This window comes from Mya arenaria, chromosome 9 (assembly GCF_026914265.1).
Source record: "Mya arenaria isolate MELC-2E11 chromosome 9, ASM2691426v1".
NCBI classification, from domain to species: Eukaryota; Metazoa; Mollusca; class Bivalvia; order Myida; family Myidae; genus Mya; species Mya arenaria.
This window is the reverse complement of record NC_069130.1, coordinates 2,730,796-2,790,975: the sequence shown is the minus strand read 5'-3', so window position 1 is coordinate 2,790,975 and position 60,180 is coordinate 2,730,796. Positions and strand designations below refer to the sequence as shown.

Genomic DNA, 60,180 nt, shown 5'->3' with positions numbered 1-60,180 from the left:
AAATTAATACTTGATTGCAAATTATCGTCGTAATTCTAATTCTGTATTATAAGGCAAAAATCTAACGATTGTGTTTATATATTTTCAGATGGGTGTCTTTAAAGGGAAAAGGAGGCGGGGCTATTCATAACGAGAAAAAAATCACTCCGTAGCTCAAAATTTGCAAGAAAAAGTATTTTACAGTCAATCACCTAAATTAACAAGCACTTGCCATCTCAGAAAAAATGATTCCTCCCTTAAAGCAGTTGAAACAAGATAGTTACTTAAAGGGTATGAACGCAATTGGGCTGGTCAAAGAGTGTGAAGTCCGAACTCCTCGCGTACTAATTATGACCAGCCCAATTGCGTTCATATCCCTATAATGACATCTTCCCGATAAAGACATCCATCCCGCAATTCATTTCTTATATTTACACCAATAGTTCATTATTTAATTCAAAAATTGTAAAATAATACCTCATTTCATTTAAGAAAACCTTTAAGTAATCCTTTCTTACCCATTCTGTAAATAGAAAGACCCGACTGTTGCCGGAAACATTTAACAAATGACATCACAATAACGCTGGAAAAGATCAACCGCTTAAAATAAGTTTTAAACGTTAAATAGAAAGTTTATGGCAACAATACATTTAAGATATCATAATTCAACACTTTCTGAAATGTTGATTTATATTAATTTTTATTATTTATTTTAACTCGACTTGTTTGTGACATCCAAATAATAATATTTGTATGTAAATATTAATACATCTCGCTTTTCAGTAATTCTCGTTCTCAAATTAACACCCAAGATATTTGTACCAAGCATAAAAAATGTAATGGGGAAGGGGATATTAACAAACAGTATACATATGCTTCCTGAAACACACAGTTATTGACCTATATAGGTATAATTATTATTTCCATCTTTTTCCAGTATCAACGATTTAGGGTGATTTTGCTTATCCATGAAGCATGCAAGCGTGTATATGGAACTTTGCATTAAAGCTCAAACAAAATAAATTGATCGAAATAGGCCAAACTTAGTTTGGGTTTTTCGAATTGAACAAACGTTATAATTCAAGAGCGTTTTAAATAACGTATATAAATACTGTATACTCTTAATCAAGAGGTCTGTGTGTGACGTTACTGTAATGGTGCACCTCTATTTTATACATTACAACTCGCAGAAGAGACTTTTGACCAGAATTCTAAGGCACAAAATTGAAAACACCTGCCACCATACCTTGTTTGTTGTCAATTTCTCAATCAGACATGCAGTTTGTTGACGGGTGATGACGTACCTTCCCGTCCGTCATTTTTGTCACAGTTCCTTAAACATCCATGGTGTCGGCCTGCACCTGCAGTATTAATATTTTCAGTCACACTTCTCACTCAGCCAAAGTATTGCTTTGAAGGAGAGGAATCTCCCACACCGGCCCCGTCCAACATTTCAGTTACAATCTGTCACACAAACACGGTGTTGCATAGAAAGAGGAAACTCCATATACCCCCATCTTTTAGTTACAATCTCTAACACAGACACGGTGTTGCTTTGCGGGAGATGACAGCCCTGTTACACCAATTCTATCTGTCTTCTAATTTAAATCGATCAATCAGCCGGGTGGTTGATAGGTGACAAACCTTCCCGTCCATCCTTTTAGCCATAATCTCGGCCCGCACTCGCAGCATACATTTTTTCGGTCAAAAACTCGCACTGAGCCATGGTGTTGCTTGTCATAAGCACCCTCTCCGTCAAACCTTTTAGTTACAATCCGTCACACAAACACGATTTTGCAAGGCAAGAGGGAACAACCTCGCAACTCAAAAAGTCTTTATGCTTTCCTGGGAGGAAGTGTGCCCAGGGTGGGGTTCGAATCTTTGACCACCGGAAGACCAGCAAGGAACCCAAACTAACCAAGCTAACCGGGCCGGTACGTCCTCATCCACACATACTACACCCCTCCACTTATTAAACTTTCACTCATACCGTCTACCGCTGTCGCCGTCAAAGTAGACCTAGCAGGGAAAATGAGCCCGGTGTTGCATTCGGAACCCCTCGGCCATTTTTATCGAAAACAACCTCAGATGTATTTGAACTGTTTACATACTCAGAAATATGTATGTATGTTTAAGTCCGCTGCAAGTAGATCTCGTAGTAATTTCCATTTAGCAGTTAAACTTAATGACTTAACTCTTGGAAATCTTAATTATGTTTGCAATAATACAATTCATTGGCAATCAATTTAAACGTTAATCAATAAATACAAGCTAAAACACTTAAAACATTTAATTAATGATATCATTAAAAAAAATACGAACTACTTCAACTGATGCACTGGCATACATTCGAGGTTGTTTTCGATAACAATGGCCGAGGAGTTCCGAATGCCGGTGTTGGTCTCGAACCAACGACCGAATGAGTGTCACAACTGAAAAGGGACGTAATCGCTGCGTAAATGATGCGTGTTCATTTTTCAGGTGTAACCTAGCCATTATATTTAACCACTATTCGTTACTTCCCCTACTGTTGATTTGATCATTTAAGTTTGGATTTTTTTGTGTTAATTTTTATATTTGATGAGTTTCATTCACAACATATTTCTTATAATGACAGTAATACTGGCAAATGGCGATATGCACGAGCCTTAACTAAATATAATGGAGTATATGAAAGGTAAATATTTAGGTCGGTCTGTTGTCTTATTAAATAGGTAGTCTAAAATAATAGACGTGTTATACGGGATTCTTCCAATCCCTAACGTCTAAACGGGAATGTGAAAAAAAACGGGGGTGTTTTAAAAATATTGAAATTGTTTTAAGTGAAGTATTTTATGGTTGAAATTGATCATAAAGAGTTATATTCATATTTTACAATTGTAAGTGAAATGTTATTATGCACTAAACAAGCATTTAATGCATTAAAGCAAGTTGTTTACCTTTCCAATAAAACGAAAGTTGACTGACACAGAAAACAATTATGCGAAGGGGAACAACTCAATACAATCGTAATAACTCGGCCTCCTCCGACAAAGCTTTGAGATAGACCTCGTTACACAATCGTAACAACTCGGCCTTGGCCGAAATGTTCCGAGCGATTTAAAACTGTGCCCTGACGCCTTGTAGGTGCCCGTCATGTATATATGGTTATGTTTTGACAGAATGAAATGAAGAAAAGCCGTCAAACTCATAATTATAAGTTGGATATATATGTTTCTGTGTACGGAAATAATATAAAATAACATTATCTGGTAATATTTCTTGTTTTTATGATATTTTATAGACGCTACATGCTTTAACCCGGAATCCTGATCGGAACAACTACCCACTTTTGATACTAAACAATTTGTACGTGAAGGATTTGCCATATCAAAAATCTAAAAAAATCCGTCAACGAACAATTATTTGGACTAATTAAATAGGGGTCATTTTGGAAATACATGTAATGGTTGAGTTTGTAAATCCGAACAGTTTTGACAGTTTTTTAACAATATCTTTGCGAGTTTTGGTTCTAGTGACTTTAAACGTGGCATTTATAATGTTTGGTTCAAACCGCAGCCTCTGCTGAAGTACACATTCACAAAGTATTTTGATTCATTAAAGCAAAACGTTCATTTCAAGCACAGTAAATCATCATTGACACGGTGAAATGGAGTATGTAAATCCTGATCACTTTTAGAATTATATTTTATCTAAAAAAGATTGCTATTCTGTCATAGTTTGTTTTCATTTCTAATCAAAAACACACAATGGGAATGGGAATCAACTCGAACAGAATCTAATCTTAGAAAATTTGAGTTGTGTCCCTTGCTTCGAAAATCTAAGAACATTTCTTACTCATGATATTGATTACAGTGCGATTTAGGTATGTGACATCATTCCCTCGCGGGCTGCATATTTACATTTCACCTGCTTAGGAGTTTGACAGCACTGGTTTTTATGAAAAATAATCACATAAACTTGACGAAAATTCGCATTCGTTGCTAAAGCAAGCATCTGTATCGATCTAGATCATCGAATTATCGATCAAGGTAAACAAACGCGTGATTTAACAGGTGTTCGGTAGAAATAAACTGTTCGGATTTACAAACTCAACCAGTATACATACTTTTCCAAGTATTTGTCACTGCTTCACGTACCAGTACGTGTGAGATTTTCTATTTAAAAAAAATAGTATACTTTATAAGCATATTACACAATTATAATATCCTAAAACAACATTTTTTCCACCTTGACCTGTTTTCGACCGGCCCTGTAAAATATGTAAACGGTTGGTTTGCGTGTTATGCACCAGTCAATTGTAAACACGGTCCCCCCAGGTCCGGGTGGAGACTTTGACTTTCGGTCCAGCAAAGCCCGGGTAAAACCCCCGTCCTTCCTTTTGTTTAATTTATTTAACAGTAGGACACATCCAACCAAGAAAATCCACAAATACTTGAGTTGGAAATCACAAAACTTATTTAGATAAGATGCTTAAGATAAAGGTTTGTTGTGACAGGTAAAATTTAGCATTTACCTGTTACAATGTCCTGTGAAGAAAACAGTTTTTGCGTTGTCTGGTTCGGTCAACATTGCCCATAAGCGCATCCATAAATACTTATTTTTCAGACTCTATCAATGACTGGATGTTAAAGCATTGAGCACATTTCAAATGGGTCATTTTAATATTTCAGTTTTGTTGACAATATCCCTGATGTTTATAAAAGTAAAGCATTATGGGTATTGAATTTCCATTGGAAATATCGCCAAATAAAATTTGAAGTTGTTTACTTCATTAAATCAGCCAATCACAAGTGTAATTTTTCACTGTTTAATACGTTAATAGCATGAAGCGAAATGGAAATTACCCAAATTCATTGATGCATAATTCATCAAATATATATTACGTTAGTTCACTTAAGCATTAAAATTGATAAGGCTTATAATTACTTAAGATTAAATTTTGATTAAAAACAATAAAAATAATATAATATATATAAGAAATATTTTTGTACTTTTCTGTCAATAATGTTCAGAAATTACTTGTTTTTTACATCGGTTGTTACCCATGTGAGAACCCCTTTCAAGTCATGCAGCTACTAATTAAAGAAATACGTAAACATTTATAAATCCTTATTATTATTTTTTATATGTATCTAAATCATATGGTGTTTTTTTTGTTTTTATTATTGAAGTCAAATGAGTGAATTATGATAACGCATAAAAAAATAAAAATGCATTAACCTTTATTAATTGTGCGCTTTTAGGAAAGGAAGAAAAAAAATGAAATTCAACTGTTTTTATTGTCGTGATGTTTAGCTTTCTTTTGTTTATTTAATAACATAAGGACACATCCAACCAGATAATCTTAATATGTAATAGTTGAAAACCACAAAATTTGGATTCTCTGAAAATGAAATATCTATTAAAGCTGCACTCTCACAGATATACCGTTTTAACAACTTTTTCATTTTTTGTCTCGGATAGAGCAAATTTTTGTGTAAATATCTGTGAAAAAAGATTGCTGACAAAAGAACAGAGCCCAGATCTTCATTTTACCGTTCAAAAATTAATGTTTTATGGCTTAAACTGTTACTAACGGTTTAAGAAATGCATGAAACATAAATTTTTAAATTATATATAAAAATCTGCGATGTAATTTTTTGTCAGCAGTCTTATACATATAAATATAAATTGTTGCTATGCATTTTCGTAAAGATTGGCACATTAAAATGTTGTCAAAACATTTTATCTGTGAGAGTGCAGCTTTAAGAAACTCCACAGTGTTTAAACTAAGATGTTTATTAATGCTTATCTCATTGTTGGCAACCATGGTACCTTCTTCCGTTACACTTCATATTTAATGTCGGACAATTGACTGACAAAATCTCGTTTTAATGAATATGCATGTGGCAGGAGAGACAACTTTTCTTTCAATGATTTTGCATGTTACACTCAAATATTGTTCTTTAACTGTACAGTTTCAGTAGCCTCTGTGGCTGTGTGGTCTTGACTGCTGCCAAATATTATTGTACTGAGAAGGCATACTTGATTCAACTCCGGCAATTGTCAGAATATTTTTCAACCATAAAGCATCTGGTACCTTGAAAAAAACGATGAAACTGCCTCATTAATTATTCATGATTATGAAATTTTCCTAGCCAAATTTGCCCTTGGTACACATCAAAGCATAGCGTAGTGTCTAATGGGGGGTATACGACGATGTACTTATCTAGAATAAAGATTTAGATTGATGTTAATTTAAACTGTTTAAAACATTGCAACAGGTTAAAATTTGTTGCGAAAGGTAAAATATTTGTGTTTGTCTGTCGCATTGTCCTATGAAGAAAAAAAGAGTTCACATTTTCTTCCATATTGGATGTTGTGTTTCCGTTCATGTGACCAGTGCTGGAAAAACCTGTCTTACACCCCCCATGTAAGATGAGTCACGCAAAACAACGCGCCACTTCTTATTTCTTTTATTGTATGGTTGATGAAAAGTATATAATGCCATTTCACTAAAGCACAATCAAATATATAAGTATGTAAGAATTTAACTAAAATTGAAAATAAGTAATCGTAAAAACGTGATTTTCAGAGAAAGTATTTGACGTCAATAGTGATTTAAAATTGCTGCACTTTATGACGTCAGTAAACAATGTCGCATGATTATACTCATGTGTAATGTCAAATAAATACCTTGATAATTTATACAGTATACATTGTTTGTTTTCAGCCGCTAAAACGTTACTATGGCTGGGGATCCTTACCTGCATGATTTCTCTGTTATCGCTTGGAATTGGCATCGGTTTAGTGACTCAAGGTGCATGGTTCCCGTATGATGTTGGAGGGGGGATCATTGCAGGAGTGTTTGTAAGTATATTTTCTCACTTTTTCCACTTTTTGTGCAGCATATATATAGTAATTGAACCAAGTCTCCATCTGTCCGTCTGCCCCCACCGATTCCGATCAATTACTGAAGAATGCTTAGGCCCAGGGACCTCAAACTTTGTAGGCAGGTTGGTCATGAGCAGTAGGTGAACACTATTGATTTTAAGGTCAGTGACAGTGCGTCAAAGAGGTGGTGACATTGTGCTAAAAATCTGTTTCTGATCATTGACTGAAGAGCTCAAGCTCAGGGACCTCGAACTTACTAGATAGGTTGATCATGACCAGCAGATGAACCCTATTGATTTTTCAGTCAGTGGGTCAAAGGTCAAGGTCTTGGTGACATTGAGCAGAAAATCTGTTTCCCATTAATAACTGAAGATTACTAAGACCCAAGGACCATAGACAGGTTCAGTCATGACAGGTAGAGTAACTCTATTGATTTGAAAATCACTTGGACAAAGGTCAAGGTTGTGCTGACCTTGAGCTGAAAATCCATTTCTGATCAATAACTGAAGAATGCTTGGGCCCAGTGACCTTACATTTGGTAGGCAGCTTAGTCATAAGCAGACGATGAATTGTATTGGATTTAAGGGCAGTGGGTCAAAGGTAAAGGTCAATATTTAAAGGACACCTGGGTCTAGGAACCTCATACTTGGTATATAAAAACTTAGACCTTGGAAACTTCTACCTGTAAGGCAGTTTGAACACTACCAGTGGATGATCCAAATTGATAATGGGTTCTAGGATTTAAATACTGTAAAAAAGCAGTCATTTACCGACCATTAATCATTCATTTCGAAATTATTGAGTGCTTGTTATTTTGTTTCTTCATTCCATTTAATTAAAGTTTAAGTTTTACATACCATTTTTTTCTATTCCATGTTATTATTCTCTTCTTGAATCTTGAATCCTGGCAAACACTTCTCAATGATGAACATTTCTTAACCGCATGGTTAAATGGGTTATATGCTGAAGGTTATCCAGGCCTGTTGCTTCTTTACCATGACTTAGTAATCTCTAAGTTGTGGCCATGACCAACTTAGTCATGGTAAAGAGTTCTTAAGTCATGGCCAGAACATAACAAAGTCATGGCCACAAGATAACTAAGTTGTGGGAATGGGACTGAAGGTCGTAGCCCCGAGAAAGTAAGTTGTTACTGCGACATATGTAGTCATGGGAACAAGTTAGTTACTTGTAACCACTAGTTAAAAACATTTGTTTTCAACTTTATGCTAATAAGACATCAGACATACTTTTTATGAAAACCATTGTGTAACTAAGCGTTTTATATCAATCCCAATAAAATTCATTAATTCATAATTTTAGCTCAACTAAGAATATGAAAGCTAAACTACTCATTCTGTCATCGGCGTGTAAGTACATTTCAGTCAACATCTCAGCTAACACTTCATATACTGCATTAAAACTCAAAGAAAAGTGTTTCCAACCATCCAATTTTATAACTCTTATCTTGTATATGATGCAAAATTTTCAAATTGCGATTAAGTGTGAGTGTCAAAAATTGGCTTTGTTAGAACTTTATTTTGAAGCAAAACCTGGCAAAAATATCTGGTTGATATTGTAAAACATTTTTTATTCCCTGTTAATGTAAAGTAAGCAACTAAGGCTGTAAAAAAGCAAATTGTTGTACTGGCAAATTCTCTTTTTGACTGCAAAATATCGGAGGCTGTCAGTCCGAATGTCCGATACTTTTTTTTGTTGAACTTTCACGATGTCTGGCTCACATAAGCCAACATCTCAGCAACACTTTTATTTATTGCATTGGAAATTTTGACATAAGCTCCCAACCATCTAACCTACTGAACTAATCGAGTCTGATTATTATCTTGCGTGTAGTGGGAATATATCCGAGTGGAAGTTCTGGTTAAAAGTGGTGAAATGGTCATGCAAACAGTCTCTGTGATAGCTCTTGTTTTATCTTATTACTAATTTTCATTTTCCTTAGAATATCCAAATAAATGGAACATTATAACTGGCCCTGTTTCCTTAAAACTTTCTTTTCTTATTTAATCAATACAATGATGTTTTTTTTTGTCTTATTGAATTATATAGTATTATTTAAAGGATAAATATAATAAAAACCATCAAAACCTGTGCATATAATATTATTATGTGTGAATAGCCTGTGTTCTTGCATGACAATGACTTATTTTTCAAACAGTTGTTTATCTACACAATTTGTTCACTTGATATATTAACATGTTCTTGCAAGTGTGTTCCATATATCTTAAAAGCACAAACTTCAGTGGGGGTTTTACAGACCAATTTGATTTTTTTTTATATAAAATGAACTCACAAACTTGATCTTGGTCTTTCTGTCTATGTTTTGAAGCATACTTGTTCATTTCTAGGCAAAATTGAACTATAATTTTTAGAACAAATGATGCTCTTTTCCCAATCAGATAGGCTATGGCGCCATTCCCAAGGCTATGGTGCCATTCCCAAAATGCTGGAAATAAATACTGTATATGCACAGAAAATAAATTGTTGGCTTGCTTATGTCCTCCAAATTGTTTTACAGGGTCTTTTCCTGTCCATATGTCCTATATGCATGTACAGGGACTTTGTCAACGGTGAGGACAGCAGTTGCTGTGTAAGTTTACATTATTAATATTTTGTTATTCTTAGCACTCTCACAGATATATACCATTTTTACATTAACTTCTTTATTTTTTGTCTTGGAAAGAGCAAAATATTGCGTAAATATCTGCAAACCAATGGTATAAGATTGCTGACAAAATATCAGATCCTAGATTTTCATATTTCCGTTCGAGAATTAATGTTTTATGGCTTAGTAATTTTTGAACTTAAATATAAAAATCTGTGATCTCATTTTTTGTCAGCAGTCTTAAATAACTGGTTTCCATGGATTTTCACAAAAATAATCTTGTTCCAAGACAAAAAAGTTGTCAAAACAATCAATCTTTGAGAGTGCAGCTTTAATATAGACTATCTAAGTGCAATTGGCCTTTTGTTGAGAAACAAAGTCCTAGTATTGTCATAGCCTTAATACTGTCGTCATTGGCTGAATGGACACATTTAAAGCTGCACTCTCACAGTATTGACCTTTATTTTATTTTTTGTCTCAGAATCAGCTGATTTTGGATTCAATACATTGAATTCAGTCATATAAGGTAACTCTTGAAAGAACATATCTCAATAGTTTAGAAAACTGCTGAAAAACTCATTTTTTAAAGTGTTTATAACGCATTTAGCCAGTTTTCAATGGAAATATAAAAAACTGCGATCTGATCTCTTATTAGTAGTCTTGTTACACTAGTTCCTGGATATTTATTCATAAATGTGCATTACTTTTGTAAATAGATACATGGTATTCAATATGTGTGCAATACTTTGAGTTGTTTATACCGGGTATATCGATTTAAGATGTTGTATTAGGAGTGGCAATGCATGTTTTAAGGTTAATTTATTATGTGATGTATATGTAGTAAGGCACATTTGTGGCGAAATTATTTGTGAATATTTTTAATGCATTATTCTTCAATTTGCTAATTTTTTTATTGTTTCAGTTGTTGTTATTTTTAGCTCGACTTTTCGAGGATTAAGGAGAGCTATACTACTCACACAAGAGTCGGCGTCGGTGTCACCCCTTGGTCAAGGTTTTGCGTGCAATCACACATAGGTTATTATTTCAGCAACTACTTGAGGTATTGCATTGAGACTTGATACAATGGTACTCAACCATCCAACCTACTTAATTAACCAAGTTCGATAACTCTAGTTTGCATTTAATGCAAATAATAGGCCTTTATTATTTGACTTAGAAATTCTGGTTAAGGTTTTGTGTGCAAGCACACATTGGTTAATATCTCAGCAACTGCTTGAGGTATTGCATTGAGACTTAGTACAATGGTACTCAACCATCTGACCTACTTAATTAACCAAGTAAGAAAACTCTAATTTGCATTTTATGCAATAAATTGCCCTTTATTATTTGACTTAGAAATTCTGGTTAAGGTTTTTTGTGCAAGCACACATTGGTTAGTATCTCAGCAACTACTTGAGGTATTGCATTGAGACTTAATACAATGGTACTCAACCATCTGACCTACTTAATTAACCAAGTAAGAAAACTCTAATTTGCATTTTATGCAATAAATTGCCCTTTATTATTTGACTTAGAAATTCTGGTTAAGGTTTTGCGTGCAAGCACACATTGGGTAATATCTCAGCAACTACTTGAGGTATTGCATTGAGACTTTATACAATGGTACTCAACCATCCAACCTACTAAAATAATCAAGTTAGATAACTCTAGTTTGCATTTAATGCAAAATAATTGCCCTTTATTATTCAACTTAGAAATTCTGGTTAAGGATTTGTGTGCAAGCACACATTGGGTAATATCTCAGCAACTGCTTGAGGTATTGCATTAAGACTCTATACAATGGTACTCAACCATCCAGCCTACTTAATTAACCAAGTTTAGGTTTTGCATGTAACCACATTTAAGTTAATATCTCAGCAACTACTGGATGTATTGCATTGAGACTTTATAAAATGGTACTCAGCCATCCAATCTACTTAAATAACAAAGTAAGATAACTCTAGTTTGCATTAAATTGAAATAATGGCCCCTTTTTTATTCGACATAGAAATTCTTGTTAAGGTTTTGCATGGAACCACTTTTAAGTCAATACCTCTGAGAGTACATCATGTATTGCATTGAAACTTCACACACAGGCTCCCAACCATTTAACCTTCTTATTTAATCAAGTTAGATAACTCTATCTTTCATATTATATAATTTTTGCCCCTTTATTATGCGACTAAGAAATTCTGGTTAAGGTCTTGCATGTTAGCACACATAGGATATTAGCAATTACTTGATGTATTGCATTGAGACTTTATACAATGGTATTCAACCACCCAACCTAACTGAATAACCAAGTTAGATAACTGTATTAAAGTTTTGCATGTAACCACATTTATGTTAATATCTCAGCACATCATGTATTGCATTGAAATCTTATCTAACAGTGATCCATGCATGTTTCGCCAAAACTTTTCAATCCTTACACTGAAAAGCGGAGGAATAGTCGAGCGCGCTGTCTCTGTGACAGCTCTTGTTATGTTTCAAAAGACATCTTGACATTATTTCTGGAATTGCAGTTTTAATCTTGTTTGTTTGATTAAGAAATTAGGGAGTGTGAAAAGCCAGATGATAATATGGATTGAGCCTGGACTATTGTTGTTTTTCGCAATTGTTTAATCTTGTTTTGGCTTACTAAATAAACAGTAAGTTTTTACGAAGTTAAAACAGTATGTTGGAATTGTGATACCATATGGCTATTTCATTGCAGGTTAATTATATTTGCTGATGATGTGTTCAATAATGTAGTATTTCTGAAAGCATATATGCTGCTTGTTACTATAATACCAAATAATTACCATAATGTTTAAAAATAAATGAAATCAAGGATTTTTCTTGACTCTCGGGTGATGTCGTTTTTATAAAAAAAAATGGAAGAAGAGTAATTCAAGTTTAAATAAACTTGTAAATTGAAAATGATTTTTATTTAGCTCGACTATTTGGAGAATATGTGGGCTATACTACTCGCCCCGGCGTCGGCGTCCGGTTAAAGTTTTAGGGCAAGTTGGGATTTTCACCTATAAGTCTAATACCCTTCATTCAATTGACTTAATACTTCACACCGTTGTTCAGGGCCATCCCATGATGAGGTTAGATAACTCTATTTTATTCTTTACACAGATTATGGCCCATGATTGAGTATGGAACTTAGGTTAAAGTTTTAGGGCAGGTTGGGATATTAATTAATAACTTCTATACCCTTTGTTCAATTGACTTAATACTTCACACAATTGTTCAGGACTATTACCCAATGAGGTTACATAACTCCATATCCTTAATACAAGTTATGGCACATGATTGACTTAGGTTAAAGTTTTAGGGCGGGTTAACGTTTTAGGGCAAGTTGGGATTTTAATAAAAAAAACTTCTATACCGTTCATTCTATGCACTTTATAAAATTTAAAATTATTTAAGACCATCTTACAGCAAGAAACATAACTCCATTTTAACCCTAAATACAAATTATGGCCCTTGATTTTTTTGATTTTTTATTTCTTTTGAAAGGCATATTTGTATATTCTTAACCACATTTTCATAATGGGAAAAATCAAGTTATATAAATGACTTGCGTCATTGTTCGGGTGGGCTGGTGGGAGGGCAGCATCAAAGTCACCTTATGTATCAAATAATTTTAGTTAGGTTTGACATAAAGAGACCAAACTTGGTAATATTACATCGTTATTGTATTCACTTCTAAGTCAAAGCGGCGTTGTCGAGCGCGCTGTTTTGTTTTTGAATCCATGAAATCATACACATTTAGAAATTAAAAATAATCATGCTTATCATAGTTTGAAATGATGCCAAGTAGGGTTTTACTACCTAAATTAAGTTATCTCCCCTAAATCATTTTTTCTTGATTGGTGCTTGTAGGGGCCATATCTTGGAAAATACTCTGGGACCTGGTGACATGGACGGTCAAGGTAACCATGTTATAGGGGATGAAAAAGGGATTTAAATGACATTTCAAATAGAGATAGATGGCAACAAAAGAAAGTGCAGTGCACACTTACCATAATACTGCCCTTCATATTTAAGTTATCTCCCTTTTACCAGATATTTGTTTCATATGTTTTTTTTTTGTCCAGCCATATTTTGCAAAAAACTAAATGGATTGAAATGAGACTTGAAATGTAGATAAATGGCAATTATAAAGAGGATGTACATGACCAAGCAGCCGTGCATTTTTAATCTCCTGTAACTCCCCTTATCTGAAAGTTTTTAAAAAATCAGAGTTTGTCTGGGACATTCTTGGATATTTGTGAAAACAATGGCTGCTTTTTTATATCATTTCTTAAAATTTACTTAAAAATTTATTCTAAAATTTGCCCATAATTTTCCATGTTATGTTATTTTCCAACTTGTATATAAAAATGCTACATCAATTTACCTTCTACCACATTTGTACCACAATTTCTGTGATATTTTTTATTTATTTTTGTCTGCTTCACATCTAGCATTAAAGTCAGACAGAAATTTGATTGAATTTCAAGATCTCCGATAGCGCAGTGGTTAGCACTTCAGAATTCAGATCACATGGAATAATTGGTCCGACCCTCTCCATAGACTTGTTCTTTTAGGTGATATGAATGTGTCACCTTTGTAGGTGACATGTATGTGTCACTTTTGGTATTTGTTGCGTTAGCATCAGCAGACAAATACTTAAGTATTTATTTTCCAATTATGATGAAACTATGTGACAGTGTTTATGGGCATAATGTCTTGGTGAAGTTTGATTGTGGTTTAAATCGCTTTAGAAACTAGTAGGAAAATGGTGGGTTTATGTCTTGAGTATTTATTATATGAAACTAAGCAACTGTGTTTGTTATGTCATGATGTCTCGGTCATGTTCTATCATGACAATTAATCGCCTTAGAAACTCCTTAGTTAATAATTGTCCCTTTTACACTTAAAAAACCACTGGCTTCCTCATTGTTAAATTGTATAATACTCGTAAGAAAGTTTTGATTTCACTAGAAACCTTTTTGGTCCTTTTGCCCTAAAATTGGTATTTGACTACAATGGTTGCTTCAAACAGGTGACAGATTTCTAGTTTCAATTACATTCACTTAAATTGTCATAATATCGAAATTTGAACATAATATCAAACCAGAGTATTATTGATCGACCAAGCATTCTATGGAAATATGAACTGGCGAAGATTTGAATTATACTCAATTCTGATTGGTCCACATATAAGTACAAGTTCATTTTTTTTCAGGCCATCGGAATGACAATATATTTCGCCATTGCTATCCTGGCAATGGTATTCAGCTTTGGTGTATCGGGCGTGTATGCTGTTATTGAGTGTGTTGCTCCATCCAGTTCAACTATCATCACACACGGTGAGATTTTACAAGCAAGTGTTGTAAGTGCTTGTGTACATATGTGTATGTATGCATATAAAAACTAGATTGTGTCAATTATTTTTCTTGTTAAAAATATGAACTCTACAATTCACTCACTCTTTTTATGGTTTGCTAACTTCAGCATCATTTATATTTGTAAGTATTTAAGTAGATGAAGGCTTTATCAATTCTATGAAGTTGAACATAAAACCTCGGATACTATTTAATATATGAATTGGCCTATTTTTTAGAGTTCGTTTTTTAAGCCATTAAGAGCTTATACACTCATTTTCTGTTGAAGTAAACTTTTTCTAGACTGGCAAAACCATGAGTCAAAGTATAGTTTTTCTATGACCACGAGTGAAATAAATACCATCTTACACTGAAATAATCACTTATTTTCGGAATTGTATTGGTATTTTCATTTTTTTTTTTTTTGAATTACCCCTTTTTTGAAAAGAGTGTTTGCTACGTTGCTAACCGTGGGGCACCCCTCACGCAAAGTTTTGATCGCTGATGACGTAGATGTCATTTCAATGCCGGCTTGTGGAGAAATAGTTTACAAAGAGCGTTTTTAGCTGAACTATTCTAAGAATAAGTGGAGCTTTATTACTCACCTCACCTCGGCATCTTATCTGGGCTAAGGTTTTGCAAATTAGCACCTTTAAGTAATTTTATCTGCAAATACATCGTGGTTTGCATTGAAGCATGTTTCCAACTTTATCTAACCTACTTAGTTTATGAAGTTTGATTTAAGTATTTGGAATATAATGCAAATAATGGACCTTAAAGTTTATTATTGACTTGAAAATTCTTGCTAAGGTTTTGTATGTAAGCACACACATATAGCAACAGGACTTGATGTATTGCATTGAGACTTAACACAATGGTACTCCACCATCCAACCTACTTAAATTAATAACCAAGTTGTATAATATTTTATTTTGCATGAAATGCTTATTATGATTTTTTTCCATGCTTTTCGATGAAATATTGAGTTTTATCACTGAAATAACAACAGTGAAAATTCAATTTCACTGCAAAATAAGGAGTGAAAATATCAAATTTTAGAATCCATTGAAGTTACTTCCCCTTGATCAAAACTTAACACGTCAGTTTTAAATCAGAAAATGTTGCCAAAAAATAATTTGAAATTTAAAAAATGGTTGCATATGTTTAAATAAAAATATATTTGGAAATAAACATTTATTAGAAAAAATGGTAATCCTGTTTTTCAAAAGTTTTCTTGAATTTTGAAGCTGAATGTTTGAACATTTACTTTCATATAAAACACATTACAGACGAAAACAACTGCTCAAACATTAATAGGATGTTTAATTCTCGTTCAAATATTTTTTTTAACTGTCTGTGGTTTTAAAAACAATTAACAGATTAAATGATGATTTTTTTACCCCACCCACAGAATAAAATTACAATGCATGGTCTACACTTTTTACCTGGTAAGCGACCTGTCCTGACCTGCAAATTAGCTGATCTTTGACAGTGAGGGATGACTGTATAGTGAATACCCATGTATCATGAAACAAACTCTTAAACTTAAGACAAAAGTTTCATATCCAACAATTATCCGCAATTGCTTTGCTGCCACGTTCGTCCTTTCAAACTTTAATTCATGAATGGCGGTGTAGTAATCAATCAGGTTTTCACATAGTGAAACCTGGTTATTAGCATGAAAACATCGTTGTTTGAGCGGGCAGGCAGGCAGGTGGCCGGGCAGCGTCAAACTCACCTATGAAACTGAAACCCTTTTAGTAAGGGTAGACATATCTTGACCGAACTTGGTCTATAGGAAGAGTTTACGGATACCTTTCATGAGATTGCGTTTGGGGTACCTAGCGTCAAGGTCAAGGTCTCTGTTACTTAAAATAGAAACACAGTTGAAACTGAATAATTTCAGTTAGGGTGGACATATTCTGACCCAACTTGGTATTAAGGAAGAGTTTCTGGATACCTTTCATTGGATTGTGTTTGGGGTCCCTAGAGTCACGGTCATTGTTACTAAAAATCGAAAAACAGTTGAAACTGAACAACGTTAGACGTCTTTAGTCAGGGTTCACATATCTTGACCAAACTTGGTATAAAGGAAGAGTTTATGGAAACCTTTCATGGGATTGCGTTTGGAGTCCCTAGAATTAAGGTCAAGGTCACTGTTACTAAAAATAGAAAAATGGTAGAAACTGAATAACTTAAGTTAGGGTTCACATATCTTGACCCAACTTGGTATAGAGGAAGAGTTTATGGATACCTTTCATGGGATTGCGTTTGGAGTCCCTAGGTCAGGGTCACTGTTAATATAAAAAACTGTTAAAACTGAATAACTTAAGTTAGGGTTCACATATCTTGACCCAACTTGGTAGAAAGGAAGAGTTTATGGATTCCTTTCATGGGATTGCGTTTGGAGTCCCTAGGTCAGGGTCACTGTTAATATAAAAAACTGTTAAAACTGAATAACTTAAGTCAGGGTTCACATATCTTGACCCAACTTGGTATAAAGGAAGAGTTTATGGATACGTTTCATGGGATTGCGTTTGGGGTCCCTAGGTCAGGGTCACTGTTAATTTAAAAAAAACTGTTAAAACTGAATAACTTAAGTCAGGGTTCACATATCTTGACAAAACTTGGTATAAAGGAAGAGTTTATTGAGACCTTTCATGGGATTGCGTTTGGGGTCCCTAGGGTCAATGTCAAGGTCACTGTTACTAAAAAATAGAAAAATGTTGGAAACCAAATAACTTAAGTTAGGATTGACATATCTTGACCCAACTTGGTGTAAAGAAAGAGTATATGGATACAATTTCATGGGATTGCGTTTGGGGTCCCAAGAATCAAGGTCAAAGTCACTGTTACTTAAAATAAAAACACAGTTGAAACTCAATAACTTTAGTCAGGATAAACATATCTTGACCAAACTTGTTATAAAGGAAGAGTTTCTTGATACCTTTCTTGGGATTGCGTTTTGGGTCCATAGGATCAAGGTCACTGTTGTTACTGAAAATAGAAGAATGGTTGAAACTGAATAACTTTAGTCAGGGTTCACATATCTTGACCAAGCTCGGTACGGGCGGCGTCAAACTCACCTATGAAACTGAATAATTTCAGTAAGGGTTGACATATCTTGACCAAACTTGGTCTATAAGAAGAGTTTGTGAACAAGTTCCTTTAAAATCATTTTCATTTTCCAGCAACAGAGTTTGATGATTTACTAAAATCACCGATGATAACAATATCTATATGTGCCATGACAAAGTAACATAATCATCTTTATTAATTGAGTAACCTTTCCCTTTAATACTCATTTCCACTCTTATGCATGCTTCCTTTCTTCTGTGTATATCCTCTAACTAATTTGGCATGTTCTTATACATACACACAACAAATGTAGTCATGCCTTGTTTAATTTAAAAGTGCATTCGTTTTTTTTTTGGGGGGGGGACATAGATTCATTAATAAAAGTGCATTGATTAATGTTCATAACTTGCTTGTACTAAAGAAACGAGCGAATAATAAACTATGAAAATAAATATCGGAGAACTTTTTAATCCACGAACCGGAAATAGAAAATTGGCAGCTACGTCATCAGCTATACTTTTGAGTGAGGGGCGTCCCACGGGTAGCGGAGTAGAAAACACTATATTCCAAAAATGTTGTTTTTTTAGAAGAAAAAAAACAATTGAAGATACTTATAATTCCGAAAATGAGCGTAAAAGAAACAGACAATTTGTTGATTTCAGTGTAATAACGTATTTCAGTCATGAAACAACTATATTTTCTATAACATTCGTGAAATAAAATATGATCTTACATTGAAATCACCAAATAACCCCTATGTATTTTTACAGCAAACCAAATTGTTAACCTTAACATGGTTTGGTCCTTCATCGGACTTGTCATTTAATTGAAATACCAAATAAAAGCAAGTATATGTCTAAGGCTAATAATTGCGCGATACTGATAAAAAAAGTTCAAAGTTTACAGGGTAAAATAAACACTTTAATGTGAGCTGAAAACTTCTCCGCTCAGTTTATAATATTATCTAGGATGGATCAATGGAATATCAATCCAGTTTATGCCCAATCTAATATTGGGAACATGCTGTAGAACCAAACGTTAGAATATAGCCCTATTACAACTTAATTGGTTGTGTTTGACCTACTCGGGTTAAACTGTGACTTTATGGTATTTAGTTGTGTATACTAATAAATATGTCCTTATTTACAGCATGCAACAGTCCCCAACACGACACCTTGCTGGCCTTATCCATTTTAACACTCATAGTAACAGGGGTGTTGACTGTTTTATCTCTGGCAGTTTTCTTCACATGCTGCTGTAACGCAAGTAAATTCGGTGTTCCATTGACTTCCGATTACGTTTCTGGTCCTGACCCCAGCTATGAGAGAACAGTAAGGCAAATAGAACACGAGTGGTTAGAGGAACGACGGAGAGAAAGACTTGAAAGAGAAAGACAGGAAGAAAATCGTGTTGGAAATTTGGACGAATGGGGAACTAATACTGATTCACATGCGCCTAGTTTTGTCGATATTTCTAGTGCTCAGCCTAGCGCCCCTCCAGTAGAACCAAACCCGCTTGCAAACCTTCCGCCTTCCTATGAGGAAGTTATGGCGAATGAGGACAAATATAAAAAGACAGATACTCCGAGAAGTTCAAACGTATAGGCAGATGGGCCCAGTTTCTCGAAAGTTGTCAAGTACTTACTGAACCGAGTACTTAATTCAATGTCGAAAATTCTGATATTGATTTCCCCTTTTCCGTCCGTACGTCCGTCTGATGGACAATATTGCGTCTCACATACCTCCAGTATTGTTTAGGCAAACTAATGAAATTTACAGGATATAGGGTCACTCAGAAGGAACCGAGTTAAGCCCCTTGATTTTGTTAATAATCATCTAAGTGAAACCTGGTTATTTGAATGATATGCGTCGTTTTTTGGATGGCGCCTTCAAACTCACCTATGGTTTCAAATTATTTTTGTTATGTTTGACATAAAGTGAACAGACTTTGTATATAGGAAGAGTTTATGGAGACCTTTCATTGGTTAGTCTAGGGCCCCTAGGGTCAAAGTCAAGGTCACTGTTACTAAAATTTGAAAAAAAATGGATGGTACTGAATAACTTAAGTAAGGGTTGACATATTGCGACCACACTAGGTTCTAGGAAGAGTTTAGGGAGACTTTTCAGGGAATTGCATTTGGAGCCCGTAGGGTCAATGTCAGGGTCACTGTAACAAGGTTTGATGCTGAATAACTTAAGTTAAGATTGACATATTGTTTACTTTTTAATTGAATTCTTTTTATTGCATTTTACAGGCACATATTGCATCAGTATTGTATTCATTTTTTAAGTAAATTCGAGCTTGCTGTCTTACGAAATCACTTTTTTTTTAAAAGAATTACTTGGGGTAACAACTCAAACTAAGTTGTGAGCTAAGTAGAACGTCTTTTATTAGTGAACGTGTTCTAACCCTTCTAAAATACGCTTTTTACCTTAATGCGCTTCAAACGCAGAAACAAATGCGCATTTAATCTGCATTAATGCGCTTTTAGTCCAAAATAAAGACACTTTTAGTTCAGAATGAATGCACTTCAGTCACAAAAAGTGCACGTTTTTCCAGTTTTAAGTTCACTCGGATGAGAAATACGCTTAAATACGGTACCAATACCGCTGCGTTTAATGCAGATTTATTGCGCAACTAATAAGAAGCTTATTTATTATAAGGAATTGGTTTGAGTGATATATTTTTAAACCAAGGTGTTGGAAATATTGAAATATTTTACATGCTTTTAAGCAGGGTTACGGGTATTTTTTATTCAAACTGGACCTCAGATTTTACAGTCAAGTAGAGCTAGAACAGATGTTTAATTATAAAAAAAACAAGAAGCTTTTCCATATACAGAAAGGAAATGTTATTTCTTATTTGTGTTACGTGTTCGATGTGTATCATTTTGTTATTGTATTTAAACTTTATACTGATATTAGAAAACATACATAGATAAGGTTTTATTATCTAAGACCAATTGTGATAAAAAATGTAAAAATATTTACCTCTCAAAATACTAGTGTAAATAGAAAACTAGCAAGTTTAGTATTTACTGCTATAGATTTAAAGACATTTTTATACTATACATATAGTTATACCCTCCACAAGCTTTGTTCGTTGTATTGTATTGTGTTTCATTTACTGATAGTTGTTACAATTATACTTATTTATTGATATTTGGTTGATCATAGACTAAGAACTATCAGATACATATTTTACTGCTTGTTAGCGCATGTACCAAGTGTCATATGTATTTAGAATAAACTTTTAAATGTATAATATTTATGGCGTTGCTTTACTTTTCGATACATGTCATTCGGAACTCCTCGGTCTTTTTCCATCGAAAACAACCTCGGATGTATGTGGACGGCTTACAATGTCAGCACTCTTAATATTAAAGTACGATGCAAGAAGATCGCGCAGTTTATTTCAATTTAGAGTTAAACTTCATGACAACGTTTGGGAATCATAATTATTTATGCACTTCAAAGGCAATCACTTTAGTAATTCAAAATAAACATTAAAACACTACAGTTACTTGATACTATTATTCAGTTGTTTACGAACTACTCCTGATGAACTGGCATTCAGCCGAGGTTGTTTTTTTATGGAAAATGGCCGAAGTGTTCCGAATGATTACATGTTCGTGTCTCAATCTTTATAATTGTCCTTGTCATCTTGCGTGATTGAAATAGACAAACTATAAGGAGTATTTCATACGAGTTTTCGTTTAACGCAAAGGACATCCGATCCCTCATATTGACAGCCATTGACACCAGTTTTCTTTCTGGTAACAAAAACTATAAAAAACACCAAAGAATACATCAACATTTAAGGAATGAAGTGCCGTCATTAACGGGGTATGAACGCAGTAGGGCTGGATGAAGTGTGTGTGAAGTCCAGAAACAATGGAATCTTCAAGGAGATTCCGTATATAGCATTAAACTGCACCAGGATCCCGTTTAACGACATACAACGTCGAAAGACAGCAACCACAGTCGTTAAGTATTGTTATGGGGTTTTATTAATGTTGGTTTTTTTCTGCCATGGTGCGGAGAGTAAAAACAAACTAAAAATTAAAAGGTTATCCAATGTTTATTTATAATTATATAAAGGATATTTGTTGACTTCAGTGAAAGATCATTTATTATATCATGAGTGTCATAAAAAACATATGTTCACGAATGGCGAAGCCACGCGTGAAGATTTAGCTTTTCTTTTATCACGAGATACAAATACATACTTTCTGTTTCTGATATGCTTATTTTCGAAAATATATTAGTGATTATACCCCCGACAAACAACGTTTGAAGGGATATATTGGAGTCAGCCTGTGTTCTGTGTGTCGAGTCATCGGTCGGTCGTTTGGTCCTCTGCAATTTGTCTTGTCCGGAGGATAATAACTACTGGATGGAATTTTATTAATCTTCATGATGAAAAAATGAGAGTGCTTTGTACAAGAACCATAGCTCTTTTTCAGCTAATTTCAGAGTTATTTAACTGGATGGAATTCAACAAAACTGCATGGAATTATAGAACATAATGGGAGAAAGTGCAGTTTGAGAGAACCATTACTCTATTGTATCTTACTTTATTGTTTGAAATTACAGAGTAATTGCCCTTTGTTACTCTTTCTTGTCCGGGGCATAACTTGAAAACCACTACATTGAATTTAATTAATCTTTATACGACGGGAAACACAATGAGAGGTGCAGTGTACAGGAATCATAACTTTTTTTCAGGCAATTACAGAGTTATTGCATTTTGCTACTTTTTCCTGTCCGGAAAATAACTTCAAAACTACTGGATGGATATCAATAAAACTTTATACAATGATAAAATATAATGAGGGGAAGTTAAGGATGCAACAACCTTAACTCCCCTTTAGCTAATAGCATTGCCCTTTGTTAATGGTAAAGCACAATCTGAGGAAGTGCAGTGTAAAGGAGCCATTACTTTTTTCAGCCAATTACAGAGTAATTTCCCTTTGTTACGTTTTTTTGTCCGTAGCGTAACTAGAAAACTACTGAATAGAATTCAACAAAAATTCGCAAATGATAGAAAATAATAAGAGGAAGTGCAGTATGCAAGAGCCACAATAATAACAACAACAACAATAATAATAATAATAATAATAATAATAATGATAAAAATAAAGTGTAAGAAGAAACAATAGTGTCAGACATAGAAATAAACTAATGTGTTATGGGAACAATGATTTTTCAACGATACGACATTATCAAACATTCATAAATCAACTCAACTCAACTCTTTTTAATTTTTATCAAAGGAAAAAATGTCACCGGCCCAAAATCAACACTATCTAAAGAAATCATGGTAATTCTAGTTGAAATGTGATTAACACAAATGTAGAAGGTACTTACAGGTTTATCATATTAAACAGATGATAAGTATACAATACTAATTTTTATATCGTATGATATGAGGGTTCGCAACAACCGGAAGTTGCATTGCGTTAAGTTATCTTCAGTAGTATTTGATAATGAATCGTTTTGCGGACAAGCCTGAATAACGTAAATATATTCTGAAGGATTTGATCAAATATAAACAGTGAAATATCGTCAACATGAACGCTTTGAGCGAGGAATCAAAACAGAATAGAACCAGAAGGGCAAATAGAGTGAGAAAATTTTGAAAATAAACCTTTGACCGTAAAGGATATTTTAAACAGATGTTTATGTCTGTTTTTAGTATTGCTACAAGTATATCGACGGTTATTATTGTGGTGCAATTTTATTTCAGGTTGCCATCATAATTAAAATTTAAAAATGATTCCGATCTTTATCGAGCTGCAAACTTAATGGGTTTTTAAATGTTTCTTTGCTGACAAATTGCTGTAGGCCCTTGTAATTTCAAACCGCTGATTTAATTTGTGAAATGTAGTGTTCTAATGATTATTTATAGGCATCACTGTATGTATGTGTTTTAAACTTGAACGTTCCGATTAAAGTAAGATTATTTTTGATAGCCATAATTATAGCTGTGTACGGTATGTCCACACTGTGTTTTATTTTCTGTTTGTATTGATGTACAATATGTGCGCTTCTATTAAATGTACTTAGTAAACATGTATTCACAGGCGAAATAGCCAACCTGGGTATGCTTAAGGTCGGTGGAAGAATAATGTAAACAACCAATCATACACTGGTTGCCAGTTACTATGACCCATAAGAATTGTTACGCAATTTGTCGACATGTTTTACGCGCCTTCAATTTAATAATGCTAATTGTACTGATCGGTATCGTGTTTTTTCACTTTTGTTCAAGTTAAATGTTTAGGGCATACTTTGTCTGGTTTAAGTTTTAGGGAGATTTTGGAGTTTGATTAATAATTTCTATACCTTTTAAAGTTTTAGGACACATTGGGATTCTAACTCTTATCTCAATTACCGTTCATTTGAATTGACATACTACATCAGCTATTGTTGACGGTTATCAAAACAATTATCATAGAACTCCATTTTGACCTAAAAACATAAAATGGCCCTTGATTGGCTATTTTCCCATTTTACTTTTTTATTGTTGACAGGCACATATTTTTTTATATTATTAATACATTAATTTATAAGACAACGGGACATTAATTCGAGTACGCTGTCCTACGACAGCACTTGTTTACATAATGAATGACTATTATCTTTAAGCAAGACAAAATACGAGGAAAATTGAGGAGAATGGTATATAATTTCCATTATACTAGATTCTTTTTCAAATACATTCTACGTATATTGGCATAAACATGACAGATTAGAACAAGGTGAAAATCATCTTTGATAAGTAACGTGCGGGAAAAAAATCAACAATATTCAATAACATTAATATTCACTGCTACGCAGCGTCATGATACCTGTACGCTGTCCTATCCTCGTGTTTTACATTTACAATACACGGTCTTTGCGCTTAAATATAATTTAACTTGGGAAGTGGTTGCAGTATTTATTTTGTATATCAGAGGTGAGAGACATTTTCTCAATGGCATATACTTATACCAGCTTATTTAGGGAGTTTGTTTTTCATTTTCCCGTAACATCATAGCCTTTCATCCCTCAAGGGGGGGGGGGGTGTCCCTTAAACAGCAGGGCCCTGTTTCAATAAAGACCATAAGGCTTAAAATCATAAAATACCAGGCGTAAATACGTTTTTACGTAAACTTCATTCCAATAAAACAAATCGTTAGAACATCTATCGTATATATTCTGGCCGAAACTTTACGTGTGTCCCGGGGCAAGATATCAAATTGGCACAGGGTGAAGACCGAGATGAATATTGAAATGAAATATTAATTACTTTCAATTTGTTCTATGTATTTTTGTTACGTAACATCAATTAGGTTGTATGTAATGGCCTAATGCGTACTTCCCATCCGATAAAATAGCTCGATGGCCGTATCAGTAGTGATAATTATCTTGACACTCACTTAAAGTGACACTCTTATTCAAAATCGATACATACACATGTATAACAAACAACATTTTTGAGTGATAAACCTTTTACTACTTTTTTTTTTATATATATGTATATGTTTATTGCATGAAAACATTATACAACGTTTTTAGCAAAAACAAACAGTGAATGGAGAAAAGTACATGTACATGCACTTACTAAATAATGAATATATGGAAAATATTAATTAATGATAACACGATTGTAACCGTGTATTTACTCGCAGAAAGCGCAAAAATATTAAATGATTGGTAAATGCTAAAAGATATACCGTGATCGATTATAGTCTCGTAATGTAGAAATTCTGTTTTTATGCAAACTTCTTTCAAATTAGACTCGGTATCCTTCATAAGAACTATTATTTTTGACATTTATTCATCATTTTTGGAATATTAAAACAATATTATTGATTGTGGTAAATCTTATTTGGGAGTAAGAGTGCATCTTTAATTGCAATCGAAACACCGGCGATTTCAGTGCAATAGTAAAAGTAGTGATAATAATGTTAATTAATTGTATTTTTAGCGTGTAATTTTAATTTCTAAGTCTAAATTATTTCTAATAATAACCAGAAAACGATTGATAGAATATGGGTCTTTAAGACAGAACGGACTTTAATAAATTAATACAGTATATTGTAGGGTACTTTTGACATCTGTGAACTTTCATTTTATGTTTAAGGCAATGCACTACATATACATATATTATATACATGTACAAGTTCAAGTATGTGTAAAAAAATAATTTTGGCTAGTTGAACTGATTTATTATGACCAAAATGAGCTACTGTCACCAAGCCACTGTGAGTGGTCATATAGATACACGTATCTGTGCAGTTTGTAGATATTTCCATAATGCGATGTGCAAACAGAAGTAGACTTACACTCAACAAGGCCCTCACTCTTCTTGTTTCATTTTATTTGCATTTGAAATTACTAGTATGTTCTTGCTTGTTCACGTTTTTTTTTCTTTTATACTTACACGACAGCTTTATGTAAACGTAATGCTTTATCTTGCTTATATTATTGTTTTGCATGCCGTATCTGTATTTAAAGGCATTTGTAAAAAAACGCACGAAAATATTTTTATCAATTACTAAACACGGATGCAGGAAATTTGAATGAATTTGTATTATCGACAATGAATACCATGTCCAACATATCATAATCTACAAAAACAATTCTTTAAACCATACTTAGGCCATTTGCCAACATAAGACAAATTTATTACCCTATTGTCCTCAGACAGCGGAAAAACTATGCACAATGTTTGTAAATATTTATATTATGCATCTTTGTTACGATCGAGAACCTAATTATGTTAAGAATTTGATACTATGATTTATAGTATACTTTTCCATTGACTATGTCATTCTTCTTCGCGATGATTTATTTTATATTATTTATTACGTATGTTTTGCATTTTGGCTATGAATGTTATATCATTTAATGCTGAATAAAAGTTATCTTATGTTAATAGCATATTTTATTGAGCACCTTTAATTACTTGCATTTCTATTTCGGCAAGTCTTTAAACCAGGTGCAACGAAAATTACGTCTCCATTGCATTGTACATCAGGTTAAGCATAATAGCCAAAATGCAGAAAGTGTACACTTTGTTAAAAGTATATGCTATAGCTCACTTTATTATTTTATGATCTTGGTGTCGCAACTACGTGTCTCATAATATGTAATATGTATTGCTGTTTGAACTGTATGTATGGCCGTTTGTTTGTTTGATATGTTTAATTCTCTTTGGATGGAAATAAAGAGAATATATAACTGCTAATTTGAATTAAGACGCGATCTTCTTGCAGCGTAGTTAAATGTTAAGAATTCGGATATGTCAAGCGTCTATATATACATGCATTTATATCCGATATTTTTTTAATCTTAATGTAAAATGGCCGATGTGATCCGGTTGACATAATTGACTACTACGCATACCTCGCGACAAAAATAGCTGAAGGCATTTTTAATTAAAACACTTTACTTGAAACCGAAGATGAATTTCCAATGGTTATTTTCATCAGTTAACAGTATATACATGTAACAAAACGTTTCCTATTGATATGGTGGTTGGAACGAAAACTCGGATTTTAATCCTTATTACAATAACAGTGCTTGGTATGTTAACTTAAATTTTATTTTTATTTAGATAATGATATTCTTTTTTCGATATTAACGATCTAAACTATAAAAACATGAGTTGCCGGTTGAACCAAGATTTTAGGATCACCTTTACCCATTATTATGTTTGATTTAGTTAATTATACCTTTAAATTGACAGTCTCTCATTGGTCCACACAGCCATTAAAGAAGCTGAATATATATCATATTTACTGGAATTTTCTAATAATCCTGATCGAACTATAAAACATCATTGCATTAATATATTCAATGTTTTTTTCCGGTTTGGTTCTTAGTTTTCTATTCATATTTTAATGGTTTGCGAATAAAACGGGAACTAAAGAATTTAAAGTTTTATTCTGGCTTGGTTCCTGCTTTTTTCATCACCACCTTGTTTGTTCACGATTTTAAGCAGGAACTAATCTATAAACTTTCCCGATGAATTCAAAAGGGTTTTGCGTTTATCGGTTAAAGATACGTTAGAAACTGTCTCAAACATTTCGTAAGTCCGTTTTGACATAAGCAAGCTCAGCACGCTTTTTTGATTTTGGTATCATCTGTGTTATTTTCTCATATTGAATGGTTTTGAGACATTTAACGGAAGCTATGTTTAAGATTATCAATATATACTATTGTTTAATGTTGATTGAATTACTTGAAGTTATGAATTTTGGTGAATGAAATAACACACTTTTGCCTTTATGCTGAATATCTTTCTAGAAATTCCAGTAATTGCTTATTTATTATTATTATTATTAACTTTTATTGTCAAAAATGGTACTTAAATTAATTATCCGGATTGTTCAAGGTAAAATAAAGATTCATGGTATGATAAATGATGAATATGAAGCTAGCATGATACATGAAGAAAGGTGAAGTTATTTATTTCATAAATTAACTTAATTTCACTATTTATAATCAACAGTATATATATTGTAAAAATAAATATTCAGAGAAGGCTGCACATAGCTTAACGTTCGCACTTGACGTAGTTGTCTTTTATTGCCTGATAAAGACGAGAAATAAGTTAGAAATAATCGGCTCAACACTTAAAGATGAACATTTCCATACGTTCATATGCACGAGGCATTTTATATCAACATTGTCTGTATGATAACATTGCTCCTTATTTCTTTCACAGTTATTATACTTTACCTTTCGGTTTACCAACCTGAAAGGAAATATGAGACGAGGAGTATGAGGAAAGTAAAAAGAAGCAATATTAACACTAACCCCCAAATAGCAACGCGACATTCCGCAATAAATGCAAATGATATGCATGCTCATATAGACGAAATTATTCCAATGGAAGATGGATTTGAGCCAGATGTGACGGGGGACTTTCCAACCATTGCTGGGGCAACAGTTGGAAAAATTCCACATATTATGCACCAGATGTGGATGGTTGATAACGGGCGTGTTAAAACAAAAACAAGCAATTTTATAGCTATACCACAACAATATGAAAAGACAGTCAAGTCTTTTTTTGAACAACATAGACAATGGACATACTCCTTCTGGGACGCTTGGAGTGCTCGAGAGTTTGTGAGGAAAGAATATCCGGATGTGTTACCTGTATATGACAATTATGATCAAGTTATCTTCAGAAGTGATGCATTCAGGTATATGCTCTTGTACAAGTATGGGGGCGTATACGCCGACCTTGACACGACCTTTCTACGACCTTTAGACAGGGTTACTGTCAAATACCCTTGTGTTCTCAACTCAGTGCCGTTTGAACACCCGATATTTCAACCTAACCAACAGCCATATAGGATTAATAACAATTTAATTCTTTGTGCACCTGGTCATCCATTTTTAAAGGTTCTTATCGATAACTTAGCCAGCGCTAGTATGCTCGACAATGTGTTGGATCGAACCGGGCCGGCTTTTGTGACTTCTTCTTTTGTGAGGTATAATAACATTTATGGGAAAGAACTGTTCCATGCTTATAAAGCTGAATACAGGGATGGAGTGTCGCCATACTACTACAGAGGAACGCTCCCGCCCAATGATGACGGCTATCTGTATTTGACAAACACACAATACTTCAGTTTACCTATGATGAAGAGTGATGTTTTGCGTTCCGAATGTAGCCAGATCACGACCAGGACCTTAACGCAGCGCATGTGTTCCTATTTAAATAAACGTAACTTTATCTTAAAAACGAATAAGTACACATTCACAATCCACGCTTGGTCAGTAAGCTACGGTCATACGGACAAATATAGAAGAATTATCAATTTCAAAGGAGTAAAAAATGGAAATATTGTGAAATTGGGAATGCAGTGATACGGATATGATATAAATACAAATACTAATAAACATCAGTATATGGTGACTTTGATTTAACAATTCTAAGCGTCTTCCCTTGTATTACATCAAAACATTTTATTAAGTCAAGAAAAATAAGATAAAGTCTTGTGGAGTTAATAGTCTGGGGAAGTAACCCGATTTTGATATCCAACAAGCCACATCATTCGGAACATCTCGGCAGTTTTTCATCGAGGAAAACCTCGGATGTGTGAACATCAGTAAAAGTAGTTCGTAAAATCATATTAACTAATTCAAGTGTATTAACATGTATTTTGTATTGCTTAATCTAAATTGATTGTCATTGAAGTTTGTTGTAATTATGATTCTCAAGAGTGAAATCTTTAAGTTTAGCTGCTTAATTGAAATTCCTCACGATCTACTTGCAGCGTAGTTAAATGTTAAATTTCTAACATTGTAAACCGTACATATGCATCCGAGGTTGTTTTCAATGAAAAATCCGAATGAAGTCAAATATATGCGAAGAAATCGTGTATTGTGATTTGACAGCACATAAAATACAACCTTCATTTTCAGCCAATGAATTTGAAGATAGACAATCATTATCTACTAGCTTAATTATTAAGAATACCAATTTTCGCGGGTTTAAAATGTCCGCCCCTGCCACTCATCCGATACACAAGCCCTGCGTCATATTTTGCTTTGACAATATGTTACGTTGTATACTGAATCAATGATAACTCATAACGCCTATTCTTAATCATTAAGATTTTAATTCGCGCCATCTAACTATAAATTATTAATTCTTGAAAAGAATATGCTTTACTTAAGTCACTGGTATCATTCAATTCTGCTGCATCATAATTTGTACCACGAAAGTATTGGTAAAAGTGTTTTTAAAATATTCATAATTCTTCAGGTGGTACTTTATTTAAATGGGAAGACTTGAACACAACATATTTCATTTTCAAATTTTAATAATGTTCAAACCAATTTGTACCACTAATTGCACATTTTTGTAATATACTTCGTATTAATAGCAACTTCGTTAGTAAACACTGGATCAGATACACCACGAATTATGTTAGTTATTTTAATAGCATAAATAGAATATTGTTTACTAGATCTTTGCACGAACAATCTGCAGTATTAAGTGCTGTAAGTGACACTCTTATTCAAAACCAATACATACACATGTATAACAAATACAATTTTGACTGATAAAACTTTAACTACTTACTAAATAATTCATTTATAGAAAATATTATTTACTGATAGCAAAATGGCAATCGTGTTTTTAATAGCTGAAAACGCAAAAATATTAAATGATTGATGAATGCTAAAAGATTTACTGTGATCTACAATCGTCTCATAGGGTAGAATTACTGTGTTTTATGCACATTTCTTTCCAAATTAAACTCGGTATCACTCATAAGAATAATTGTTTTCGACATTCATCTATCCTTTTTGGAATATTTAAACAACAGCATCAATTGTGGTAAATCTTTTTTGGAAGTAAGAGTGCATCTTTAAGTAATGGTTAAAAGTATGTCGATGTAACCTGCTGACAGCTGATTTACTGAAATAAATGTATTGAAGAACTTCAGAAATACTACTTTCTCATTGCACTAAACTTTTGACCACATTAGCCTTATCTAATGAAGGCATATTTGCAATTATCCCGGAGCAAAACCGCTCCAGAAAAGGGAAATTCCATTTATATATACATGTAATATGATGATGTAGTTTTCGGGATGATATTATTAAATCACAAATATATTTGTTACGGAGTGTGATCACTCTGTTTATGAACAGATTCAAAATTAACGTCTTAAATCTTAAAATATATCACATGTAAACAAGTAAGATGTAAGCTGTTTTTGTTTATCTACTGTGTTAATAAAGGAAAGGCTGAAACTATGGGTACAGGAAACGGACCTACTCATGGTTGCTCAGTGTGGGTTTAAAGTAATTACAGTACACTGTACAGTATGCAATATATGTGTATCAGTCTTTTATTGATAAAGCATTACAAAATAAAAAAAATTTATATATTGTTGCTATGTTGACTTACTTAAGTGTTTTGATTCTGTTTATTGTATGGCTTATTTATTATCAAAAGTGTAAGAACGAATTATTATATTACATGGTTTTCTTTTCCAAAGTATTCTGATTATTTTACAATTCTTTCAAGAGTGAACGTAAAGGCCGCATTAGCTGTAGTATTGATTACAGTCGAAACACTTTCATCTATTGATTTGTATTTCAGTTATCAGTTTAGCGTCTACACATATGAAATCCTTTTGAAGGAGTAAAAACAACAGAGGGCAACAGTTCAGAATGTCATCCCCGACACCGAGGGGCAACAGTTTTGACTGTTACACAAATATGCAAAAACTGGTTTATTACATGAATACATTCGCACATTTAATAGCATTCTTCGTGCTAAACGAGTCTCTATTTTCCAGCAAATGGTTAGGACCAATCTTGGAAACTTCTTTAAATCGCGACTTTGTTTGTTTACGTCTGATTTGAATTTGTTTACGTCTGGTAATAATCTTGATCACACAGACGATCGAGCGCTTGATATTTCTTCGGTATTCTCCGTAAACAAACTAAAATTACAAAACCAATACCGGAAAATCACGAGTTAAACGATATGCAGTTTATTTTAAGAATCTCGGTAAAACCCATGACGTCCTTATGACGTAGCCTCACGCGCGGGTAACAGTTCATACTGTTTACCGGTCAACAGTTCAAAACATTGTAATGTTGATTACTATTTGTATTTTGACATAAGAAACACTTCCATATATTGATTTTATTTTCAGTTATCAGTTAAGCGTCTACACATATGAACTCCTTTAGAAGGAGTAAAAACATAATAATTTAATACCGGATGCCCTATATGAATGTAATTTACTATTTTCGACAGTTTTACAAATAGTAATCAACTTTACAATGTCGAAAACAGTTCAGAAGTCATCCTCTCCACCTCGGGACAACAGTTTTGACTGTTACACAAATGCCCATGCATCAACTGTATACTGATATTTTGCTGCTTTAAATAACAGCAAGCAATTAAGTGAACGGCACAAAACGTTTTATATCAAAGTAAAAAATGCGTTCGACTACAGTTATTGGAGCCACAGCTAAATAATTAACATTACGCTTATGCATCATGTTGTTGTGGCAACATATACACTTTTATTTTTGCATAAATTGGTTCATATTGTAATTTAGAAGCGCCCTACCTTTCTTAAACTCTATTGTATTACACCACACGCTATGTATTGAACCATGTCATTGACTCCAGGCTACATATCAGTTTCCTTGCCCGAAATCCTCGTGGCTTCAATTATATACTCACGCTAAAGCGTTCATGTATAATCTCATGTGGTACAAATTAGACTAAGAAACCCACATAATTAATAATCCTGCTGTGCTTTCGCTGCCTTGTTTATGTCGTAGTGCGTGAACTTTTACCTTAATACTTACAGTATTCACTGCATTTGATATTTCGTTCAATAATACCTTACGTTACCTGTATTGTTCATTTTAAAACTTGATCCCGGAATTTTCTATTAGTTCAAGAGGAACAACCTCAATATCCGTTTTACTTCTAAGAAATGCATTTTGACTATTTTAATTTAACACATAAATAAAGATCTCCATCTAAAGATATAAACTCCTGCAGCGATCTTCACCATTAAAACTCAAGGGAATAGCATCAACAATGATCTGTATTTCACTGCTTCAAAAAATAACAACAACAAAAATCAACCGTTGAATAAACACAAGAAACGCAAAAAGCTTGTCCGTGTTTTTGTTCAATCACTAAATGGGTATAAGATTATTTTAGCCAGATTGTTGGATCTTGTTCCATTGTAATATCTTGAAAATTTTAAAAGTTATGGCCATCGTTAAAAATGCACAATAACACTGACGACACCAGCAAAACGTATATTGTATTTCCTTCTTTTGGTTTATGTCCCTATTTCGATTTATTTTGTTTGACGGTGCTGTCACAGTTAACTAATACTGATATGTTCCGGGCCAACATTATAATTCCAGCGGACAGTGCGCCCTTGATTATGCCACATAATCTATCAATGTAGGTAGTTGAAAAAAGTAACAGGTTACTAAGGGAGTCATTGGTTGCTCTGAATGAAGGTAGTTGCAGTCATGGTTGCAAAGGAAGTCCTTTAATGCTAACAAAGTAAGCGTTGCTAAGGAAGTCATTACTTGCTAAGGAATTCATTTGTTACTAAGGAAGTAATTGAATGCTCGGGGATTAATGGTTTCTAAGGAAGTAAATGGTTGCTAAGGAAGTCATTCCTTGAATAACAGTTTATTGGAACAGTCACCCTTTGCTTCCTTGTTACATCACGTTTTTTTCCCGCGCGATTTTGGCTTCATCAAATTTAAAGTTGAAATTGTGATATTGTGAATTCGTGAAAATGAATATCAATATATAAAAAAAATAGGTATGTTAATCAAGAATTATTAGGTACCGCCTTGGAACGGTCAGTAAAATGTAAATTTACTGGGGGTTTAAACCAGTTTATGTTGCAAATTAGTTTTTGAAGATGAATACCTGAAACAAAATATTGGGTTTAATATAGCATCCTTTCATAACTAAGCTTTCAGTCCTTTGATTTTTTTATGAAGATTTTGCTAATTCATGTTATCTTTAAAACCGTATTTGGACAACACGTTTTTGGCTGACTCGGAGTGTTTTGGCATGTGACTTCATTTTCTTCAAATATTTTACATTTCATTTTCGTTTGGAAGGAAAGATTAGCATTAAATACATGTCGCTTTTATTTTTAATAATGTTTTCCTTATTTGTTCCCAGTTTTAGTACAATGTTTATTATGAAACTCTATGATCACACAGTTTTAAACCTTTTATTTTATAAGGCAGACTGTGTGGGATGTTTATAGTTTCAAACAATGACTGCATCGGGTTTTTTTTGAAAAGTTTTTGCAAAAGGTGCTCTGAATTGTATCCCTCCGTCTGCAGATAGAGTTGGGATCTCTAATCATAGAAGTACTTGGGGTTTACCTATAAGTTTATTATTTTTTGTTTTATTGGTAAGTTTCCTCAAGTTAATGCATACTTTGATAAGATTTACCTTTTGCGTTTTATCTTTATTAAGGATTGTTGGGATAAGAGTGAGGTTTGTGCACATAAACTGGGTTGAATCCCCAGTAAATTTACATTTTACTGACCCTTCCAAGGCGGTACCTAACAATTCTTGATAAACACACCTATCTTTTATATATTAAGTATGTATGCATTGTGCTGTTTCTGGAGTTTTGTGCTGTTCTTCTATGTTTCTTGTTTGTGATTTTGTGTTCTATGTCTTTGGCGTTTGCCCAGTGCCACTAAACCGGGTTTATGTTTAAACTTTTTGCTACTGAGCTTGTTAATGTAGCTTTTTGCATAAATATTGAAGTCGTAAATTCATGAAAGTCGTGAATTCATGAAATCGTAAAGTTGAAGTGGTGAATTCATGACATCGTGAAGTTGAACTCGTGAATTTCTGAAATCATGAATTAAAGAAAAAGTGAATTCGTGAAGTTGAAATCGTAAAATAGTGATATTATGAAGCTGAAGTTGGAATCGTTAATTTAAGAAAAAGAAATCGTGAACTAAATTTGAATTGTCCCCACGGGTCTTACGTACATTTGTGACGTCTGCAATGTTCTTTACCAAAATTGAAACTTCAGTGCTAGCAAACCAATTTAAATTTCAACATATTACCCCCAAAAAGGGTGATGCAGTATTAGAGGATTGATGTTTGTTTCCATGTAAGATTGCAATATATTTTACCGAGTGATCACCAAAAACCTTTTTCTCGAGCTTATAGAATATAATATGATAGTTAATTGTATTCTTTTATAAAAAGGCACCAAATTATTTGCAACCGTAAAAGAATTTGAGACGTGTCATTTTCGACGTAAAAGAGAACTAAAATTGTTCCAAGAGCGAAATACCACTTTAATTGCACTGATAAAGTTTTATAAACTACCAGGAAAACATATGATGGTAATAATACTTTACAATAAAAAAATAGTGAATAAGCCAATATGCTTTAACCATACCAACTCGGGGAGTTGTTTAATACCACAAGCTCGAAATGTTTATAAAGACATACAATAAATACGCCTTATAAACAGTCTATTAAAAGTAAGTTGAAAACAAAAAATATAGATTCATAATGAAATAATGATTATACGATGTGAGTTGAAGCCGTTGGACTACACTATTAAAGATTGGTTTTTGTCAAAATTAAACACGGGAACAAATATAAGTACAACACTGTTATGTGTAGCCTAGTGTTGGGAATCGGACAGAAACTATCGATAATCGATTTATGAAACCGATCAACGATCGACTATTTATCATTTTGTACATTTATTTGTTTAAATTACAATATTTATTCAGAACGCAACTATCTCTTGGTGTTTACACGTTACAATTACTTAACATGAGACCACAGGCTGTAAATTTGTCTTACAATTGTACAAATGTGTAAAATAAACACAAAGAAAGTTACCAATTTCTTTTTAATAATCAGTCATTAACAAGAACAACACGCAGTTAAATGTTATATATGTTTTACAAGAACATTTTCTTTAACAAAACTGAGAAAACTAAATTCTTACATGGTAAGAAGTAAACGATAACATGTTTTAAAATTCACTTTTAAACCACAAACATGAGAAGTTGAGAACAAATCCTTTAGCAGTAAAATTACAAAGAAAGTTAGTAAAAATGTACTATACTGAGTTACTGAGTTGATAAGATCACAGAGACTTGAAGGTATTATGCAGATCCCAACAGCTGCCCCTGGCATACTTTTAATAGTGTCTGTGGCCAAAGTTGGGTAAAATCAATCTTGACCCTGAAAAAAACAACACAATTTTATGGGCAGCTTATCAAGTCTTGAGCCACAATACAACTATTGATCATGATTTGTCGACGATATTTAACATATTACAAAAGCTAAAATTCCACTTAAGGTTATATAATTGGCAAAAGAGGAGACATTTAAAAACAAAATTCGTCATTAAAAAGATTAACGTCTAGTTCAGACATGAATTTTAATTATAATATACCAATCATAAGCAAAGAATAATCATTTTTACATCGAAATGACAAAATAAATGGTTATTCCAATTTGTAGCAGGAATCCGATTACAAATATACACACTATCAGCTAAATTTCGCCATTACAATCGACATTTTGATTAATTCTACTGCTGCCATGAGCGCGTGAAATGATCCCGATGAAACGATGATGCATTTGTTTATGCTACAACTCATACTTAATACTGCTTTCTCTTACCTTCTGGTAAAATATTGTATGTCACTTGTTCCTGGCCTTTGGAATATCAAAAGTATACTCTCCAAATGCATCTGAATCACTAACAGAGCTGTTCGCTGAAGTTGTGAAGGCCGAATCCTGATGTGGTATCATTTCATCGCCATGACTCCAGATAAATGAAGGTTTCGGACAACCGTTGATTTTGACTAGAAGATGTACTCTCCAATTCTTAGTAACTTGTTTAGTATTCGAACTCTCATCCGGGTCGAAAGCAGGTGGCTCTTTATATACATTTTTTAAATCAATAAGTAATGTTTACATGAATAGTACTTTAAATGCATCAATAAATAATGAAATACTTATAACCAAAAGCATTTTCCATCAGAAAGAAACAAGCCCCTGTTTATGGAATATTTCAAATAACTTTATGCTAACTTTAACTGTTTTTATTATTTATTTTCTACTTATTTAGTATTGTTTATATAATCGTGTACCTTCAACAATAAAGTCTCATATTTTGTGTCAAATTCCAGCGAATGACTACTTCTAATCGCTTAGCTCCCAGAATCACCACACGTGACATTTTCCATTCGAAATGTAATGTTTCCTGTGCCTGTTAGGTTAAACCATATCTTCTTAGTATTTTGATTAGTAAGACTCGTATAAGGAAATGGATATCCGTCTACAACTGCCACCATATTTTAAAATATTTAGCCTATCAGCTTAATCAAACCGAACCGAAAACATGAACATAAAAGCAACATGTACTGGCATTAGCCAACACAAACGATAAGACGTGGTACTAAATTGTATTTTTTAAAGAAGGTCTCTAACGTTCAAAAGGGACTACATATCAAGTGGCCGAATGTTGTCTAGGTTATTCTCCATGTATTTAAGATTGAAAATGCTTTTTTACGTTAATATTTTGTTTTGTATTTAATTTGAGTAATGCAAATTAGATATTAAACTATTTTCTGGTGGATAAGATTTGTGCCTACGGCGTAACTAAAAGGCATTATGGATTTCAATTTCGTTTGTTATGTAAACACAATGCTAGAAACAATCGATAAATCGTCATAGAAAGATCAAACAAGATTTATTTTGCTTTTAAATGCATGAAAGAAACTACTTCGTTTTGCCAAAAGGCGTTCGTAGAATAATTTAAAGTAGAATGGAAAGATGTGGCCTCCGAGGCGACTATCGCACGCCAGAACGACACATTTAGAGTGACAATACGACACATACATCATCATTTAGAGCGACACATACGTCACCACGGACGCCAACACGCCTAAACGAGTCATTTAAAAAGAAAATACGACACATACATCATCGCAGACGCCAACTCACCAGAACGACACATCGAGAGCGACAATACGACGCATTAATCATCACGGACGTGAACACGCCAGAACGACACATTTTGAGCGACACTACGACACATATGTTATCACGGACGCCAACAAGCCAGAATGACACAATAAGAGAGACAATACGACACATACATCATCACGGACGCCAAAACGACACATTTAGAGCGACAAAACGACACATGTAGAGCGACAAAACGACATATACGTCATAACGGACGCCAACACGCAATGATAAAACATTTAGAGCGACCTTACGAGACAAACGTTATAACGAACGCCAACACGCCATGACGACACATTTATTGCGACAATACGAAACATACGTCATCACGGACGCCAACACGCCTAAACGAGTCCTAAAAAGAAAATACGACACATTCATCATCACAGACGCCAATTCGCCAGAACGACACATCGAGAGCGACTATACTACACATATATTATCACGGACGCCAACACGCCATGACGACACATTTAGAGCGACAATACGACACAAACGTCATCATGGGCGCAAAAACGCCATGACGACACATTTATAACGGCAATCCGACACATACATCACCACGGACGCCAGCATGCCTTGACGACACATTTAGAGCAACACTTCGACTTTTACGTCACCATGGACACCAACACGCCATGACGACACATTTAGAGCGACCCTACGACATAAACGTCATCAGGGACGCCAACACGCCAGAATGACACATTTAGAGCTACATTACGAAACACACGCCATTACGGATGCAAGAAAGCCATGACAACACATTTAGAGCGACACTACGACACAAACGTCTTTAAGGACGCCAATACGCCATGACGACACATTTAGAGCGACAATACGACATATACGTTATCACGGACGCCAGCAAGACAGAAATACTCATTTAGAGCGACACTACGTCGTATACATCATCACGGACGCAACACGCCATGACGACACATTTAGAGCAACAGTACGAAACATACATCCTCACGGACCATAGTACGTCAGAACGACACATGTAGAGCGACACCTCGACTTATACGTTATCACGGACGCCAGCACGACAGAAAGACTCATTCAGGGCGACACTACGACACATACATCACCACGAACGCCAGCACGCCAGAACGACACATTAAGATCGACAATACGACACAAACGTCATCACGGGCGCAAACACGCGAGAATGACACATTTAGAGCGACAATTTTACACATACATCATCACGGACTCGAAGACGCCAGAACGACACATTTAGAGCGACATACGACATATACTTCATCACGGATGCCAACACGCGAGAACAACACATTTGGTTCGACACTACGATACATACGTTATCACGGACGCCAACACCCCAGAACGACATATTTGGTTCGACACTACGATATTACGTCATCACGGACGCCAACAAGTCAGGACAACACATTTAGAGCGACTCTACGACGCAAAAGTCATCACAGAAGCCGGTACACCACATATAGGTGGATAATACGAAACATTTATCACTCACCGCGTCAACACGTGCACCAAAAGACCAGAACGAGATGTTCGTAATCAATCTCCATGATACATGACTGATATCATAAATATGATAACATTTAAGATCTTAAATATTCGTTCGTATCTTATTGATATCGTAAACATTGTAAATGAAAAACTTATGATAAAGACTATAGTACATGTAAATTAAATATAATTACTTCTGGCTGTCGTCTCCATAAGCTTAGCTTAGAATAATCAATTTGTTTTTGTGATTTTCCATTATTAAACGAGTGCCAAATATGATAACGCTGGACTGGTTGACCTCCGTGGTTTGTGTTTTTCATATATACATGACCATTTTCACATGTGACGGTTTATACGGTGGTGGTAAGTTAAATACATACATTAGACGTTCTCTGACGTAATAAACAATGTTCTCGAATTTTATTTTTTTATGCTTTATTTTTCTCTTGTTTTTGTTAAATATACATGTAATTCAATGTACGTGTTGATGTTTTTCCGTAAGTTATTTATAATTCCCTGAACATAACTAATAAGTGCATACAAATTATTTACCATACTTTATTTGACTTTTAAAGTCTTGATATATGTTGTGATAAGTGCAAGGCAGAGAGCTAAAATCGTACATTAAATTCAATAGTTGTGCCTTAAGACAGGATCTTGATTAAAGTTAAGACTACTGAGGTTGCCACTGTTAGTTAAGGCTACTAAGGCTACTGAGGATGTCACTGTTAGTTTAGGCTACTGAGGATGTCACTGTTAGTTTAGGCTACTGAGGATGTCACTGTTAGTTTAGGCTACTGAGGTTGCCACTGTTAGTTAAGGCTACTAAGGCTACTGAGGTTGTCACTGTTAGTTTAGGCTACTGAGGATGTCACTGTTAGTTTAGGCTACTGAGGTTGTCACTGTTAGTTAAGGATACTGAGGTTGTCACTGTTAGTTAAGTCTACTGAGGTTGTCACTGTGAGTTTATGCTAATGAGGTTATCGCTGTTAGTTAAGGCTAATGAGGTTATCGCTGTTAGTTTAGGCTAATGAGGTTATCACTGTGAGTTTAGGCTAATGAGGTTATCGCTGTTAGTTTAGGCTAATGAGATAATTACTGTTAGTTTTGGCTAATGAGGTTATCACTGTGAGTTTATACTAATGCGGTTATCACTGTTAGTTTAGGCTAATGAGGTTATCACTGTGAGTTTAGGCTAATAAGGTTATCACTGTGAGTTTAGGCTAATGAGGTTATCACTGTTAGTTTAGGTTAATGAGATTATCACTGTTAGTTTAGGCTAATGAGGTTATCACTGTGAGATAAGGCTAATGAAGTTATCACTGTTAGTTTAGGCTTATGAGGTTATCACTGGTAGTTAAGGCTAATGAGGTTATCACTGTTAGTTTTAGCTAATGAGGTTATCATTGTGAGTTACGGCTAATGAGGTTATCACTGTTAGTTAAGACTAATGAGGTTATCACTGTTAGTTTAGGCTAATGAGGTTATCACTGTTATTTTAGGCTAATGAGGTTATCACTGTTAGTTTAGGCTAATGAGGTTATCACTGTTAGTTAAGGCTAATGAGATTATCACTGTTAGTTTATGCTAATGAGATTATCACTGTTATTTTAGGCTAATGAGGTTAGCATTGTTAGTTTAGGCTACTGAGGTTAGTTGTCATTGTAAGTTAAAGCTATTGAGATAATCACTGTAAGTTAAGACTATTTAGGTTATTAATATTAGTTGAGGCTACCGAGGCAGTTGTCACTGTTAGTTCAGGGAACGTTTGTTTTCGTTGTAAGTTAAGACTACTGCGGTTATGACCGTTAGTTTAGGGTACTGAGGTTTTCATTGTAAGTTTGGACGACTGCGGTTATCACTGTTAGTGTAGACTACTGAGGTTTTCACTGTAAGTTAAGACTACTGCTGCTACCACTGTTAGTATAGGCTTCTGAGGTTTTCACTGTAAGTTAAGACCACTGCGGTTACCACTGTATTTTGTTAACGATTTTATTTACCAATTTAATACGGTAACCTCAACATGAAATGTTTAAACGATTTTACTAAAAAACATCTGCTAAGTGTGTATACGCAAAGCCATGTTGTGGGAGGATTCGTTGTCGTCGGCGACGAAAACATTGCAGAATTAAGTCCCGTTCTCGACTAGAGACTTGAGAACGCATTGGCGTTAGTTCCATGCCGGTCTTGTTGGATGTGCCAGTAACCAAGATAAGTAGGTTTTCGGCCAATACGCTTATCCTTGGATTATTTTAACATTTGTTTAAACTGAATCAAATAATGAGCAAGAAAATCTCAGAAGTAAAATGTCTAGTTTTACGGTTACAAAACCATATGCTTATGCAAGGGAAAAGTCCAAGAACACCAAAAAACAACCCGTCCTAATCTTGTCCCTAGCTTACCAACAAGCGTATCGTAGAATTGCTTCTACGAATAGATAATTCCAAAGAGAATACATTACAGTTTATATTAACACTACAGAGGTAGGACAACAGCCAGTAGTATTAAACATATCTAATTGTTTTTATTCACTTTGATCTGTTCTTGGTTTACTCTAAGGTGACAGTGTCAGCCTGGCTTTATACACGTATCTATTAAATACTTAATCATGTGACGCCTTGTTTTGCATCAGCATTGCACGTATAAACAAAACACAAACAAAGTATTCTTTTCCCTTGAATGCTTCAGTCATTTCTCAATCTCAAGCTCTATTCGCTTTTTCCGCATAACAGCATGGAATGATTCAAAATTATTAATATATTACACGTTTCAACAGCGCATTCGCTTATGCATGTTATTGATAAATCGAGAAAACTAGGTCAGTGATATAGATAAACTTTATCAAGTGAGGCTTGAAAAAGCAAGATCCAGGACGAGTGCTTCTTGTTTTCGGACCGACCATGATACACTTCATGTATATTCTACTAACACAGTAATTTATTTATCCTATTATTTGATTTTTATTTCTGAGATTTCTAAAATGTAACGAATCCCCCCCCCCCATTAAATATTCAGCGCTTTGACTTTATAATATTTTTGGAACACGCACATGAGTGTATTACTACCCACATACTGAACATTTCCACTCGATTAATGGTAAAGTTTTCAACACATGGATGTCGATGATTTTATAAACAAAATCTTCTTATCTTATTCTTAACTCAATGTGTGTATGCTAAAACACAGATCAGTCTGGACGAAATTGAATTAGCTACGCGATTACTTCAAAAAATAATGAAATACTTTAAATTTTCACGACTTAAAGAATAGAAATAATTTTGAAAGCCAGCGGACAAATCTATATATAAAAACCGCCCAGAGTGTGTTACACAAATTAGTTGCACTGTCGTTTATCTCTGTTTTAGAAATATCGGAAACACGATATGTAACTTTGTATAATATACAATATTTCAATAATATTCTCAGATCATACATGACTAAAGTATATTTATGATGCTTGTCCATATAAACGCTTGACGCAGGGGTCAGATGAATGTTTCATGCTGGGGCCAGATGAATGCTTCATGCTGGGGCCAGATGAATGCTTTATGCTGGGACCAGATGAATGCTTTATGCTGGGGCCAGATGAATGCTTCATGCTGGGGCCAGATGAACGCTTAATGCTGGGGCCAGATGAATGCTTAATGCTGGGGCCAGATGAATGCTTTATGCTGGGGGCCAGATGAATGCTTTATGCTGGGGCCAGATGAATGCTTCATGCTGGGGCCAGATGAATGCTTTATGCTGGGGCCAGATGAATGCTTTATACTGGGGCCAGATGAATGCTTTATGCTGGGGCCAGATGAATGCTTTATGCTGGGTTCAGATGAATGCTTTATGCTTGGGCCAGATGAATGCTTCATGCTGGTGCCAGATGAATGCTTCATGCTAGGGCCAGATGAATGCTTCATGCTGGGGCCAGATGAATGCTTCATGCTTGTGCCAGATGAATGCTTCTTGCTTGTGCCAGATGAATGCTTCATGGTGGGGCCAGATGAATGCTTCATGCTTGGGCCAGATGAATGCTTCATGCTTTTGCCAGATGAATGCTTCATGCTTGGGCCAGATGGACGCTTCATGCTTGGGCCATGCTTTATGCTGGGGCCAAATGAATGCTTTATGCTGGGGCCAAATGAATGCTTTTTGCTTTTGCCAGATGAATGCTTCATGCTGGGGCCAGTTGGATGCTTTATGCTTTTGCCAGATGAATGATTCATGCTGGTGACAGATGGATGCTTTATGCTTTTGCCAGATGAATGCTCCATGCTTTTGCCAGATGAATGCTTCATGCTGGGGCCAGATGAATGCTTCATGCTTTTGCCAGATGAATGTATCATACTGGGGCTAGATGAACGCTCTATGCTGGGGCCAGATGAATGCTTTATGCTGGGGCCAGATGAATGCTTCATGCTTGTGCCAGATGAATGCTTCATGCTTTTGCCAGATGAATGCTTCATGCGAGGGCCAGATGAATGCTTCATGCTTTTGCCAGATGAATGCTTCATGCTGGGGCCAGATGGACGCTTCATGCTTGAGCCAGATGAATGCTTCATACTGGGTCCAGATGAATGCTTCATGCTTTTGCGAGATGAATGTATCATACTGGGGCTAGATGAACGCTCTATGCTGGGGCCAGATGAATGTTTTATGCTGGGACCAGATGAATGCTTCATGCTTGGGCCAGATGAATGCTTCATGCTGGGGCCAGATGTATGTTTCATGCTTCAGCCAGATGAGCGCTTCATGCCGGGGCCAGATGAATGCTTAATGCTGGGGCCAAATGAATGCTTTATGCTGGGGCCAAATTAATGCTTTATGCTGGGGCCAGATGAATGTTTCATGCTGGGGCCAGATGAATGCTTTATGCTGGGGCCAGATGAATGCTTCATGCTGTGGCCAAATGAATGCTTCATGCTGGGGCGAGATGAACGTTTCATGCTGGGGCCAGATGCATGCTTCATGCTGGGGCCAGATGAATGTATCATGTTGGGGCCGTATGGTTTCATGTTTCATGCTGGGGCCAGATGAATGCTTCATGCTGGGGGCCAGATGAATGTTTCATGCTGGGGCCAGATGAATGCTTTATGCTGGGGCCAGATGAATGCTTCATGCTGGGGGCCAGGTGAATGTTTCATGCTGGGGCCAGATGAATGCTTCATGCTGTGGCCAGATGAATGCTTCATGCTGGGGCCAGATGTATGTTTCATGCTTCAGCCAGATGAGCGCTTCATGCTGGGGCGAGATGAACGTTTCATGCTGGGGCCAGATGAATGCTTCATGCTGGGGCCAGATGAATGTATCATGTTGGGGCCGTATGGTTTCATGTTTCATGCTGGGGCCAGATGAATGCTTCATGCTGGGGGCCAGATGAATGTTTCATGCTGGGGCCAGATGAATGCTTTATGCTGGGACCAGATGAATGCTTCATGCTTGGGCCAGATGAATGCTTCATGCTGGGGCCAGATGTATGTTTCATGCTTCAGCCAGATGAGCGCTTCATGCTGGGGCCAGATTAATGCTTAATGCTGGGGCCAAATGAATGCTTTATGCTGGGGCCAAATTAATGCTTTATGCTGGGGCCAGATGAATGCTTTATGCTGGGGCCAGATGAATGTTTCATGCTGGGGCCAGATGAATGCTTTATGCTGGGGCCAGATGAATGCTTCATGCTGTGGCCAGATGAATGCTTCATGCTGGGGCGAGATGAACGTTTCATGCTGGGGCCAGATGAATGTATCATGTTGGGGCCGTATGGTTTCATGTTTCATGCTGGAGCCAGATGAATGTTTCATGCTGGAGCCAGATGAATGTTTCATGCTGGAGCCAGATGAATGCTTTATGCTGGGGCCAAATGAATGCTTAATGCAGGGGCCAAATGAATGCTTTATGCTGGGGCCAAATTAATGCTTTATGCTGGGGCCAGATGAATGCTTTATGCTGGGGCCAGATGAATGTTTCATGCTGGGGCCAGATGAATGCTTTATGCTGGGGCCAGATGAATGCTTCATGCTGTGGCCAGATGAATGCTTCATGCTGGGGCCAGATGAATGCTTTTTGCTTTTGCCAGATGAATGTTTCATGCTTGTGCCAGATGTTTTATGCTGGGGCCAAATGAATACTTTATGCTGGGGCCATATGAATGCTTCATGCTGGGCCCAGATGAATGCTTTATGCTGGGGCCAAATGAATGCTTTATGCTTGGGCCAAATGAATGCTTTATGCTGGGGCCAGATGAAAGTTTCATGCTGGGGCCAGATGAATGCTTTATGCCGGGGCCAGATGAATGCTTCATGCTGGGGCCAAATGAATGCTTTATGCTGGGGCCAGATGAACGCTTCATGGTGGGGCCAGTTGAACGTGTCATGCTGGGGCCAGATGAATGTTTCATGCTGGGGCTAGATGAATGTTTCATGCTGGGGCCAGATGAATTTATCATGCTGGGGCCAGATGAACGTTTCATGCTGGGGCCAGATGAATGTTTCATGCTGGGGCCAGATGAATGTTTCATGCTGGGGCCAGATGAATGCTTCATGCTTGGGCCAAATGAATGCTTTATGCTGGGGCCAGATGAACGCTTCATTCTGGGGCCAGATGAACGCTTTATGCTGGGGCCAGATGAACGTTTCATACTGGGGCCAGATGAATGTTCCATGCTGGGGCCAGATGAATTTATCATGCTGGGGCCAGATGAACGCTTCATGCTGGGGCCAGATGAACGCTTAATGCTGGGGCCATATGAATGTTTCATGCTGGGGCCAGATGAATTTATCATGCTGGGGCCAGATGAATGTTACATGCTGGGGCCAGATGAATGCTTCATGCTGGGGCCAGATGAATGCTTCATGCTGGGGCCAGATGAACGTTTCATGCTGGGGCCAGATGAATGCTTTATGCTGGGGCCAGATGAACGCTTCTTGCTGGGGCCAGATGAATGCTTCATGCGAGGGCCAGATGAATGCTTCATGCGAGGGCCAGATGAATGCTTCATGCTCGGGCGAGGTGAACGTTTCATGCTGGGGCCAGATGAATGCTTCATGCTGGGGCCAGATGAATGTATCATGCTGGGGCCCGATGAATGTTTCATGCTGGGGCCAGATGAATGCTTCATGCTTGGGCCAGATGAATGTTTCATGCTGGGGCCAGATGAATGCTTTATGCTGGGGCCAGATGAATGCTTCATGCTGGGGCCAGATGAATGCTTTATGCTGGGGCCAGAGGAATGTTTCATGCTGGGGCCAGATTAATGCTTCATGCTGTGGCCAGATGAATGCTTCATGCGAGGGCCAGATGAATGCTTCATGCTGGGGCGAGATGAACGTTTCATGCTGGGGCCAGATGAATGCTTCATGTTGGGGCCAAATGAATAAATTGTGCTTGCCTTCTGAATACCTCTAAAAGTTATTTCTGCTTGGACTAACCGCACAATGGTCACCGGTGAACCGCGAAACCATCTCATTCAGTCCTTGAATATCGTGACGTTCTTTTGATTTCCCCATTCACAATTGTATTACAGTATTAGAAAAGTTGGAAAATGTGCAAAAGGAAGAAGGCCTAAGTATCACATTCTTCTGCAACGAGACCGCGGTGGAAGATGTTAAGTGGACAACACCAGAGGGCACCAAAGACGGACATGAGGTCAATATTCATGTCATCAAGAGGGCAGATCAGGGGTTTTATGTTTGCTATTACAACAATGGAACTTACATCGAAGAAATAGTGTCATACTTTCTAGACGTTCTTTGTAAGTTCATTTTAGAGAATCATATTCTGTTTCTGAAAAAACTGCCTCAAAGATATTACAGATAAAAGATTTTGCATATATGTATGAACTCAAAAACGACCATGAATAATTGTTTATCGTCAAGGCCCTATTTTTCTCACTATATAATACATTATAGAGAATATGCTGATTCCTCTACGTATTTGTAACAGTTATGAGACAATTTGTTTTGGTAAAATGCGCCGATTATTAAGAACTTTGTTAAAGTTAACAACGTTGTTAACAACATTATTTCATGATGTGCTCATATATTTTAATCAACCAAAACCAGTTGCTTCAGTTTTCTCAGATCTTGAATTAGTGTTCGCAAAATACTTCAAGGGCAGTTTAGATTTACAAAAATAACAACGATGACGTAAAATGCGTTTTTAACTTTAACACAGATCTAAACAGTCGGTCCATTGTGTCACTTATGCATATATATTTTTTCCAGACCCAGCGTCAATTGATTTTTTGAATGCCTCAACGTCTGTTGTCATGGTGAAAGATGAGTATACATTTCAGCTTAACGTTGAAGGAAATCCGCCGCCATTAACTACACTTAGGCTGGCTACCAATGGGAAGTTGTATTTCAATGACACACAAACAGGCCTATTAACAATTGATATGTTCAACAGGGAATGCACTGCAACTCAGGAATATGTCTTTACATCTGAAAATAAATACGGAAAAGATGTTAAAACATTGAATATAAGCGTAGTTGGTAAGTTGATTTTTGAGATTAATTAACAAAAAAACAAAACACCATGTGTAATACTATTCGTCGTTTTGACCACGATATAGATGGACAAGATATAACTAACTGACAAACAAAAGCTGGACAAAGACGCACTAACAGATTGTAAAACCTATGAGCCTATTTGCTACACTTTTGAAGTTATCCAATATGAGTCTTTTCTAAAAAACAAATCAAATACATTTATAAGTATGAAATTTAATTAGTAGTATATTCGTAAATACAAAAATAGTCAAGGATTTAAAAACAAAAGTTCCCGTCGGTAGCAGGATGCTATCCCGATAAAAGAATAAGATTATGATTCGCATGTCAAGAATTATTAATTTCACATAGCCTAGTAATCATCAAGCAGGTTTATCAGCCATTGAATTTGTAAACAAAGGTATGTTGTGTCACACCATACAAAGACCTGCACTGAGGTAAATTCATAAGACTAAATTTGATAAAAAAAATGTCGGTTTACTTCAAAACAATATACAGTAACATTTGAAAACATAAACAAAATGCTGTTTAGTTGAAATTTAGTTTATTCTGCAAAAACTAAAATGAGCGTTAGCCTTGGTTGGCATGAACACTTTTCTGTAATATAATCAATAAAACATAACATTGCGGGCAATACGCAGTTTACGGACTAGGAAGTCGGACTGAAGATATATTTAAATATTACATAACCCACATGATAATGCATGTTTAATCGGAGTAGAGGTGTCACATAAAGAGTGAGCAAAAAGTTTTCGTTGCTCCGAAAAGTGGTTACAACTTCTTGGTTGCTTTTACATGTTTCTTTCTCTAACAAGCAATATTAACTAAACAAAAAAGAAAAAAGGAAGGAGATGCAAGCGTTTCTTGTTATATGTAAAATAATGACACCTATGGTAGTGTTTACTGTTTGTACACTTCAGGCAAATTTGCATCTATAAATGTTGGATGTAAAGATTCTAATATACATTACTGCTTTGGTTATCTCCCTTTCGCAAATAAGTTATATACATGGTGCCTACAGTAAAACAATTACAGACTGGTGTTTCGGTTGATATGTTGTTTTGCTGACATCTCAAGTGAGTTTGACTATCTTTGTACACTCCAGTTACATTGACAGCTACATCTGATGGATATAAAGAGTCTAGTTTACATTTCTGCATCCGTTGCAAATAGGTTTGGTGTGTAAATTAATAATACAACTCACAGAGACTGTTTTCGTTGATATGTTGTTTTGCTGACCTCTCAAAAAAACTATGATTCTATAATAAACACAATTATTAATTTTACCGCAATTTGTCATCAAAAGTTGTCAAAACCAAACGATACACGTTTGACAGCGATCCTGGCACATGTCATGGCGCTGTTTATATATGTAATGTTGTGCCCGGATTTTGGGACACAAGACATTCATTTAAAGTTAGACTTGTTCTTGTTATTAACATAAATACGTTATAAATGTAACCTATACTATTTAAAGTTATCTTATTTAACACTTACCCGATTTTATTCAGAACATGATGATATTCGGAGGGGTAAAAGTATCATGAACTGACTCTGTATTTATATTTGCCAAAAGTGCATTTCAGATAAACTTTACCCCACCCGGTAATTGTAAGCATTTAGTGAACGTTTTCAACAGATGCATGCTTTTAAATTTAAATCGTTCAACAATAGCTTTCCTCGATATGTTGGTGTTAAGATGCATTTATTTTCCTCACCGCTGGTGCGACGTTATATCCATATTTCTTGCATTATTTATCGTAAAGTTTCTGTACTCGCACAATGTCAACCGTCTCCGTGGCCTTGTGGTTAAGCGTCCGCCTACGGAGCGGGAGGTCGTGGGTTCGATCCCGGGCCGCGTCATACCGAAAGACGTTAAAAGCTGTTACAAGTAGCTCCGGCGCTTGGCATTTAAAGGGTAGTGCTTGGGAAAATGGTGTACTCAGTACTGGTTCTACCCAGGAAAGTTGTATCCCGTGTATCGGTGCTTTACACCGAGCACGTTAAAGAACCAAGAGGTCTCTTCGCAAAGAGCTAGGGTATCGCACCCGGATTTCTTGTATCTCACTCTGTTTCTTCAAGTCTTCCAATGTCTGGATTTGACTGCGAATTGCTGTCACTTCTATCTCATGTCACTTATGGCATTTAAGCACAATTTAAGTCGTGATGGCGTCACGGCGGGGTCAAGCCATAATGCAGCCAATGGGCGCGGGCAGACCTTGATAAACTCAAATAAACGAACTCGCACAATGTCAGCCATTTTGTTTTTCTGCGCAACTTCCGCTCGTTTAAGGTCAAGTGCAGTCATGTATAAGGTGACTCATCTTTTTGATTTGTTTATGTTTACATTCCAAAACTTAAGGCTATGCCCGGAGCCTTTCTTTGTATCAGTTACATATTTTTCCAAGATGGCTGCCTTTGATTCACTTAAACGTTCTAATTTGTGGCAGTCACATGACTGCCATTCAAATCGTTGTCACTGACATAATTTTTCTTGGCACTGCCAACGTTTTGGGTGGCATTGCCGTCATTCTTATTGGTAGTAGCGTTATGCCAACTGTGCGAGTATAAAAGCGCCACGATTTTCGTTGGCAGGGAGTCTGAGTCAAGCATTTGTTCAGTGCAGAACCACGTTACGTTTGCTAAAGTAATAAATCTGAGTTTCAACTGAAATAATTACAATAGTTACATTAAAGAACTACTTGATAAAATAATCACTCAGCAAACGTATAACTTATGTGACTTTGTATGAATTGATCATTTATAAGTAGTTTTACTAACGTTCATTGACAAAGTCCTACTAGTGCAGTATACTTATTGAAGATATAACGCACAGACAACTTTTATAAGCAAGTAGGGTGACTTTTGTGAGTTATCTCGCTTAGATTGCATTACCAGAACAATATTGAAATCGCGTTGAACTACAGAAATAACACCGCTAGATTAATGAATAATATAACAAATAAATTATATTATATTACGGGTTTTTCGGAACGTGCGCACCAGCGAAAACTAGTGACTTTTAATGAATATTATGATATAAATACATAATATTTCTGTATAAACATTTGTATCCAGTTCGAGTGATGTTTCACCTTTATTAATGCAATAAAACTGTTAAAACTTATAAACTGTTTTCAATACGTGGTTGACAATTGGTACGAACTACAGAGTGTCTGCGTATTATCAGAGTTGAGTTGGTTTCTTGAGAGCCAAGCTGAGCTTGTTCACACGGCCTACAATAAGTTAAAGCGAAGTTGTGATATAAATTTGCGTCAAGTACATTCACTAGCGTGAAACTAGGGCGAGCCCCCTACAGTATTGCCTAGCTAAATAGAACATTCTTTGAAACAAAGTTCGCAAATAAATATTTGGTTACTGAAAACTGTCAAAGAAGGCTAATTCAACCAATCACGTATTCATGAATATAAGCAAATGTGCTTACTTGTGCCGAGAATGTTGCTTTTTAACAATATTTTGCAATTAAAACTAAAAACAGGCCCGGTAGCCGTAACATTTAACCTAGATAATGTGCACAAGGATGCATGGGAAAAGACAGGCACTAAACGAGGATGAAGTAACGTCAAAAGACAAATAGTACTTAACACAAACATCAGAATGTTACCAACTTCGAGCTTAAAAGTAATAAAACATAATCGGTAATATGTTTAATATTTATGCAGAAAGCTACAGAAACTACCTCAGAAGCAAAATGTTTAAACAGAAACCCGGTTTAGTGTCACAATGCAAACACCAAAGATATAGAACACAAAATCACAAACAAGAAACAAACTTTAACTTTGATAAAATCTATTACAGAATCGCCAAAATCAGACCCTGAGTACTCCCTCAACTCAACCTACACACCACGAATTGGAGATACAATAACCCTGGTGTTCCATTCAATTGGTTGCCCTCTTCCAAGTTTCAAATGGTCTCATGGTGCAGAAGTATTAAAGCACTCGGATAGTAATATGACAACAAGTGTTACCATTCCTGTCAACGGATATATAGATTTTGGATATTATACAGTGGAAATGGAAAATTCAGCCGGTCACAATGTGTTCATCTACGAATTTCTTGCGACAGGTAGGTTCAATTTACTTCCTACACATACATCGAGTGAACAAGACGTTTAAAAACGGTTTCAATGTGTAGATGATGTTATAGTTAACGTACGCAAGTTTTTAATTATTCCGTAATTTGTATTAACGTTCCTGTCTAAAACAATTTCAACTTTCGGCGCCAAAAGCAATTTTATATTGCTTTCATAACGTATCCATGTTCATTCAAACATTTACAACAACAGATTTTTAGGGAAGCTGAAATATAATGTTTTTTTCACCACAATGTTTGTTCACGTATACCGGATTTGGTCACTTTATTGAGTACACAGTGGTTATGTCCAACTAATTTTATTTTTCTTATAAGAAAAAGTTTCTTTTTCTAATTTTGTATAGTGTTATGTTCACACGTGGAACTTTACCCTCATGTATTGTCTTGGGGACAATGAAGCAATACAACAATCGGCTTCAAAAGCAACTCTACAATGCTTTCGAAAAATATCCATATACATTCAAGCATTTATTTACAATAGATTTAGGGAGACTGAAATACATAGTTTATGAATATTTGTCAGTTGTAACTAAATGGAAAATTAAACCCATTCGAAAGAGCTTACTTATTGTAACAATCCTTATTACTTTCAATTCACATATGACAATGAACCAAAACATGGTTTAACCAGCTTTTACCACATTTTCACCATATTGTTTGTTGACATATACCGGATGGTCACTTTATTGTGTACTTAGTGGTTACGTTCAACTAATTTTTTATAGTTATATTGTGCATAGAATATATAGGGACTTCATTTAATAGTCTGTGGCCTGTAACGTTTCAAAAAAGGAAAACCTTCATTAAGTGTTGATGCTCTTTAAGGTTTTGTATTACGATGGTGTCTAACCGTTTGTGCTATGATGCTGTGTGGAAAAGTGTGTGTAACCTTATGTGTTACGGTGCTGTCTGACTCTTTGAATTATAATGATGCTCCTTACTCTGTCTGTTACGAGGTTGTCTAACATTGAGTGATATGATAGTGTGCCATCTGTGTGTGTTACGATGTTTTCTGACTATGCGTGTTTAACATTGTATCTAACTACGTGTGTATCGATGGTTTCTAACTTTGTGTGTTTTGTTGCTGACTTACTGCGCGCGCTATAATGCTGTCTAACTTTGCGTGGTATCATGCGGTATAACTTTGTGTGGTATCATGCGGTATAACTATGTGTGGTATCATTCGGTATAACTGTGGGTGTTATGATGCAGCATAACTGTGTGTGGTATCATTCGGTATAACTGTGTGTGCTATGATGCAGCATAACTGTGTGTGGTATCATTCGGTATAACTGTGTGTGGTATCATGTCGTCCAACTGTGTGTGGTATCATGTCGACCAACTGTGTGTGGTATTATGTTGTCCATCTATATGTGGTATCATTCGGAATAACTGTGTGTGGTATCATGCGGTATAACTGTTTGTGGTTTCATTCGGTATAACTGTGTGTGGTATCATGCGGTATAACTGTGTGTGGTATCATTCGGTATAACTGTGTGTGGTATGATGTAACATAACTGTGTGTGGTATCATGCTATCTTAATGTGTGTGGTATGATGCGGTTTAACTGCGTGTGTGGTATGATGCGGTATAACTGCGTGTGTGGTATCATGTGGTGTAACTGTGTTTGGTATCATGCGGTATAACTGTGCGTGGTTTCATGCGGTGTAACTGTGTGTGGTATGATGCGGTATAACTGTGTGTGGTATGATGCGATATAACTGTGTGTGGTATGATGCGGTATAACTGTGTGTGGTATCATGCGGTATTACTGTGTATGGTATCATGCTATATTTATGTGTGTGGTATCATGCGGTATCACTTTGTGTGATATCATGCGGTATAACTCTATGTAATATCATTCGGTATAACTGTGTGTGAAATCATGCGGTATAACTGTGCGTGGTATCAGCTATCTTTCTGTGTGTGGTATCATGCGGTATAACTGCGTGTGTTATCATGCGGTATTTATTTGTTTGTTATCATGTGGTATAATTGTGTATGGTATTATACTAACTGTGTGTGGTATCATGCGGTATAACTGTGTGTTGTATCATACTGTTTTTCTGTGTCTGGTATCATGCGGTATTACTGCGCGTGTGGTATCATGCTGTATTTCTGTGTGTGGTATCATGCTGTATTTCTGTGTTTATTAGTATACGGTTTAACTGTGTGTGTGGTATAATGCGGTTAAACTGTGTGTGGTATCATGCTGTCCATCTGTGTTTTGCATCATGCTGTCAAACTTTGTTTGGTATCATGCGGTATAAATGTGTGTGGTATCATGTGGTATAACTGTGTGTGATATCATGCGGTATAGCTGTGTGTGGTATCATGCGGTTATACTGTGTGTGCTATCATGCGGTATAAATGTTTGTAAAACCTGATGTCTACCTATTTGTGACATAATGCGGCATCGCTGTGTGTTGTAATATGCTGTCTTTTTGTGTGTGGTATCGTGCAGTATAACTATGCGTGGTATCATGACCTTGTTTGTTAGAATGCTGTCAAACGGAGTGTTGTTTGATTCTGTGTAACTTTGTATACTATTGTGCTGTCTAACTTTGTGTTTACGTTTCTAGGACCACCAGAACCAGTTTCCGACTTATCAGTTGACAATTCTGGCATTACCAATGTTTCTGCTATTATCACTTGGATATCAGGGTACGATTATAACTCGACACAAACATTTCACATCCTCTATACAGATGGTCAAGAAATGAAAGGTAAGATAAGAGGTATATATTCGATTGAAGAAATTGATGTAAGTTCAATCTTCACAAAATTTATTTTCCTATTGCTCTATTTAGGCTTTTCGGCGAATTGAGACGTTTTCTGAACTATTTTTCCTGTAGTTATCTAATTTGAGTAAATAATCACGATTTGTTTTTGATTTTTTGATTTTTTTTAATTGCACGAAAGATTAAGAATTCAATGTCTGACTCTTAAACCGCGAGAGGTAACTTTTATCAGAAATAAACTAGCAGTGCTAGACTCGAGATTGTCGTTTAAATATAAAGATTGCGTTAATATTGTAACAGACTGTCGGGAATATGCAGTAGTGAAATGGCGGACCGATCACGTGAGCAAAATTATGACGGTCGTTAATTTTCCGGAATTGTCATTTTAATGTTATAATAAATGATTTAATGCAATATAATAGAAGTATAGGAACTGTTTACAACCCGGAATAATTATATTTCATTTTAATATTATTGTAGATAGTTTTTCAATAAAAGCAGTATTTTGAAATATTTTATAGTGGATTTACAATTATGTATAAAGTATATGAACGTTGTTAATCAATTAAACGTAATTTGTAATTGGCCGAAATGTCTTAAATTTGACTAATTCGAACATTTATTAAGACTATCTTTCTGGGTAGGATACCAACGCACGTCAGTTTTTGTTTTTGTGTTGCAGAACTTTGTTTTTGTAGTGGAAAAAGGCATAACTAAACAATTATTAGAGCGTTATATAGCCTGCTTTAATTCGGCAAATGAAGTGCTAATTTTCAGTCGAACATCTTGAGCGCTTTTGAGTTATGGCCATGACTTAAAGGCTTTAAGTGAATAGTTGCAGCTCTACTTAAAAGTTTGTCCATTCCGAAGAAGACTTCACCAAAAAAGAAAGTCAAGTCAAATACACTTCATTCAATCTCTCAGGCATTTTATACTCCAATATGAGCAAACAAAATATGTTAAAAGTACGCTACAATTAAATTTACGTATATTACGTACTGTTACTGTTGAAATACAAACGTATAAATAACAAGGGGAAATAAGCAAAGAAAACATAGGAGCGCCGAAATGTCTAGAGATAAAAACATATTAGCAATAATTGACCTTTCTTTTTGGGGAATTTATTGCCACTTAGCTATTAAGTAAAACTATATAAATAAAGGTTTATATATTTAGACCTGTACACAAATCATATGGGTTTTTGTTTTCATCATTAAAGTCAACCGAGCTTTTCAAAATAATAGATTAAAATTGAAAAAAAAATGCAGAAACCTTACAGTGTAAATCGTGCATCAGTCTTTTAAAGGCTTATCTTAGTTAAGCCATTTGAGAGCAGATTGTGTAGTCTACCTCATTGTTCAAACGTTAATAATATATTATGTTGTTTTTGCATGTAAACGTCCAACATTTGAAATTAATTGGTGTACATGCCAAAAAATGAGAATAAACACGAATATTGCGAACAATGTTAATTGCAATACTTTTTTCAAAAATAGCTATCATTATCAGATTGTTTTAAAAAAAGTTCTATAATCCCCTAATATCTTTTGTAGTTCTATAATGTAAATTTCAACATGAAATAGTTTCCAATCTATTCAGATACTTTATATATATATATTATATGTTGTACAATGTGCATTTATTTACGTATATCATCGAAATGAATAGATATATTTCAATTTAATCCCTATTAATAAAATGTGTTATGTGCATGGAATAACCGTCATAGTTATGCGAGAGATTTCTTTGTTTTTCAGAGATCGCACAGGTTAAAGATAATTCGACTGATAATGGAAATGAGATCGTTACTTGTGTTTTGCAAAATCTGACTAAAAACACTCGTTACGACTTGGTCGTTAGAGCGGACAACAAATTTGGAGCATCAGCCCTGTCATCGACGATAACCTTTACAACATACAGTAAGAATAATCTTTCTCATTTAAAAGACACGTTAGCACTCATATGTAAAGAGGGAGAGAGAGAGAGAGAGAGAGAGAGAGAGAGAGAGAGAGAGAAAGAAAGAGGCGTACATTAAAAGCGAATTTACCCATTACGTTAACCTATATAAATTTCAATCTGTACGCTCACGCCTTTAACATTATTCCGTATATTACGCTAGGGAATATCCATAACGTTACAAAATTACGTTGCAAACTAAATGGTTAAGTCGAGAAGTCGAAATTACAAAATCAAACTCTGATTAAAGCTCAAGGTAAGAGCCCAACCGACAATGAACAAATACAAACACCACACACATACCAAACGCTCATCAAGTTGAAATTTTGTCCAAAGATTGCATCCTTAATATACAAGAAAATCGAAAATATTTCACAAATGTAGAAGCAGACAAAAGCATAGCCATTTAAAGGCTTAGACATATTTTTATATCTGTTATAGATGGATAAATAGTTAAGTTATCACTTACTTGTTTGCTATATTAGCTGTGACCAGTGGTGACTCATGTGAGAACCGCTTTGAAGTCACGTGATTCCTCACCTAGTTTTATCACTAGTAAAAAAATTTTTTTTATATATTATTATATTCTGTTCCAAAAAAATAATGTCCCCAAAATATTGCAGATATAAATTTGAGTAAATGTATCATCGCTAAAGCGAACGTAAATAATTGTTTATCTTCAAGGCCCTAAAAGTAATTTTTCTGTTTTTTAAATCGTCAAACGTTTAACAATCTTACAAGTATTCTAATGCAGCAAACTGTATACTACTTCGCAAAGTTATGCACAAGTTAACTTTTGGCTAGTCGACCCTTTTAAACGATTTCATTGGTGAGTATTTATTTTTCGATAACTAAATACAATCGTCTGATGATGCTTTTAAATAATACAAAAAAACATACGGGGTTCCAAGGATTAAACTACCTACCTATTGGGTATATTTCTAAACAATGTGAATTTCCCTATTTCTTTCACTATATAATAAATGATAGAGAATATACTGATTCATCTTTTTGAAACAGTTATAAGGAAAATATTAATTTTTTTTGGTAAAATGCGCCGATTGTTAAGAACTTTGTTAAAGTTAACAACGATGTTAACAGCATCGTTATTAATTTTTAAAAGTGAACTATTACAAGATGTGCTCATATATTTATTTAAAATAATCAAAGTTGCTTTAGTTGTCACACATCTTGAATTGGTTTCCCCAAAATAATTCAAGGGCAGTTTAGATTTGAAAAATAACAAAGATGACGTAAGAAACGTTCTTAACTTTAACACATTTCTAAGCAGTCGGTCCATTGTGTCACTAATGCATATACATTTTTCCAGGCCCAGCGTCAATTGAGGTTTTGAATGCCTCCACGTCTGTTGTCATGGTGAAAGAGGAGTATACATTTCAGCTTAATGTAGAAGGAAATCCGCCGCCACTAACTACACTTAGGCTAGCTGCCAATGGGAAGTTATATTTCAATGGCACACAAACGGGCCTATTAACAATTGATATGTACAATAGGGAATGCACTGAAACTCAGGAATATATCTTTACATCTGAAAATAAATACGGAAAAGATGTTAAAACATTGAATATAAGCGTAATTGGTAAGTTGATTTTTTAGATTCGTTAACAAGAACAAACCACTATGTAAAATAGCATTCGGCAATTTGACCACAATATGGATGGACAAAATATAACTAACTGACATATTTTGACAAAGGCGCATTACCAGATTGATAAAACTATGGGTATATTTGCTACACTTTTGTGTTAACACAACTCCTAAGCTGCTTTTCCATGTTTCTTTCTCTTACAAGGAATGTAAAGTTAACCAAAACAAATAAAAGAAGGATGGGGATGCAAGCTTGACTTGCTTTATGTAAAATAATCACACCTTTGTTGCCTACAGTAAAACAATTACAGACTTGTGTTTCGGTTGATATGTAGTTTTGCTGACCTCTAAAATAATATTGACTATCTTTGTAAATTTCAGTTACATTGACCGCTGCATCTGTAGGATGTTAAGAGTCTAGTGTACATTTCTGCACCAGTTGTCTCCAAGAATGTTACTTTTTACCATTTTTTAGCAATAAAAACTAGAGACTGGTTCAGTTTGTAATTGTTCAATAACGGTATAATAATTGTACGAATCAGGTGGAGAGAGAATTAGTAGTATGTTATATGATACTGCAAATTCTTCAACCTGTCTCGCTTACATCATAATACAATGAGCCCAAAACACTTGCGAACAACCTTATTTTCTAGATTCTCTACCTAGTTATTTAAGAATAAATAGAATATCAAAATTGATACATCGCAATTTGAAAAGAAAAAAAGGTGCATAAAACCTTTATAAGGCCAACAAAAGTTCTTTGTTTCCACTTACATATCTAAAATCAACAAGTAGGTAGGTAGACATAACTCGTTTTACTATTTGTTTTGAGAACCGGGTTCCTGTAACAAACCGATGTGTCATTGTAAATAAGCTTTGTATTGCTTATGTTTCAGCAAAAAGAAGACACAGCCATTTTTTGTATTTACTCTTTTGCTTGCACTATGTATAGCGAAAAATATATAATTGGCGTCGCGATTTATAACAATGTTAGAGTGATTGCCCCTTGCTCCACAGTCTATGTGCATGTTAACAAGCATACAATTTGACAAAAAGTTCTAACCGCGTAAATTCAGAATAACTTTTAGATTGAAATCGATGAAACGATAAAATACGATGGTATAAAATGCTTATCGTTTATTCAACATTAAACCAGCGAGATAGCTTTGACTTAGTCATGGATGTGTTTTTCCGTCAAGCTTTATTTCGGCTAAATCTTGTTAGTTTATTCGAAATGAGCGTAAATATGATCAAAACCTTAAATGACTCTATTTTCAGAGTGGTTT

General features: G+C 35.1%; 1 protein-coding gene across 3 annotated transcripts; it reads left to right on the top strand.

Annotated features, from left to right (window-relative positions):
* The first annotated feature begins 2,204 nt into the window (after window positions 1-2,204).
* Window positions 2,205-21,309, top strand: LOC128245562 (uncharacterized). 3 transcript variants are annotated; one of them, XM_052963756.1, is made up of 5 exons: window positions 2,205-2,668; window positions 6,695-6,831; window positions 9,392-9,463; window positions 14,703-14,826; window positions 19,069-21,309. In XM_052963756.1, exons 1-5 carry the CDS (start codon window positions 2,641-2,643, stop codon window positions 19,521-19,523), a joined length of 816 nt encoding a protein of 271 aa, XP_052819716.1. In that variant the 5' UTR covers window positions 2,205-2,640; the 3' UTR covers window positions 19,524-21,309. The 3 variants fall into 3 exon arrangements, with proteins under 3 accessions (XP_052819716.1, XP_052819720.1, XP_052819719.1); XM_052963759.1 differs by having other exon boundaries at window positions 2,206-2,656; XM_052963760.1 differs by lacking the exon at window positions 9,392-9,463.
* The last annotated feature ends 38,871 nt before the right edge of the window (window positions 21,310-60,180 follow it).

Excerpts from the sequence above, each read along its gene's own strand:
- LOC128245562 (XM_052963756.1), top strand. The coding sequence starts at position 2,641 with ATGGAGTATATGAAAGGTAAATATTTAG. Across the intron at positions 2,669-6,694 it reads TATGAAAGGTAAATATTTAG|CCGCTAAAACGTTACTATGG; the intron begins GTCGGTCTGTTG and ends GTTTGTTTTCAG. Across the intron at positions 6,832-9,391 it reads GGATCATTGCAGGAGTGTTT|GGTCTTTTCCTGTCCATATG; the intron begins GTAAGTATATTT and ends ATTGTTTTACAG.